This window comes from Cryptomeria japonica, chromosome 11 (genome assembly GCF_030272615.1).
Source record: "Cryptomeria japonica chromosome 11, Sugi_1.0, whole genome shotgun sequence".
Classification (NCBI taxonomy): Eukaryota; Viridiplantae; Streptophyta; class Pinopsida; order Cupressales; family Cupressaceae; genus Cryptomeria; species Cryptomeria japonica.
The window spans coordinates 177,497,680-177,569,768 of record NC_081415.1 but is presented as its reverse complement, the minus strand read 5'-3'; positions in this window follow the sequence as shown (position 1 = coordinate 177,569,768).

Sequence of the window (72,089 nt, the reverse complement as noted above, 5' to 3'; positions counted from 1 at the left end):
TCTCCCTGCCCTCAGTGCTGTCTCAGCCTCTATATAGCGCTGGATAGCCTGATCCCGCTCTTGCTCAGTATCTCTGAGCCTCATCCTAAGCCTATCCCTCTCCCTCTCCAGCTCCTGGATCTCATCTGCCTGGCCCTGGCAGATCTCCCTCAGATCTAGTAGCTCATCCTCCACTGGGTCAGCCCCCTCTGCCTCTACCTGTGGCTCCCCCTCTGTGGGTGCTTGCCCCTGTGCCTCTGCCTGTGCTTGTACCTATACCTGTACTGGTGCCTATACGGGTACCTATCTCCGTCCCTACCCCTATGCCTGTACCTACCCCTGTGCCTGTACTGGCACCTGTCCCTATACCTGTCCCTGTCTCTATACCTGTCGGGGACCCTGTGCTGCTGGCACCTGTACTGGCAATCCACCGCGACCTCTCACCACCCGAGTTGGTCTCTCCTCTCCTCCCTCCCTCCAAGGTGCAACCCTTCTCTCTCCAACTACTCCCCTCCTCCTTCATCGGCCCCTGCCCCCATCACCTCCACCATCACCATCACCTCCACCATCATCATCATCCCCACCCCCATCTCCGTCAAATAGCTCTCCAGGATCTGTCAAGCGTGGGAAGGGATGCTCTGCCCAGTATGCTATATACTTGGCATCCATGTCGGCATCATCGACCTCTGGCCACATGTCCTAGGGTAGGGGTACCATCTCTGCTAGCTGTGTAAGTGTCTGATCATATGACAACAACGGCCCAAACTATGCTTAATCTCTCATTGTCTGTGCGTACATACCGGAGCCCCATGGCATCCTCTGAATCTGGCCAAACTATCGGCCAACCCTGTCCACCAACTGCCTCTCTAACATATAGGGCATCCGCCCAATCAGGTACCTGCTCCGGAAGGTGAAGGGCAGCTCCACTACATCATCCTCCCACTCCTCGCAGCCCAGATATGGTCTCCATATGACCACATCGATATTGTCCAACACTCACCGCCAATGCTCTAACCTGCCAATCTGCGGCTATGATGTGATCATATCATAGAAATGTACAAAGCTGCGTCCATGACCTCTGCCCCTAAAGTGTATCGATCGGGTAACCGGCAGATGCTCGTAGGCCCATACCTGTAGCAGTGTCACTCCACAGCCCAATCCCACTGATCCATGATAAACAAACTAATGAAGCTCATAATACAAATGGGCCAGCACACACAGTCCCCAGGCGTATCTGGTATGCTGTGTCACCAGTGTCTCCAGTGCTCCTCCCCAGCCCATAGCCAAACCCCGTGTCGCCCTATCCAGACACAGGAACCCACTGATAGCTCCTCCTATCACAACTGATAGCGCTAGTCCTGTGGCTGTCATGGTGTCCCATGCCACGTGTCCTGCCCTCATCTCCAGTCCAGGGTCCTGAAACACCCGTCTCAAGGCCTCCTTGTCTCCATCTCGATCGTATGGGATCAGATCTCCATCGATCAGTATCTTCAATATCCTATAGACATCCTCCAAGGTGACTGTCATCTCACCCATCGACAAATGAAATGTGCAAGTCTCTGAGTGCCATCTCTCGGCCAGTGTAGTCAGTAATCTCATGTTTGCCCGAAACTCAGGCACGTATAGCACATGTCTCAATCCCATCTCCTCAATGGCAGCTCAGTCCCCAAGTGTCAACTCAGGTCTCAACCTCTGAGTCGATGGGAATCTCTCTCGTGACTCCAGCATAGGCAAATACTCTTTCAGTCAAGCAAATCAATCATGTCAGTCATAGTGGCATTCACTGTTCATCACAAAATGCTACTTTTTATCTAAATGCACATGGCTATCTATCCTAGTGACACTCACTATTCACCACAATGTGTTGCTATCTATCCTAGTGGTACTCCCTGTTCATCATAAAGTACTATGTGTTTTGCACTCCCTGTTCATCAGAAAGTGCTCCTCACATTCGCACTCCCTGTTCATCACAAAGTGTTGCTCACATTTTGGGTACTCCTTGTTCATCACAAAGTACTCTATCTTGGTACTCACTATTCATCACAAAGTGCCTTGATCTATCCTAGTCTTCCCTAGAGGACCTGCTTGAGTGTATCCTCTCAGCAGCTTATCCAATCGATAGCATATGTTCATCACAGAACTGCCAATTTGACCTAGAAGACAAAACTCTACATTTTTAGACATAAACGCGCTTTTCTGACACAAACACGCTTCAGAACTGCACAGATGCGTCTGAACAACACAGACGTGCCTGTATGACATAGACATGCCTATGTTGTGCATATACGTGCCTGGGCGACGCAGACGCCCCTACATGATGCAAACGCGTCCGCATTCAACGCAGACGCGGTTAAAAACACAGACGCGGCTGGCACTTGCACAAACGTGCCTGGCGAGCACAGACGTGCCTGGCACCAACGCGGACGTGCTTAAATGATTTTTGACATTTTTGAACCTTATTTCTATGCGCATTTATTGCCCTACCTAGCATGCATTAATGACAAAATTAAATGCATCAAAGTACAAGGAGGTTTGGTGGTACTTACCAGCTCTCCTACCTCTGCTGGCCTCTGAAATCCACGAACGCGATCGAATCTATGAACGAAAGCCATCGCTGCTGACTACTACTGCTCTTTTCTCGCTCTGCACTTTGATCTTGTGAAGGTGTAGATGACAATGAGGATGTCTTTTTCCCATGGTCTATCTTATAGCCTACCCTAGCCCTCGCCTTCATTTCCCGAGTCAGTCTTCTTTATCCCATGACTTTGTCACTTTATCCGGTCAGTCCATTCTATCCTATCTTTGTTATCAAGAGATTGTCTGCAATCTTTTCAGACATTTTCATCCAATCTCTCGAGGGGGCATATCATTCCCATACTGGGGCGACTCTGTATCAGTTCATCTTATCTTCTTTGAAACAATGTGACAAGCCGCATTGTCTCAAAGAGGGGCAAAATGTAGACACCTAAAATTGTCATGTCTAATTAAATAAATATTTTATTTATTTAATTATCTAAGCCTAATTCTTCTATTAATTAAATAAATCTTTATTTATTTAATTAATTCATCTATCCTCTTCTAGCCTTATTTCTCATTTAAATAAATACATTTATTTATTTAAATTATCCTTTTCCTAAATTAAATAAATATTATTTAATTATCCCATTTCTTCTATTAATTAAATAAATCTTTATTTATTTAATTAATTCATTAGCCTTTTCTACCCATGACACATGTCATTCATCTCTTAATTCTTACACTACCTACCTCTTTCATTATTTTATTATTTCTTCTACCTACCCTCTAATCATAGCCGACCTCTTTTTACACCTCTCAATCTCATCCCTCCATTTCATATTGTGTCTTCTATTTAAGGAGATGCTTTCTTCATTATCAAACCCTAATCATCTTTTATGCAATTGACTACACTACGATCCTACTTGCAACCACATTCCGTTCTTTGTTGAGCTCTTGTGCACATAAAATCTGAGAGCAAATATATCAAGCAAGATCAATGGAGATAGGAAGAATGGAGATCAAAACCCTATTGGACATGTGATGGTATAATCTTTGTGATTTCATTTGATTTGCATTGTCTTAGGTATTCTTCATATGTTATGGTGGATCTTTGTTGTTGTTAGGCTAGGGTTTGGTGGTTGAATTCATTTAGCCTTTCGATATTGTTATTACTGTTATCCATTTTCACCATACATAGGTGGTTCAATTTTTTTTGTGTAATTATCTAAGTTTTTGGGTATGGGCAGTGACACAACCATTATGCCATAAGGGCAATTTTGGTATCAGTGCAATATGCTACTATGGAAAGATGGTCTGGAATTGGTCGACCATTCTACAAATTATGTAAAACTTTATACTATTAATATAATAGTTTCGGCTTCAACCTTTTTGTTGAAATGATGTCCATGCAAAAAATAATAATTTTTGTCAATAAATTCATTTACTTCTATAGGCACTTGGTTTATTAACATTAAATCCTTGCTCAACTAATAATAATTCATCGCTCAGTACTCGCCATATAATAGTAAAGTGACACTTGTTTCAATTCCAGTCATGTTGTTGAACATAATGAACCACTGAGAGGGGGGTGATCAGTGGTTCTTGAAATCTTTTCTCTTTAACCAAGCTTGGAATATCGGTTATCAACCTAAACACTAAACAATCAAACCAGTAAGATAAATATGGATATCAAAAGAGGAAAACACACAAATGCATAACCCACAACACTAGATGTACAAGGAAAAGCCAATATGGGAAAAACCTCAGTGATAAATGTTGTTGGAGTCTATTGCTCCAATCCAGCCTCACAATGAAACAACAAATTACAATGATTTAGGGAACCAAGCCAAGAAGCACCAACCCCTACACCAAGATCCAACTCAGTGTTGTATAATAAAATACAATTTTGATACAGTTATAGCACCTGGTTGCAAATGAGTTCTGCAACACCTAATCAATGGATTTATGTCAGTTAACAATCTCCTCTTCTTCACTGGTTCTCACACTGTTGGTTATCAGATTACTCTCTCTGATCACTCACCGATTACTCCTAGCTTCTCTTCTTTCCTCCTCATCCTCACACCACACTATGTCACTCTTGGATGCCTTCTTAACTAATCAATCTTCACTGGTTAGCTTAACTATTATAACTGCAACAATTTATTGGTAACTCTGTCTCTACGAGTTAGACCCTCTCAATGGTTAGACTGCTAACTCACACTGCAACTTTCTCAGAATAAACTCTAAGGTAGATAATCTTCCTCCTTTCTCAGGCTCTCTTCTCTCTAACTCTTTGCATCAAGCATCAACTTATTCTAGTATCGAGCTCACATATTTATCTTCTAGGGTTCTCGCCAAAACAACATTCAAATAGTGTCATGTTAGGTTTTGCCTTCAACAACTCAATCTGTATTAGATTTGAGCATATCTGCTTTTCTAGAGAGATGATCTGCATGACATCAATCAACACCACCAACATATTGCATTCCATTATGCGTTTTCTATATTTGAATGTCTGCACTATGCTTTTGCGTGTTTCTCTGTCACACGCCATTAATGGCTTGATTGTTTCCTTCAGCAAATAGGTACGAAGATCATATCTTCTTGTAGGATTAGTTCACTTGCTTGCCACCTTGTCTTCCTCGAGCCTCAACCTTCTACCATCCTTCCATGATTTGTGGGTTTTTTTAAATAAAATTTGACTTGCTTGTTGATTGTTATGTTGATGAACACTTCATTGACCTCTGCATGATCACCACCTGGCTTCCACCTATCATCCTTGTCAACATCCATCTATTATTGAGTTTCTATGTCGGTTTGACATCCTTTACCGACCAAGATTGACTACCAATTCAAATCACCTTACCGATAAAACCTGACTTCACTAGTGGGCCTTCATACCTGCATACCTCTTCTCTGTCAGTGGATCAACTTATCCTTCTATCAAACATGTTGGTCCTACTATTTAGTCCATTTACCGGTAGCATTAAACTTCTCTGAGTGTACCAATTTACATCCTTCGGTTCTTCTTTTGTTTGCTTGCTTTGCCTTGTCGGTGGTCCTTCTTTACTGGTAGATGATGTGTTTCATGTGTACCATTAACCTTCCTTCTATCGACTTAGACACATATGGATTGACATCAACTTGTCTTACTTCTCCCATACTGGTCACCACATCTTACTCACTGGTGACCATGCCAAAGCAATTGACATCAATGACAACCTAATGCCAATAATGCCAACAATCTCCCCCTTTGGCATTGATTTCAAGTCACTACAAGACTTCACACCTATAGATTTATCCCCCTTTGACATAATGACAAAGGTTCAAGGTACTTCATTCTTTCCCCTTTGATTCACACTTATCTCCCCCTTAGTCAAATAGTCACTTAGTGATTACATCTGGTACTAAGATATACAACCCTGAACTTTCCTTAGGGTCAACATGTGGTTCAAGAGATATAGATGTTGCTATGAACTCCACCTAAACCATATAAATCCTTACAAACTTAAGTGCATGAAGCAGGTGACACAACTCCCAATTTGTGTCTTAAGTACTCAAAAGTGTTTACTGGCAATTATTTGGTGAAGATGTATACCACTTGTTCTCCTGTAGGGACATATTTCATCTTTATTTCCTATCCTTCAACCTTCTCTATGAGAAAATGATAATTGATGGCTATATGCTTTGTCCTTTAATGCATAACCAGATTCTTTGATATGTTGATGGAACTTGAATTAGCACACTAGATGGAAATAGGATCAGAGATGTTCACTTATATGTCCTTGAGGATTCGCTTCATCCAAAGCACCTAAGAGAAACATGTAGCAGCAACAATGTATTCTGCTTTAGCAGTTGATAGAGAGACTGAATCTTGTTGCTTGCTATGCCATGAGACCAACCGGTCTCCTAGGAAGAATGCACTACCACTTGTTCTCTTTTGGTCATTAAGGCAACCTACCCAATCAACATTAGTATATTCTTCCAAGATGAATTACCCTTATTTGGGGTACCACAATCCATAACTAAGTGTTACTTGCAAGTACCTAAAAATTTTGCTTACAACATTTGCATGTGACTACTTAGGTGTTACTTGAAATCTAGCCACCATGCACACTGTCTGCACTATATCCGATCTAGAAGAAGTAAGATACAATAAGTTGCCTATCATGGATCTATATAATGTTTGATCCACCACTGGTGATTCATCATTCTTGTTTAATTTTCTTCTGGTCACCATGGGGGTACTCATCGGTTTGCAGTCCTCTATTTTAAAATTTCTTTAACATATCCTTTGCATACTTGGTTTGTGAGATATAGATTCCCTTATCTTGTTGTGATATCTGCAAACCAAGGAAGTATGTCAATTCTCCAAGCATTGACATCTCAAATTCTGACTGCATCTGATCGACAAATTCTTTGCAAAGGGTATCCTAGTTGCCTCCAAAAATAATGTCATCTACATACACAACCACAATGATCATGTGATTTCCATTTTTCTTGATGTATGAATTTCTATCAGCACTCCCATTTTTGAATCCTTTCTCCTTCAGATACTTATCTAGCCTTGAATACCTTGCTCTAGGAGCCTGCTTTAAACCATATAGGGCTTTCTTCAACTGACACAGAAAGGTTTCATCATCATGTAACAGAAACCCTTCTGGTTGCTCCATGTACACTTCTTCCAAATTTCCATTGAGGAAGGCAAATTTTACATCCATTTGATATATCTTATAACCCTTGTAGGCATAAAAAGCTAGAAACATTCTAATTGCTTCTAATCTAGCTATCGGTGCAAATGTTTCTTCAAAATCAACGCCCTCTACTTGACAGTAACCCTTGCACACAAGTCTAGCTTTACGCCTAACTATTTTTCCTTCCTCATTCATCTTATTTTGGTAGACCCATTTGGTGCCAATGATGTTCTTGTCTTCCGGTCTAGGGGCTAATTCCCAAGTCTTGTTCTTCTCAATCTGCTACAACTCTTCTTCCATGGCATCCATCCATTTCTAAGTTTTGTTGGCCTCATTGAATGTTTTAGGTTCTACTTCATTCATGAGGTAGAAGTTGACTTGTTCATCATTTTGGGAAAGTCTTCTCCTATTCTGTACACCATCACTCTTATTACCTAAAATCTTCTCTTCCGGGTGGTTCATCTGCACATAGCGGTTAGGGACCTTTTTGGATGCTTCTTTTGGTTCATTTTCTGACTAAGCTTCTTCACCTTCATCACCGGAATCATCATACCAATTCACTTGTGATTTTCTTTCTTTATGCATGTCCTCATCAACTCTTACATTCACGCTTTCAATGACTCTTCTTAGTCTTTTGTTGTAGCATTTATAGGCCTTGTTGTTAGATGAATAACCAAAGAATATTCCTTCATCACTCTTGGAATCAAAACTACCTAAACCATCCATATCTCTTGATAAAAAACTTGCTTCCAAACACCTTGAAGTACTTGACTGATGGTTTATGGTCATACCACAACACATAAGGTGTCATTTTGTTGTTTGTTCTTAGTTGAGCTCAATTTAAGGTATATGCAGTAGTATGAATGGCTTCCTTCCAATATATGTCCGGAAAACCAACCACATTTAACATGGTTCTGGCCATCTCCTTGATTGTCCTATTCTTCCTTTCTACCACACCATTTTGTTGTGGTGTCTTCGGGGCTGAGTATTACCTTGTGATTACATGTCTTTCATAGTAATCTTCAAACTCATTTGATGCAAACTCTCCACCCTAGTCTGATCTTAGACATTTCAACTTGCACCCACTTTTCTTCTCCACCATCTTCCTAAAGATCTTGAATCTATCAAATGATTGTGATTTATCTTGTAGGAAAGTAACCCATGTCATTCTTGAATAGTCATCAGTGAAGAGTATAAAATATCTTTCACCTTCAAGATCTCTAGTCCTAGTTGGACCACATATATCTGTATGTATAATTTCAAGTGATCTTGAGGTGTTGTGTTCTTTTGTTTTGAAGCTCACCTTAGTCTTCTTCCCTTTCACACATTCATCACAAAATGTGCTTAGCAGTTTGATGATGGGTGGAATATTTCTTACATGCTCCTTTTTGCTTACTACAACTAAGTTATCAAAATTTATGTGGCCTAGTCTTTTGTGCCACAACCAACTTTCATCCACTTGTCCCATCATGCATTGGGTTTCAAAACATTCTTCTATATTGTATACATTACCGTTTGTCCTCTTGCCTTCGGATATAGTCTAATCGATACTCTCCTTCTTTATCTGGCAGCTAGTAGAATCAAAGGTGAATTTATAACCTTTGTCACAAATCTGACACACACTCAGAAAGTTGTGCTTCAGGCCTTTCACATAATACACATCATGTGCTTTCAGTTTTCCATCAATGTTTAGAGTACCTTTTCCCTTTATCTTGATGGATGAGTTCTCTCCAAACCTTACTGAGCTACCATTCTAGTCTTCAATTTTGATAAATTTATTTTTATCACTAGTCATGTGGTTGGAACAACCACTGTCTACAACCCATATATTTCTTATTTCAGCATGTAGGGTAGTCTGCAGTATCAGACTTCATTCTTCCTTATCCTTTTCTTTCTCAACCCATACCAGTTTGGTTTCCTTCTTCTTATCACCTACAATTTTGTGCTCCGGCTTGGCTATCGGTTCCTGATCTCTTCTGCCTAATTTTCCTATTCTTACAAAACTTTTCTATATGTTCATACCCTTGATAGTTATAACATTTCACATTTTCATTGAAAGATGAATCTTTGAAAATTTTGTAGGACGCCGGTTTAATTTTCCTACATTCAAAACTCTTATTACCAAATCCATTGCACTGATAGCAAATAACATTCATATCCCAGAGTGCATTAAATGGATTCCTACTTTCATAGCTCATAGTGGGCTTATTGGTAAATCTACACTCAGCAAACTTATGTCCAAATTTGTTACACCAGTAACAAAAATCATTAAAGTTTGAAACATACTGGTTAGGTTGCCTTGGTCCTGTAAACATCTGCCTCACCGAGGGTCTTCCTTTCATGTTGCTGACTCTAGTAAATCCTTCATGATCAACTCTTGCATTTCTCCTAGGATCTACATGTGAGTACATTCAGTGTGGCCTCTGATTTAGTAAAATGGAAAATTGAACCCTGGTGACTCCCCACCTAGGAGAGAGAAAGGAAGTCACTAGGATGGTTTTCACTTGGGAGAACTTTACATTCAAAAGAGGGGCTTGAATCCACTAGATCCAAATCCAAGAGAGATGAGGATGTGAATTCCGAGTGGATTACAAGGGCTGGAGTGTCATTTGCCCTCTTTTGTAAATAAGAAAGTTGACTTGTTGACTATGCGGAAAAGAGGGGAAATGAGGAGCTACCGGTTCAGGATCGTGTTGTAACTCTGCATCTGAGCTAATTAGACTAATACAGATCTGCCCTACAAATTTGGAGAATTTTTGTCAGGACCATGGCATGAATGTACATGGTCCTCCACAAAATCCGCGAAACGAAAAGGGTTCTTCCATCTCTGCAAATGAAGCCCAAACTTGCAATTATAGCCGCACACCTGCAACCTACACACAGAAAAAGAGGAAAAGGGGTTGTAGATAGGGATTTTCCTCAATCAAAGCTTGGTTGAGAAATCAACCTTGAAAGAAAGTAATTGCAAATTCTTGAATTTAAACAATGGAAATGTATACCTTGTAGATCTGCAACTTGTCGATGGTGATTGCTTTGCTTCTTGAATGTAATCACAAGTATTGCATGAAATGGCATGTAACATGACAAAACCCTAACACATATACATGTTTGCAAATGAATATTGTAATATTTCTCCAATGGATGAATGAAGAAGACTTGAATGCTCAAATGCTTGATGATGTATATCTTAGCCTATGCTTGCTTATGACCTACTTTGCTTGAATTTTGCCTCCCATTTCCCTGTAAAGTTCTGATGCCAATAGCTAACAAGATGAGGGGGGGGGGGGTGAATCATACAAACTTAACCTTCCATAAAATCAACATATTCAACCTCAGTAACTTATACTTCAGCAATATAACCAAAAACTACTAAACATGCAAACTCATAAACACATAATCATCATAACACATATAACACCAGATTTAATGTGGAAACCAAAATAGGGAAAAACCACTATGGGATTTCAGACCCACTAAGAAATATACTCTTCTAGAGTATGCTCGGTTAAGGGATTTCCCTCAGATCTATTAGGATCTTCACTTTGTAAGAAGTGACCTTGTCAAAGGATTTCAAACACTCATTTAGAATGTCACCTTGCTAGAGGATTTACAAATAAGACTGTTAAGTCCACTCGGTTAAGATATTTTCTATCACTTACAAAATAACAGTAATAAAAATATATCTACAACTTCACATCTAAAATGCTAAAGTAGATTCTTATTTGCTCAAAACAATCTTGTCATAGGACTTATCTTGTCCCTCTGCTGAGCTCCTTATTTCTCAAACAGGTCTTCAAGCTTCTGTGCTCGGTAATCACTATGTAGCATCCCTATACTTACACTTGCCCGCATACATTGTTCATCAACAATTTCTTATTTATAAACAATTTGCTAACCTCTTAATCTCCTCGATCACATTTCCCATGATCAATCTTAGCCATCAGATCTTCAATCTTGACTAGGTTCAATGTATCATTTGATCTGAAAACGTTTTACCTCGCCTTGGGACTTGCATTCCTTTCTTGGAGCTTGCACAAGGTTATTGTGGTTCAATTTGCATTATAGATCTTCTTGTTGATCTTCTATTGCCATAGATCCTTAACAAACTTCATGCATGGCATACCAATCATTTATACATCTCCAACTCATCATTGTCCTTTATTAAATAATGCTTATATCCATCCAATGTGATCTATCATAACTCGGTTGCAACTTGGTAAATACTAAACTTTACTCAGTAGACATTTCGCCTTCATTAACCGATATCGATAACCTTAGGGTTTACCGACTAGGTTCCTTAGGGTTTACTGACTAGGTTCTTTGCTCGGTGACACAGTATAGTATTAACCTTACAATCAACAACATATGTAGGATATCAAAAAAATATAAACATCATGATCTCATCATTGTCTAACTCGATAATATTTACCCATTGAATAACTTATTTCTCCCATTTCTTATCACATTCTTTCTGTCTCTTTTATCGACCACTTAATTCTCTTCAAATCAATCTTCTCAAGATATGGCAACATCATACTGAATTAGAAAATCAATTTCTTGACATCAATGACAAAATAATGTTATCAAGATAGTTATCATCCCTTTTCAGTTATATCAAATAATCTCCAACAAACTTCTCAATATCCTTAATGAATATCAACAATCTCCTTCTATTGAAATGCCAACAATATCTCTTTCTACTGAAAATGCCAACAATCTCCCCCTTTGGCATTGATGGCAAAACCAACTTTTAAATGGTAATACCAACAAGATATTCAAATTGATTCAGATTTAGATTGTTGTTAGACTTCTCCTGTTATCCTTGAGCTATTAAAATCTCCTGAAGTCTTCTCCCTTTTTCATTAGGCTTATGAGTTGTGACTTATATTAAGTCTTCTCCCCCTGTGTTTAGTCTTTAGTTATCTTCTTCATTTAGGATTTTACCATTTAGTCTTCTCCCCCTGTGATTAGTCTTTAGTTATCTTCTTCATTTTGGATTTTACCATTTAGTCTTCTCCCCCTTTGACAACAATGCCAAAAAGTAAAAGAACTAAATCATGATTTCTTCCTCTGTGAAGTGATTTGCCTTATTGTGTATCATCTCAGTCTCAGTCAGAGCAACTTGTCTCTATTCACTATTTCTTGCACACCTTTAGAAAACCTTCTAAAGTGCGTAAATCAGCATCAATCCACACATAATATTCTGTAGATTCATCGAATTGATGCTTTCACCAAAATCTATCAGTGAATAGAAGATGGGGGTAGGACCCCTAACTTGCTTCTGAGACACTCAAAAGTGTCCCTTGGCAGTGGCTTTGTGAAGATGTATGCTAATTGCTCCTTTGAACTGATATATTCCAGTACAACTTTCTTCTCTTGAACTTCTTCTCTGAGATAATGATACTTTATAGATATATGCTTTGTCTTAGAGTGCATGACCGGATTCTTTGAAATGTTAATGGCACTAGTATTATCACAGAATATAGTTACTGGCTCGGTAACTTTCTCATTTATACCTTCCAACAGTTGTTTGATCTATGCTATATTTGTGCAATTCAATGCTGTAGCAACATATTCAGCTTCTGCTATTAACTGTGAGATACATCCTTGTTTCTTGCTAAGCCAACTCACTAGTCTTTCTCCTAAAAAGAAAGCTCCACCACTTATGCTTTTCCTGTCATCTATGTTGCCTACCCAATAAGCATCAGTATAAACTTTTAAATCAAAATTATGTCTCTTTTCATATACTAAGCCATAATCTTCAATGCCTCTCAGGAATCTGAAAATTCTCTTGATTGCTATCATATGGGTTTCCTTGGGATCTGCAAAAAATATTGCAACAATACCTACTGCATGTGCTCTATCTAGTCTACAATGCACAACATATTGCAACTTCCCAATCATAGATCAGTAAAGTGTCTCATCAACAGATGCAGATTCATCATTATTTGATAGTTTACAGTTAGTAGTCATAGGAGTACTTACTGGTTTAGAATCCTCCATTCCAAATTTCTTCAAGATTTCCTTTATGTACTTGGATTGAGTAATGAAAATCTCATCTTTCATTTGCAGTATCTGTAAACCTATAAAATATTTTATCTCACCGATTAATGACATCTCAAATTCTTTGCACATTTCATTTCCAAAGTTCTTGCATAAGGAGTCATTACCACAAAAAATAATATCATCAACAAATATGGCTGAGATCAGTATTCCATTGTCCTCATCCCTCTTCATGTGCATGTTGTTGTTTTCACTTGTCCTTATAAAACCAATCTTGATTAAGCAAGAGTGCAGTCTCTCATACCATGCTCTAGGTGCTTGTTTCAGACCATATAAAGCTTTGTTTAATTTACATACCTGATCTTTACTTTTGTCTTCAACAAATCCTTCAGGTTGTTCAATATAAACTTCTTCTTCTAGTATACCATTCAAAAATGCAGATTTAACATCCATTCGATATACCTTGAAATTTTTGAAAGAAGCATATGCCAACAATGTTCTTACTCCCTCAAGTCTAGCCACGGGTCCAAAAGTCTCACCATAATCTATTCCTTCTTCTTAAGCATAACCTTTGCAAACTAGTCTTGCTTTGTTTCGAATGACCTCACCTTTTTCATTTAGCTTGTTTCTAAAAATCCACATTGTACTAATTACATTTTTGTCCTTCAGTCTTGGGATCAGTGTCCATGTGTCATTCTTCTTGATTTGATCAATCTCTTCTGTCATAGTATTTACCCAATCTTCATTGTTAAATGCCTCTTTTACTATTCTCAGTTCAAATTTAGATATCAGACATGTGTTCTGTCTCAATTTGTTCATTGTCATCATTGGATCATCCTTATCTCCTATAATCTGACTTGATGCATGATGTCTTCTGACATATTTGGCTAATATAGGCTTGGTAGGTTTTGTATGATCTTCTTCATCACTTAGTAATTGGACATTATCTTCATTTTCTTCAGTAGCTTTCTCGATAGAACTTCTCGGTTGAACATAAATAAATTCTCCATAATCTTCTGGTTCTTTGGAATTTCCTTCATCATTTATTTTTTCAAATTCATCAATTTTCACATTTGCACTTTCTACTATTTTGTTAGATGATTTGATCAGACATTTAAATGCTTTACTTCTAGAAGAATAACCAAGAAATGTTCCTTCTTCACCTTTCTGATCAAACTTTCCATTTTGTCATCTTTGTGAACATAGCATCTACTTCCAAATATTTTAAAATAACTTACATTAGGTTTCTTGTCATACCAGATCTCATATGGTGTCTTCATAGTTCCTTTCTTTAGTTGAACTCAGTTCAAAGTGTAAACTGCAGTGTTGATTGCTTCTCTCCAAAATGTTTGAGGTACCCTTTTTTCTATCATCAGGGTTCTGGCACAATGCACAATTGATTTGTTTCTTCTCTCGGCTATCCCATTTTGCTAAGGTGTTCTTGATGCAGATACTTGTCTTTTTATACCATGATCATTGCAGAATAAGTTAAATTCATCAGAAGTGAAATCTCCTCCTCTATCAAATCTAAGACATTTCAGTTGTCTTCCTGTTTCATTTTCAACTCTTGCCTTGTACCATTTAAACATTTGAAAAGCTTCTGATTTTTCTTTAAAAAACATAACTAACATCATCCTTGAGTAATCATCCACAAATAATATGAAATACTTATCACCATAATAACTTTGAACTTTCATGGGCCACAAAGATCAGTGTGTACTACATCTAAAATTCCTTTAGAAGTGAAGGACTTACTTGTAAAGCTTGATCTTGTCATCTTACCCATCTGGCATCCTCGACATATAGCATTCTCAGGTTTTTCAAGACTTGGTAGACCTCTTACTCGGTGCTTCTTACTTATTTTGATCAGATTATCAAAATTTACATGACAAAACCTTTTATGCCATAACCAGGTATCATCTATCTTAGCATAAAGACACTTGTTCCGAGTTGAGTCAAGATGAAATGTATTACCTTTTGTTTATGTCCTGGTAGTAGCTAACTTTCCATGCTTGTCATGAACTTTGACAATTCCTTTCTGAAATTCTATTTGATATCCTGTATTGTTTAGCTATGCTACACTCAACAAATTGTATTTCAATCCTTCAACCCAGTATACATCATCAGATTTAGCATTGTCAAGAAGTGTTATAGATCCTTTACCTTTCACGGAACATGGTGCATCATTACCAAATCTTACATAGCCTCCATCATAGTCCTCTAATTTAGCAAACTTGTGTTTATCACCTATCATGTGATGTGAGCATCTAATGTCTATGATCCAAGAATCATTATTATTTATGTGAGATATTAGGGCTTTTTCTTCATACTTTTCTTCATCTAATCCATCTTTAATAGCCACATAAAAAACTTCCTCAGTGTCAGTTTCATCAGATTTATCATCGTTGGATTCCTCATCAGCTACTAGGCATGTCTTTCTTTCTCTCCTTCTGAAGTCTCGGTGTCCTCTGTATTGGTTGTCTTTCTGCCTGTTATCTCGGTATTCTCTCTTTTCACTAGATTCTTTGTTAGGACAGTTAGAAGCCATATGTCCTATTTTATCACAATTGAAACATTTTAAAGGTAGCTTTCCTTTATACTTACCTTTTCCTCTCGGTAACCTTCTGGCTAATAATGCTTCAAACTCTTCTTGCTTCTTGATTTCCTCATACAATTTGTGCACTTCTTCCATGTTCTTGTCAAATCTTTCACTTGCTCCACTGTGATTCCCTTCAGAGTACTTACTCATTCTATCATTGTAATCATCAGATTCACCAATATCAAAAGAACTAAATGCAGATTCTACTTTATTTACTGAAGACCCACTGTTATCAAAATTACTTAACTCAAATGCATGTAGCTTACCAATAGTAGCATCCAAAGAAACTGGCATGTTAGGTACAAACCTCAATTCATTGATTGTAGAGACTCGAATGGCATAAGCAGGTAGAAGGGTTCTCAACAACTTACTTGTTACATCCTTTTCTTCAATAGTTCCTCCTGCTCCTTTAATTTGATTGATAGTCTCCTCTAACCTTGTACTGTATTGGGTTATGTTCTCATCTTCATTCATTCTCATGGATTCAAGTTTTCCTCTTAGACTATCTACTTTTTCTCTTTGAACATGTTCATCACCGCCATACATAGATATGAGCTTAGTCCACATTGCTTTTGCATCATTATAGCCTTCTAGATCAGTAAACTCTGAGTTGGTCAATGCTGATGTTATTTCAATCATAGCTTGAATGTGTTTTTGCTTTGCCTTTATCTCTTCCAAGGTCATCAGGTTGGTGCTTGGTGGTATGGAATCATTCTCCAAATAATATGTTGCATATTCTCCAATTCCTGATAAATGTAGCTTCATCCTTTTCTGCCATGTGGAGAAACTTGACTTGTTCAGCTTTGGTGCATCCCTTTTATACATCTTCGGATCTTTGCCTCAAGTACCTTTAAACTTTTCTTCTGGAGTCCAAAGCTCTGATACCAATTGTAAAGTTCTAATGCCAATAGATAATAAGATGAGAGGGGGGAGGTGAATCATACAAACTTAATCTTCCATAAAATCAATAGATTCAACCTCGGTAACTTATACTTCAGCATTATAACCAAAAACTGCTAAACATGCAAAGTCGTAAACACATAATCATCATAATACATATAACACTAGATTTAACATGGAAACTGAAATAGGGAAAAACCACTGTGGGATTTCGGACCCACTAAGAAATATACTCTTCTAGAGTATGCTCGGTTAAAAGCAAATCCTATTAAAGATTACAAGCACATTGCTAGATGTGACCCGTTTAAGGGATTTCCCTCAAATTTGTTAGGATCTTCACTTTGTTAGAAGTGACCTTGTCAAAGGATTTCAAACACTCATTTAGAATGTCACCTTGCTAGAGTATTTACAAATAAGACTGTTAAGTCCACTCGGTTAAGAGATTTTCTGTCACTTACAAAATAACAGTAATAAAAATATATCTGCAACTTCACATCTAAAATTCTAAAGTAGATTCTTATTTGCTCAAACAATCCTCTCATAGGACTTATCTTGTCCCTTTGTTGGGCTCCTTACTCTATTATTCAAACAAGTCTTCAAGCTTTTGTGCTCAGTAATCACTATGTAGCATCCCTGTGCTTACACTTGCCCGCATACATTGTTCATCAACAATTTCTTATTTATAAACAATTTGCTAACCGCTTAATCTCCTGGATCACATTTCCCATGATCAATCTTAGCCATCAGATCTTCAATATTGACTAGGTTCAATGTATCCTTCAATCTGAAAATGTTTTACCTCACCTTGGGCCTTGCATTCCTTTCTTGGAGCTTGCACAAGGTTATTGCGGTTCAATCTGCATTGTAGATCTTCCTGCCGATCTTCTATTGCCATAGATCCTTAACAAACTTCATGCACGGCATACCAATCATTTATACATCTCTAGCTCATCATTGTCCATTAAATAATGCTTTTATCCATCCAATGTGATCTGTCATAACTTGGTTGCAACTCAGTAAATACTAAACTTTACTCGATAGATATTCTGCCTTCATTAACCAATATCGATAACCTTAGGGTTTACCGACTAGGTTCTTTGCTTGGTGGCATAGTATAGTATTAACCTTACAATCAACAACATATGTAGGATATAAAAACAATCTAAACATCATGATCTCATCATTGTCTAACTCAGTTATAGTTGCCCATTGAATAACTTATTTCTCCCCTTTCTTATCATGTTCTTTCTGTGTCTTTTACTGACCACTTAATTCTCTTCAAATCAATCTTCTCAAGATATGGCAACATCATACTGAATCAGAAAATCAATTTTTTGACATCAATGACAAAATAATGTTATAAAGATAGTTATCATCCCTTTTCAGTTATTTCAAATAATCTCCAACAACCTTCTCAATATCCTTAATGAATATCAACAATCTCCTTCTATTGAAATGCCAACAATCTCTCTTTCTACTGAAAATGCCAACATCCCCATCCTTCTACAAATGAGAAAACCAACTCCCTTTTATATATGACTATTGAAGATTAATTAATCTAATAAAAGGCCGACATTGGGGAGATTTAGGATCCCGAAGTGCAGATGGGGTTAGGGGGACCTATCTTGGGGCCACCCTAAGAGGGTGGAATAGGGGCACCATACCCCTATCCAAGGGGGATAGGGGCATCACACCCCTTTCCTAGGGGGATAGGGGTGCCACACCCTTGTCCTTCCCTATGTTGGGGCCTGGATAGGGTCCTGACGCTATCTCAGGGCTCAAACAGGAAGGGGTCAAGGAGTGAAAATGTAGAAATAGGTCTCGGTTGGGGAACAAGATGTCGTCATCGAGGTGAGGACCTAAAATGTGGTTAAAATTGCGGTTAAAATTGCAGGAGGCACAATTTTATGACACTACATTTAGCCCCCACTTTAGCAGGAGTATGGCTTATGCCACTACTGCCAGTAAAGTAAAGGAAATAGAGATGAAGATGAGAGATGCAGAGAAAGATCACAAGGAGTATAAGATGTCACTAATCTTGAGGAACCAAGCCCCCAATCTTAGGATCTTAAAAAATATATGCAAGAGCACACAAAATAAAAAGGAACAAGCCACACAAAACAAAAATAAATTGTAAAAGACACACAACAAACACAAGACACAAGACGACAAACCAACTAGCCGAAGAGACCTCAATACTCAAATATCTCAACAACTAATCAGGACACAAAGACCAATGCCATCACATAAACACAAGCGATCACATAAAAGAGAAAAGTTGACCTCATCCATGAACTATAAATAGCAAAACTATGGGTTCATGAGAGGAAGAAGAGAGAGGACATGAATACATACTTTGGTGATCCAAAGAAGAAAGGCAAACAAGAGAGAAACCATGGACATCTCACCCCTAAAATTAGGTGATCCAAGGATAGAAGGACATGAAAAATCTCGCCCCTAGAGCCTGTCTAGGTGATCCATGTAAAGAGAGATAGTGAGAACACCGTTAGTTCCACTCAACCTCATGTGTGTGTGTGTGCAAGTGAGGTTCGAAGAACCTCATAGGATTCTATGCCCGAGTACACTACAACCTGTATAAAATGTATAGTACATGTGTCAAGAAAGGCGTGATATCTTACTCTAAGATGTTGTGCTCTGGTTCTGAGAATAATCACCCTGTATAGGAGAAAAAGTGGCGTCATCTCACTCTAAGAGTTTGTTCGCTGGTTCCGAGAATGACCCACTATACAAGAGAAAAGTGATGACATCTTGATCGAAGAGGCTTCCTCTGGTTCCAAGAGTTATCTTAGACAAATATAACATCTTCTAGAATGAAGCACATAAGAGAACAAGAATGCAATCCTTCCTCCTATTGCTAGGTGAAATAGATTCTTGATGAAGGATGACTCACATTTATCCCCAAGAGGTATGGGTGAATTTATCATAGATGTACATTACAAAGTGAAAAAGAGGTTGTCATCAAGGACACACACCTCTTGTATAAGAGAGAATCCTTGAGCAAACAACCAACAATTTTGCACAAGGAATGACATCAAGTAATAAAGCTTACACTATCCACACAATAGGGAAAAGTGGATCCTTAGAGAAAGAGAGAGGGAGAGAGATCATTGTCCCCCAAGTGTAGGAAAATGAGAAAAATTACACAACTTCTAGAGAGATATTTCTCATAAAAGATGTACTATTTCAAGCGAGGAATACATCCTAACCAAGGAACAGACATGCCCTCGCATAAAGGATAACTCCATTTAAGAAAGGACATCAAGTTATGAATAACACAATAGAAGAGATAATTTTCAAAGAGAAAGAAAGAATAAGAAAAACATTCACAAAATTCCTCTAAGAAGAGATTGTTCATAATAGACCTACCATTTCAAGCAAGGAGAAGATCCGACTCATGAAACAGACATGCGCTCGCATGAAGGAATACTCCATGCCAGAAAGGACATCAAGTTATGAATAACATGATATAAAAGGTAATTGTCAAGGAGAGAGAAAGAATAAGAAGGTTCACAAAGTTTCTCTAAATAGAGATTATTCATAATAGATGTACTATTTCAAGCAAGAAGAAGATCCCACTCACAGAACAAACATGCACTCGCATGAAGGAAAACTCCATGCAAGAAAGGACATCAAGTTTATGAATAATGCAATAGAAGAAAACAGTGAAACCTTAGAAAGAGGAAAAGGAATATTCTTGCCCCCCAAGCATAGAGGCAAAAGTAAATAGACTATTATTTTGCTCACTAAGGATGAATGCAACTGAAATTGTACCATAGTGAATGACAAGGAGCCCCCAATAGGTAGGCTAACTATGTCATATAGTGAGGAGCAACATAATAGGAACTTGAATGTTATTTTAAATGATCATGATGAATATTCCATTCATTGTCAGATGTTATTTTTAACATGCCTAAAACAATGAAATGTTGTATTTGTGTTTTCAGAGCGTGACACTCATTAGTTGAATGGTCATGGGTTTGATGATATTTACAAAAAGAAGAATTTTGAGAATGTTGTTTATGTTTTCTTCTTCATTTAGGATGAAGAGGAGATATGAATTTGGAATTTGGAATATTGGTCAACACATGTTCTTGTTGTAACTCAAAATTAGAATGAGAAGGTGTGGGTTTACAAGACAATGGAGAATAAGATGTGGACAAAGTAAAGTGTAATTTATCATGACCTTGTCTCTCATATTGAAACATTTGCCCATTGCATCCATGTGTATGTTCAAAAGAAATTTCACTCTTAGGGGGAATTGGATTGAATTTTAAAGAGGCCCAGTCAATGTCAAGATTTGCGTTAAGAGAAAAATTTGGAATATGAAATTCAGGCATCTTAGACTTTCTAGAAAAGGTAGGAGTGAAATCTAAGGACCCCCAATCATCCTCTAAGAGTTCTTCTTTAGGAACTTCTTTGGTAGGAGATGGTGTATTTGAGTGAATTGAAGAGAGGATTGTAGGAACTAAGAAAGCATATGATGCTTCACTTATGTTCTCATCAACTACCTCATTAGTATATGTGTAAGGTACAACATTATAATCAAGAAATTTTTTTGGTTTCCCAGTAACATGAATGGAATTGATTTGATTTTTGTTAGGCTCTTGATTTTTGCGAGAGAGAGGATTATGATGAGAAATAATATCATCCTCTTGTTATAAGGTATCTTTATGTTCAATACACTCATTAGAAAAAGGACTATCATATGTAATGAATGCTTCATCTTTAGAAGGAAGATCATGAAAAGAAGGTATGGTATCACTAGGATAAGCAGTCATAATATCATCCTCTTGCACCAAATAATCCTTATCAGAGAGGCACTTTTTAGGAGAAGAAGGAACACAATTCTTCAAAAATTCATCTTTAGGAGGGAGATCTTTGAAAGAAGTGTCCATATTCCCTTTTTGCACCAAAGTGCCCTCATTAATGAGATCAATGTCGGGAGAGGGTAAATCATAGCTATGAATGAAAGGGAGATCTAAACTATCATCATATGCATGAAAGGGAACATCATGAACGTCTTTAATGTAACTCAAAATTGAATTAGCAAAATAAGATAAGAACTCCATATTCATTTATGATCAAACAAGAAACTCATATGTCATTTAACCATAATAATGCTCACCCCATACATGCATAGAAAATTTAATAAAGGAGGGAAAATGGAATTTGAATTGTAGATTTGAAATTTGAATTTGAATTTGTGTTCGACCTTAGAGGGTGTTAAAATAGATAAAGTACGCCAATTTTTAGGATTTAAGTAGAAAAAAATAGTCAATTCCATCTCCTAAATTTTTGGGGAAAAAGTCGAGGACTGTGGTGAAAGTGCACACTGTCTGACCAACTTTTTTCAAAATTTTTAGGGATGATAGGAATTATGATTTTAATGCAGAATCCAAAAAAACAACCAATTTGGAGATGTCTAAATCAATCAAACTTGTTAGAGTATTTGGGTATTTACTTGATTAATTAAATAATATTTGTTTAATTATTTAAGTTCCCTTTATCTCTTTTACACTTAAGATAACTTTAGGTGCATAATAATTAATTATTTTATTAATTATTATGTGAAAACCTAGGTTTGCTCTCCTCTTTTGAGCATATTTTCCTGTGCTTTTGTTCTTCAGATTATTTTAGCTTCATTTCTTCTCCTTGTAACAGATTGTTTTAGCTTGCAGAAGATCTTTAGGCTCTTGTGGTGTTGTGTTTCTCAACTCCAATAAAACTTGCAGTCAAAGGTCGAAAAATAGAAGAATCTTAAAAATTAGGGTTTTATGATTTAACCACTGAATTTTTAGAATAAAGAAATAGATTTGAATTGCAATTATGAAATAGAAATCATATCTAAAACAAGAAATTAAAATGTTACACTTCACAAGCTTAATTTCCTCAAAATGAAAATTTAGGGTTTTTATGCAATTAACCTCTTAAATTTGCAAAAAGATCAAACTTGAAAATGAAAATTTGAAATTCAAATTACAATTATTTAGATCTAACAAATAAGAAATCAGAACTAAGATGTAGGACGTCGGTTTCACCAAAATGTAAAGTGGAAAATTGAACCCTAGTGACTCCCCACCTAGGAGAGAGAAAGGAAGTCACTAGAATGGTTTTCAATTGGGAGAACTTTACATTCAAAAGAGGGGCTTGAATCCACTGCATCCAAATCCAAGAGAGACTAGGATGTGAATTCCAAGTGGATTGCAAGGGTTAAAGTGTGATTTGACCTCTTTTGTAAATAAGAAAGTTGACTTGTTGACTATACGAAAAAGAGGGGAAATGAGTGAAATGAGGAACTACCAGTTCGGGATCGCACTGTAACTTTGGATCTGAGCTAATTAGACTAATATGGATCTTCTCTGAACATTTGGAGAAAATTTGTCAAGACCATGGCAGGAATGTACATGGTCCTTCACAAAATCCGCGAAATGAAAAGGGTTCTTCTGTCTCTGCAACTGAAGCCTAAACCTGCAATTACAGCCACACACCTACAACCTACACACAGAAAAGAGAGGAAAAGGGGTTGTGGATAGGGTTTTGCCTCATTTAAACCTAGGTTGAGGAATCAACCTTGAAAGAAAGTAATTGCAAATGCTTGAATGTAAACAATGGAAATGTATACCTTGTAGATCTGCAACTTGTCAATGATGATTGTTTTGCTTCTTGAATGTAATCACAAGTATTGTGTGAAATGGCATGTAACATGACAAAACCCTAACATACATACATGCTTGCAAATGATATTGTAATATTGGTCCAATGGATGAGTGAAGAAGACTTGAATACTTGATGATATATATCTTCACTTATGCTTTCTTATGATCCACTTTGCTTGAATTTTGCCTCCCATTCCTCCTCCTTCTACAAATGAGAAAACCGAATCCCTTTTATACATTCCTCTTGAAGATCAATTCATCTCATAAAAGGCCAACATTAGGGGGATTTAGGATCTTGAAGTGTAGATGGGGTCGGGGGGAGCTATCTTAGGGCCACCCTAAGAGGGTGGTGTTATGCCTAGCATATCTATTTCCCCATTAGTCTCCTTGAGTCGAAATGTGGGCCCCCTTTTTCTTTTTTCCTTTTTGGTTTTAGACCTCAGAACTCCGATGTCTCGGAGTCCCAAGGTCTTTTTTGGTTTTTACCCTGAGACTCTAGAGTCTCGAGGTCCCTTTTTGGTTTTTACCTCGGAACTCCAGAGTCCCGAGGTCTCTTTTGGTTTTTACCTCAGAACTCTGAAGTCCCGAGGTCCTTTTGTTTTTTTACCTTGGAACTCTGGATTCCCAGAGTCCCGAGGTCCCTTTTGTTTTTGACCTCAGAACCCTGGAGTCCCAGAGTCACAAGGTCATCTTTGCTGCCTGCTTCGGAACCCCGGACCCTCAGAGTTCCAGGGTGGGATGTTCTCGAGCTCAGAAGCTCGGGACCCTAGAGTTCCTAGGTTGTGTTTAATGCCTTCGTATGGACGGGTTCGGGGAGCTATAAATAGAGATGATGGACTTTTGAAAGTTCATTTGTGCATCCACAATTCCTCCTCCCGAGCTCCAAGTCATGAACTTCCAGACCTCCGAGCTTCCTTTGGCATTTTCAAGCATTTCGATTCACCAGGTTGGTGAATTTTCTCGACCTTGTTGTGTTTTCTAGGTTAGTTTTCATTTCCTTTCCTTTTTGTTTGATTTTCTTTCATTTTTGTGTTTCGTTTGCGTGCCCTACTTTTGAGCCTGGATCCCTGGAGTTCTGGGTGGTTTCATTTCCACACCCCGGAACCCCGAATCCTCAGAGTTCCAAGTGGTTTCCATTCCCACCACCCCAAAACCCCAAATCCCTGGAGTTTTGGGTGGTTTCCATTCCAACCACCCCGGAACCTCAGAGTTCTGGGTGGTTTCATTTTCACCAACCTCAAAATCCTGGATCCCCAGAATTCCGGATCATCCCATTCCATGAGCCCGGAACCCTAGAGTTTTGGGTGGTTTTTGTATAGACCTAACCTTGGAACCCCGGAGCCCCAAAGATCTGAGCCTTCTCCCTTTGTGCCTAGCTCGAAACCTCAGGACCCCAAAGTCCCGAAGCAAATTAAAGTTTATGCCTAATTTTAGAGACTGAAGATTTGTGTTTTTGCTTGCAGGTTCAAGTGGTTAGATGGACTCACCCGCCAGCAAAAAAGGCAAAGAACTTGATAGACTCCCAGCCATGATGAAGTACCATTACCAGGGACAGGTCCATGTCTCAAAGCTTGAGGATCAAATCAAATGGGTTACAGACACTGAAATCGACCACATAGAAATACAAGATATCAGAACTCAATTGAATAAACTAAGCCTAGAGGCCCTCCACCAAAGAATCAAGAGATACAGCCTAGTAGAGGCCACTATGTTCCCACAATCATTGTAGGCACCAGAATTATTAATGGTCATTGCCCCATTTTTCAATCCAGAGACTAGAAAGTGCACACACGCACAGGGAAAAATAGTTATAGACTTATCCCCAGATATGCTTGGGTTCGTCTTTGGTATCCCCACCAGGGAAGAAGTGTTTCTACTAACCGAAGAAAAGGCCTTTAAAGGTATGGAATGACAAAATATCAGCCAATAAGAGGCACATGAATGTCAATTGGATAGAAGAAGAAAGATAGACAGGGCTTAAGGCAACATAGATCTTAAGAGCAGATTTCAAAGAACCCCAAAATGACCTAATCATTATGCTCAGCAGGGCCTTTGGCAAGCCGGACTGCAAGCACTTCCATCATTGGATGTTCCAGTTCATGAGTGCTATCTTAATAGGGAAACAATACTTTGATTGGCCACAAATCCTCTCTAATAATATCTTTAAGCAGATGAAAGAGGTGCAGCATACACAAAAATTCTTCTTCACATCATATGTCATCTGCGTAGCTGCCAAAGCTGGAAAATTCCCAGGCCTACAGGTGGAAGGACAATTGGGAGAGAAGGAAGGACAGAAGAAGATATGGGAGTATTATTCCCAACTCACTCTAGCCAATGCTAAGGTGCACTTAAAGAGAGTTAATGATGCCTTTGTTTTCCCAATAATCATCAAATTGAAAGGGGATGTAGGATATCGGATTAGCCCAGAGGCGATGGCTATCATCTGAGAGTGGGAATGTTGCTTCATCCAAAACCCACACTCCACTTACATCAGGGTTAGTGGATTCTCAGGAAACCTGATGCTGCTGCCTCGTTATTGCAACGATAGGGTGATTCTACTAGAATATGTAAGGCATCTCATAGGCCTCCAGTCACTGCTATCATCAAAACATAAAACATGAATTGATTTCTCGGTGTCTATTGGATACTTTGCCTGTTCCAAGATACAAGTGGCAAAGTTGGCAGAACAAGAGCTTCAGGATTTAAACTTAAAACAATATGATCATGCTAGGGAATTTTATGATCCCTACGGGAAACTCAAACAAGCTATGCCTAAGGCATATGAGGGGCATAGGCCTGACTTGGAAAACTTTTGGGCCAACTTACAAGATAGTTTTGAGGTTAGGGGAAAGAACTATAATAGGTTATCTATCCCACAAGTAAGAGATTTTGGTATTGAAAATAACCTCCCTAAAGACCTGAGGGATGATGGAGAGTTACTTGATCGAGTCTATAGAAAATCAAGTATAGATAAGAGGCCCCTATCCCCAGTAAAGTGGTTTGCAACTGAAGATACAAATATGGAGAAGGTCTCCCAAGCGGTCATCAATATGACTAAACAATGGTTAAGCCAGAGGGTAAGGCCTAGCGTATCAAAAACAAAACAAAAGGAATCCACCTTAGGGGTACCTCAGTCAAGAGGACATGAGGAGTATGATCGAAAGACAAGGTCAACCTCAAGGTAGAATACCTCCATCGACCCAGGTGAGGAAGACAAGCCTCAAGAAAGCACTGAGGACTTTTTGAAGAAACTCCAAGAAAAGATGAGGGAGTCTAAATTGTTGAAGAAGGTTGAAGACCTAGGAGTGACCGATGGGCTAGGCATGGTGCCACTCACCAAAGTTCTCCCACCAAGGATGGCTATAGGCCACACCCAAGGAGAGGGTGCCTAGGAACAAGAAGAGAATGTAGAAACTACTGAGGAGATACTCACTCAGCAACCTTCAACAAATACAACAAGTGCTCCAGGAACCACTGCTCCTACACCACCATTAGTCAATATATCTGCAAGGCAGCCCAGAGTGCAAGGCTTCACATCCACTACTGAAGGGGTGAAAGTTATAAATGTCGAGTCTAACTCCAATCAAGAAGAAGAGGATCTTGAGCAACAACGACCACTAGAAGGCAAAGGGGGTGAGGCAGAAGACATATTGAATGAGAGGTTGATCCTAACTCCCCAAGATAAAGAGGACCTTCTTAAGGATATAGCAGTCAGGCAAGCAGAGACGGAGCTAGGTGATGAAGAAATGGAATTAAATTAGGAGGTCAGTGGCAAGCTAGGAGAATTACACAAACAACAAGCTCTCTAAGCTAACCTAGCCCACCATATTTTCTCACCCCAAGATCCTAGACAAACGGGAGCCGAAGTAAGAGATGAAGTAGAGGAGCAGGCAGAGGTTCATATCATAATTGCAGATATTGTATCATATCAAGGAGATAAAGATGAAGATATTCCACAATGGCTAGAGTTTACCTTCGGGAAGAAAAAGAGAAAAGCAGAACTCCCAGAGGTCACTCTACAACAAGTAATCACTGAGGAACCTCCAAAGGTTAAAAAGCTAAAAACCATCCATCATTTGTCAAAAATAGATTCTGGTGAGGTGATTGCAGATGTGGAAGTACCACATGAAGTTGAGGGATAGGTTTCTCCCAAGTATCAAATATCCTAGTTAAATTTGGGTAATCAAGTGGGGAGAGATAGATACCTTGGAGCTAGCCACAAGTGTTATTAGAGGGCATGTTGAAAAGGGGCACACCTCAAATATGGAGCTTAAGGTGCAACTTGGGCAATATAAACAGCTCCTGATAGAAATGAGTAAACCTCTAGACTCTTGTAGAACAGATTACCTACCTCCAACCTCATCACTACTAGAGGGAGAAGTAAAGGCACTAGTGGAGGTGAGACGAGTGGCTGCTACCACCAAATCATGGACCCAGTTAAATGCAGCCAGGATTAGGTTGTTCTTGCAGAATATAGTAGAAATATACTGTAAGGTGGTACAGGCAAGTGGAGCTTTGGCAACCTGATCCACAAAATGGGAGCGGAAGGAGAGCACCTTTAATAAACAGCTCCAAGTTTTGAAAAGGATACTATGACTAGGAGAAGAGGTGGTAGTAAAACAAGACCTCTTGGGAGGTGATAGCTATAAAAATTTATAGTCCTATGTAGACATTTTGGAGCTAAAGATTGAGATGTATCAGTAATATATCAAGGATATGGCTGACATTCAGGACCCTCTCCTTAAGGAAATTTTGTCATACGAAAATTTTGTGACGAACATACTGGGACCTTTTGGCCTCAAAATAGCTGATACTGGAATAATAAACCAGCAGCAAGTTTTGAATCAGTGGGATGCATATGAGGCACAACACCTAGGACCTGTTGCCCAGTTCAATGTCGCCCTTATGGATAGATACACACAGCTGATTACTTAGTGTCAAGAGGTGACGGATACGGTGAAGGAGTTAGAGGAACAAGGAGCACATGTGGATGAGGTTTTGAAGAAATATAAATTTAGAATTAAGCATGTAGCAAATCCTCCAGTCCAAGCAGTTGCATGTATAATTGAAAATTATAAGGCTTTTACCAAGAAATAAAAAGATAAGCACACAATTGCTAAAGATAGAAAAGCTTTTTCTTGTATTTTAAAACTGCTTCTCCTACTCAAGTTCCAATTTTGAGAGAAATTCTACATGATTATGAAAATGTGGCTCACCAAGAAGGGTCTTCGTAGTGCTCATGCAATCCCCATTTTGTAGTTAAGTGGAGTATCAATGCAGAAACTTACAAGTTAACTATGACTCCTAGGATCATTTCTTAATTTAGAATAGAGTTATTTCCTAGATAGTAGGGTGGAAAACTTCTATAAATTGAGAAGTTGGATTCATTTGTGGAGGTCCCAAATTGATGATTTGTGGCCTACTTAGAGATTTGAGAGTATTTTGCAGATTGTTAAGAAGTTTGAGTTATTCTTGCTATACATTCATGGAGATTAATATGAAAAGCAACTTGTAGATTGCCTGATCTACGTTTATATTCTACCAAATTGTTTTTTGTAATCTGGTAACGTCTATTGTTTTGAGTTAGCAATGTGGTTTAATCTTTTTTGTCTATCATTCTATGAATCATATTGCACATGTCAGTGGTGTATGATAACTACTGTGATAGGCCATATTGTTGATGATTTTATTTACATAGATTTGTGAAATTGATGATTTTGTAGGTTTTTCTAGAGGTCCGTTGTTGAATGCTAACTTGGATAATATTTGATAATTGCTTGGATTGCAGGGAACTGATTGAGTAGTTCATTAAGTTGTCATTATATTGATCTTTATTGTTATTTTCTTGTTTCTCTTTACGTTTCGCATTTTATTTCCCCAGGGAATCTTTCATAAAATACAAAAAAAGAGGAAGTGCAATTATCCGTAACTAACGAGATTTAGTTCTAACCAGCAGGCCCCTGTACAGGTATAACCACATCAACCATTGGGTTATCCATTACCATTGAGACCCGACTATAGAGACCTTGGAGTAGTGAGTTCTTCCAAACTCATTACTTTTCAGGAGAGATGGTGAGCGTTTGCATAAACTACCTGACTATTGGTGAGTGTGTCAAAACACTCGTCAACAGAAACTGGCACTAGAAGGAGGGCCAATACTAATTCCCTCATAGATGAACTACATATGGTACTTCCAGAAGATGGATTGATTCCCTTTACCCAACCTAACCTCAACAATGAGCAAGACAATATTCTTACTCAACTATACAACTTTGCTTGGGACAATACTAGAAATTACAACCATTGGTTACAAGTGCGACAAGTCTTAGACAATGAGAGATAAAAGGCTATACATATAGAAGTAGAGGCACAAGGACAACTCAATCCTTAGGTGAACCCACGAGAAAATCCACAACCACCTCCTCAACTAGAAAATTGAGGTACTAAGCTGGATCCTATATCATCTTTCTCTCCCGAGAGATTCCACCGAGTCCTTAGGAGTGGTTCTTCACCATCTAATTTAGTTGAATTAGGGCCTGCCACTAGGAGGAAGAAGAACAAAGCTAAGAAACAACCCTCAATATCCTCACCAATATAGCCATCCATACCCAATGTAAGAGATCAACTGATCCCTAGTCCTCAGCCTATAGCTGTACCTTTTGTGACTCAATATCCACCATCACTACCTTCGATGGCCTACTTCAACCAAGACACCACACCACTAGGAACCATACCAGGGGGTATACATGACCTACCTAGAAACCCAAACAAATTTTGCAGGAAATTTTACTATTTAGGGGGTCGAATGGCTGATGAACATATTGAAGCATTCAAAGATGCAGTCGTTCATAATCATATTGAACACCAAGATGTAGTATGTAGACTCTTCCCATATTCACTTGGGGAGAATGAATACAATTGGTACTTAACCTTACCTGCAAAATCCATCACAGGTTGGGGCCTCTTGGAGAAGGCCTTCATTGATCAATTCCAAGTGTACGTAGACCCCGGGACACTATACCATCAGTTTGCTTCTCTTAAGAAATTGCCAAATGAGTCATTAACGACTTTTAATACCAGCTTCCAAAGGGAATTCAAGAGGCTACAAGCCCCTTACCAGGTACACCTAATGTAGCCATCGACTCATATCTAAGAGCTATTGACCCTTGGACTTCTATGTTTATTAAGAAGAGTGTTCCTCAAGATCAAAGGGACACCTTGGCAAAAGTCTTCACATTAGCAATTAGTATAAATCATGAGCTGAATCAAACCCCGAGAGGGATCAGATATAATTTACCCACAGGGGTAAATCAAGGAAACTACAATCAACTCCCAGGTGTACCCTCATCTCTACCTATAAGTACCCCAACGATGAACCCCATGCCAATCTATGCACCCCAACCTTAGGCAAACTAGCAGTTCGCTGCTCAAGTGTCGACTTGGCAAAATGGTACCAATACCACCCCCACTCAAACATAATATGCTGGTCAACCACAAGTCAGAAATCAACAATTTGACAATATGAATTTAGCGAACTAACTTCCAACTACGGCACCTGAGAATCAAGGATCCCATATATCCGCTGAAGTAGAGGCCTTGAGGAAAATGATCTCACAGGTTACTTCAGACTTGAGCCAGCTAAAGATGAATCCTCCAGGAGGGTATAATCAATCTCAACCATATAATAATTAGCGAAACTATAATAACTAGAACCAAAATCAAAAGTACAATAATGAACCTTATAATAGGCAGTGGAATAAGAGTCTGAATAATGGTGGGGTGAACCACGATCACCCAGATGCACGAGATAACCCAAACCACACAGAAAGTGTTAACCTTGCTGATATGAATCTACTAACAAATTGGTGCAGGTTGCATGACACAACTGCCCATTCTGAGGTTAATTGTGCTCAATTCAAGAAAATCATAAGAATTGCTCAAGCTGACTCTCAGCCCAAAGATTGTTCCAATGATGAACCTGATAAAGTTAATACAGCCATGCTGGTTGATACTTTCCTATGTAAAGAATTTCAGGCTAAAGCTGACAGTGAACCAAGCGTATACGATGCTCAGGCATTTCAGACCAGGAACAATTACAATCTTAGGAGTCAAGGAAAGGCTCCATTAACAGAGCCACCTCCCTTAATGGGTAGGTTTGTACCTTCGAACGCTAATGCAAGCAACAATCCTCGTCCTCCTCAAGCTTTCCAAGGAACATGCCCTGGACAAGCTCAGGGGAAAGATTATGTTTTGAAAGGATCATTCGATGTTACTAAGGAGATGGAAAGGACTGCCACTACTATGTCCTTAATGGAAGTATTGAGATATTGCCCCAAATAGAAGAGGGCTCTCCTTAGAAAGTTGGAAATGTTAGAATCACAGAGCAATGAGGTTAAGATGGCAGACTTTAACAAAGTCAACGCTAACATCAGTAGTGATGCAATAGAAAATCCACCATTTTTACTGAGTTTGAAGATATGGAAGAATTTACATAACTATTTGGTAGATCCAGGAGCTTCAGGAAATGTAATGCCCTACTCTATATGCTATTAACTCAGACTTCAACCAATATGTGCAAATAGTAAGGTAGTGCAATTAGACAAAATAGAGGTTAACGTCATTGGAGAATTGAAAGATGTATACATCTAGTTAGGCATTGATCCTCGAATATCTCACTACATTGACATTCAAGTGGTGGATATTCCAGAAGTATATGGGATGCTCCTCAGTAGGGATTGGTCCAAGACATTGGGAGGATATTTCTCAACTTGTTTTACGTACTTATGGCTTCCATGGAAGGGGGTGAGAAACCAGATCCGAATTGATAGTGAGCCTAAATTGAAGAAATTAGTCATGGATTATGGTGCTCTCAATGAAGTGGTGTTTGCTGAGGTAAGCCTAGGGGTTTACAAGGTCAATGAGATTCTTACTTTCTCTGCACTAGCCCCTCTTCAACTATTTCAAGCCGACAAGACCACATATAGAAGGCGAGTCAAAGAGTTCACTACAGTAGTACAACAAGGAATGTGCTTATTGGGAAACATTATGAAGATACAAGAGTTGTTGCTTCTGAAGTGGTGTCGGATACACCATGAGGAGCACTTAGAAGTTTCATGTATCCCATGTCAGAATGAGATTACGAAGTGGATGAGTCCAGTTCCATACGAAGAAGATGATCATACCACCAATATGGAGGAAGTTCAAGGTTTAAATTGTGAAAAATTAGAGCCCCAGACAGTTGACCCTATAGGCAAGACTACCTTACCTAAAGAATACAACCAGGAGATTCTTGCGGTTGAGATTGTTAAAAATGAAAATGAAGATATTCCTCTAGAGCCTAAGAAGGGAGAAACACAATCCAAACTTCAACCTCAATCAGAACAGGTTGTTTTGAATACTACTGAAGTGTTTATACAACCAGAAATTGAACAACCTCAATTGTCACAAGGTCTCGAGCTTGAGAAGCAGCAATCCTCTTCGAGCGCTAACCTCATCATTGACCCAAAGGTGAAGAATATGAAGAGACCAAAAGATGAAATATTGTTTTTAAAGTTTGATGGGTCAAGATCCAAGCAAGGCATTGGAGCAAGCGTAGAGTTAACCAACCCAAAAGGGAAAACCCTTTTAGCTTCTTACCAACTTCAATTCCCTTGTACTAATAACATGACAGAGTATGAAGCCTTAATTAGAGGATTACTTTTTGCTCATAAAAAAGGGGCAAAGTGTTTGAAGGTGCAAGGAGATTCTAAGTTAGTGGTTAAACAAGTGCGAAGCCAATATGCGTGCCATGACAAAAGGTTAGCAGCATATCAGAATAGAGTATGGGATCTGATTGAAGATTTTGAGGCTTTTGATATTCAACTGGTACCTAGGAAAGTAAATGAAATACCTGATGCGCTGGCTGTAGCTGCCAGTACATTAGAACCATTAAGCCAATCCCCTTCAAAGAAGTTCTCAGTGGAATTAATCTCTGCACTTGTTGTACCTAACAATTTCAAACATTTCCAAGTCTTCTATGATGATGCCCACATCTTAGCCTTTCTCACCAATTCAGGGGCTTTTGAAGATCAAAATATTGATGAGGAAGACAAATCGGATGGTCTTAACAATGAAGGTGATGTAGATATTTTAGATTTACCGACTAATGTTATTCCTAAAGGGATGGTCACCCTTGAGAGACTTTTTGATTCGGACCCTAGAGTAAAAGAGAGATTAACAACAGATTCAGATGCCAGACAATACGAGCCTCATAATATTGGTCCAGAAGGACAAGAGAGAATTGTCTATATTGGGAAGATTTGCACTCAAAATGAAAGAGAAAAACTGATATAGATCTTGAAAGAGTTCATTGATGTAATAGCATTGGGGGTATGAAGATTTAAAGACATTCGATACAACGATTATCACCCATGTGATTCCCCTAAAACCTAACATAAAGTCATTCCGTCAAGCAATGTCCAGTCAATGCATTAATAGAACCCTTGATCTTCAAGGAAGTACAAAATTTACTTTCTGCTAAGATAATTTTTCCGGTACGACATTCTACTTGGGTTGCTAATTTGGTACTAGTGCGGAAGAAGAATGGAGAAATACGACTTTGCGTGGATATTTGCAATCTCAACAAAGCCTCTGAGAAAGATAATTACCCACTCCCTTCTTTGGATGAAGTACTACAAATAGTGAATGGCTCACAAATGATGTCATTTTTAGACGGTTATTCAGGATATAACTAGGTGCTGGTAAATTATGAAGATTGTATGAAGATGACATTTACAACGAAGTGGAGAACGTATGCCTATAAAATAATGCCATTCAGATTGATTAATGCTGGGGCAACCTTCCAGTGAGCGATGGATATAGCCTTCAAGGAACTAATTGGAAAATGTATTATTATTTATATGGATAATTTGATGATATTTTCCAAGGTCAGAGAAGATCACCTAGACCACCTCACAAAGCTATTGGACAGATGTCAGAGATATGGGATTTCCCTTAACCCCAAGAAATGTGTGTTTGGAGTGGCTGAAGGAAAGCTACTTGGCCATGTAATCTTTGAGAGGGGGATATTTATAGACCCAGATTGAGTAGAAGCATTATTAAAGTTACAAATGCCCGGTAGTAAAAAAGAGATGAGATCTTTCTTTGGGAAGATCAATTTTGTTAGAAAGTTCATTACTGGGTTTGCAAAAATAGTCAAGCCCTTGAATGAAATGATGAAGAAGGATGCTAAGGTCAAATGGACAACTAAAGCAAAAGAGGCTTTCACCTAGATTAAGAAATCCATTGCCAAAGCTCCTGTACTAACTAGCCCTGATTACACACTGTCATTTTACATATATTCTTTTGCTTCGCTACACTCAAGAGCAGTTGTTTTGACACAGAGGAAAGCATGAGATGAGAAGCCTATTGCATTTATGAGCTCTCCTTTCAAAAGTGCTGAGGTTAGATATTGAGCTCTTGAAAAATAGGCCTTTGCATTAGTAAGAGCCATCAAGAAGTTTAGACATTACATCCTGAGGAGTAAAATTTATGCGATCATTCCTGACCAAGCAGTGAAGTCACTACTCATGCAGTTTGAAATGGGAGAGCGACGAGGGAAATGGATGGCAATATTGCAATAATTTGACTTAGAGATGCATCCAATGAAGTTGGTCTGAGGCCAAGGATTGTCTCAGGCCATGGCAACCGACATCTGTCAAATCCAGTGCCAACAGTATACATTGAAGTCATTGACTCAGGACCCTTGGTACACGGATTTGGTATTTGTGTTATTGAATAATAGGTATCCTGAGGGATTAACAACCACGCAAAGATGAGCATTAAGGCTCAAGAGTGCTAATTATATGATCAAGGATTTGAAACTTTATAGAAAAAATTATGAGGGTATCTACCTTCGGTGCTTTGATCATCAAGAAGCCCATAATATGATTAAGGAATTTCATGGGAAATATGGTATTGGTCATGGGTCAACAGATGCCACTGCACATCAAATATTGAAGGTTGGATATTATTGGCCTAGCATATTTAAGGATACTCATGAGCATGTCCAACATTGCCATACGTGCCAAACTGCAACCTCCAGAGAAAGAAATCCTACTATGCCTCTCCAACCAGTGTTCGAGGTAAGACCTTTTGCTCAATGAGCACTAGATTTTGTAGGTGTAATTAACCCTAACTCATCTATAGGACATAAGTTTATTCTTACAGCAACATATTATTGTACTCAATGGACAAAAGCCATTGCATGCTGAAATGCTACTGCTAAGGTAGTCCCAAAATTTATTGAAGAGCATATCGTCACCAGGTTTGGTATGTTGTTCGTTTTGGTATGTGATAATGGTCCTGCTTTTACTTCTGCACAATTGATGCAATGTTCATACCAATATAAAGTGATATTGAAATTTTCATCCAACTATTACCCACAAGGTAATGGGGTAGCTGAATCCATGAACAAGAACATCCTAGATGTCATCAAGAAGCTACTTGAGAAAAACCCCAGGGATTGGCATACTCAACTAAGATATGCCTTATGGGCTGATCAAACTAGAGTAAAAGTTGCCTTGGGAACTTCTCCATATTACCTTGTCTATGGCCAGACCCCTATTTTCCCAATTAACTTGCAAATACCAGTCCTCCAATTAATGAAAGAACTTGACATTGAGGATCAGGTAGAGGTTTGCCTCTTAAACTTATTAAGACTTGATGAAAAAAGGATTAATATGCTACAACAATTTTCCAAGCATCAAGCCATTGTTAAGCGATGGTTTGATAAAAGGGCTAAGGTGAAAGCTTTTCAGATCTTTGACCTAGTCTTGTTATGGGACAAGGCCAAGGAAAAGAAAGGTGATCATCACAAGTTTCAAAGGTTGTGGCTAGGTCCTTACTAAATAGCTGAAATTCTAGGCGAGAACACTTTTAGGTTGAGCTCATTGACCAGAGAACTAGTACCATTTCCCGTCAATGGACAGTTCCTCAAGATCTACTTCGATTAAATCCTAAATAAAGCTTAACTTGTTGTATATAGTAGTTAGTTGTTTTCTTTTTGGTTGTGCTTCGTGCTTTTTGGGCCTTGTTGTGTGTTTTCCCTTTTGTTTTTGTTTTCTTTGCTTGTTTGTTCTTTTGTTTGTTGAGTCGGGGTATACATGTTTTGTTCATAAAGATTCTAAAAGGAAGTAGGTATCCTTTGTATAACACCTTGCAAAATTCTGAGAGACTTCGACTCTCTGCTATTTATGATTTCATTGTCATTTCGTTAAGTTTGAAACCTTTGTCTATACTCGTTCAAAGTGGTATATAATCATTTAAATATGATGCGAGTTTTTACTTTCAATTTGGAAAAGGCTAGCTTGATAAACTCAGCACTAACATCACATTAAGATACATCAAAAAGGTTTTGTGAGATAACAGATAAACTAGTTGTCAAGTGAAAAATCCAAAGTCAAGGCTTTTCATGTTATCCATCGTGGCTCCCAACCCAGTTATCGAACTTCAATGTTTGAAAGTTGATTAAAAGGTTATTGAAGAAAAGTCATTCTCTATATCTTATAATGTTTTCAAAAAAAAAAAAAGAGAAACGATCCTCTTAAGCAACTCAAATGGGTGTTTCAAGTAACCTCCACTGGGGCTATGGACGCCTGGCTAGTAGTGGAGCACTGTTTGACGGAAGCCAGAGGTATATCTATCGGGGCTATAGACGCCTGACTGGTAGCAGAACTATGCCCAGGATAACCTTGCACGAAACACAGTTAATGACTTCACCTATGTAGCTTGCACCTAGTTTCCTCTGAATATCTACATTATTGAAATGATGGAGTAACAAATCATAATCATGTCTATTTCTTGTCTTGGTTGTTTGTTCATCACTTCACTCATCTTTTACTCTTATACATCCTTTTGAATGATAATAGCCTTAAGTGTTGGGTTAACCAGAAATTCTGAAATTCTAAATTGCCTATAGTCATTTTTCCTGGACAGTTGCCATTTGCTATGCCTAGCATATCTATTTCCCCATTAGTCTCCTTGAGTCGAAATGTGGGCCCCCTTTTTCTTTTTTCCTTTTTGGTTTTAGACCTTGGAACTCTGAAGTCTCGGAGTCCCGAGGTCTTTTTTGGTTTTTACCTTGGAACTCCGGAGTCCCGAGATCCCTTTCTAGTTTTTACCTCGGAACTCTGGAGTCCCGGAGTCCCGAGGTCCATTTTGGTTTTTACCTCGGAACTCTGGAGTCCCGAGGTCTTTTTGACTTTTTACCTCGAAACTCTGCATTCCCAGAGTCTCGAGGTCCCTTTTTTTGTTGACCTCAAAACCCAGGAGTCCCAGAGTCCCGAGGTTGTCTTTGTTGCCTGCTTTGGAACCCTGAATCCCCGGAGTTCCAGGGTGGGGTGCTCTTTTTCTTTTGTCGAGCTCGGAAGCCCAAGACCCTAGAGTTCTGAGGTTGTGTTTAACACCTTTGTATGGATGGGTTCGGGGAGCTATAAATAGAGATGATGGACTTTTGAAAGTTCATTTGTGCATCCACAGTTCCTCCTCCCAAGCTCCAAGTTGTGAAATTCCAGACCTCCAAGCTTCCTTTGGCGTTTTCGGGCATTTCGATTCACTAGGTTGGTGAATTTTCTCGCCCTTGTTATGTTTTCTAGGTTAGTTTTCATTTCCTTTCCTTTTTGTTTGCTTTTCTTTCATTTTCACGTTTCGTTTCCATGCCCTAGTTTTGAGCCCGGAACCCGGGATCCTCAAAGTTCTGGGTGGTTTCATTTCCATAGCCCAGAACCCCAAATCCTCGGAGTTTTGAGTGGTTTCCATTCCCACCACCCCGAAACCCCGGATCCCCAAAGTTCTGGGTGGTTTCCATTCCCACCACCCTAGAACCTCAGAGTTTCGGGTGGTCTCATTTTCACCAACCTCGGAACCCCAGATCCCCGGAGTTCCGGATCACCCCATTCCATGAGCCCGAAACCCCGGAACCCTAGAGTTCTGGGTGGTTTTTGTATAGACCTAACCTTGGAACCCCAGAGCCCTAGAGTTTCGAGCCTTCTCCCTTTGTGCCTAGCCCGGGACCCCGAAGTCCCGAAGCAAATTAAAGTTTATGCCTAATCTTGGAGATTGGAGATTTGTGTTTTTGCTTGCAGGTTCGAGTGGTTAGATGGACTCATCCACCAGAAAAAGAGGCAAAGAAATTGATAGACTCCCAGCCACCATGAAGTACCATTACCAAGGACAGGTCCATGTCTCAAAGCTTGAGAATCAAATCAGATGGGTTACAGACACTGAAATCGGCCACATAGAAATAGAAGATATCAGAACTCAATTGAATAAACCGAGCCTAGAGGCCCTCCATCGAAGAATCAAGAGATCTACCCTAGTAGAGGCCATTGTATTCCCACAATCATTGCAGGCACCAGAATTAATAATGGCCATTGCCCCATTTTTCAATCCAGAGACTAGAAAGTGCACAGACGCACATGGAAAAATAGTTATAGACTTATCCCCAGATATGCTTGGGTTCGTCTTTGTATCCCCACTAGGGAAGAAGTGTTTCTCCTAACTGAAGAAGAGGCCTTAAAGGCATGGAATGACAAAATATCAACCAATAAAAGGCACATGAATTCTAATTGGATAGAAGAAGAAAGATAGACAAGGCTTAAGGCAACAAAAATCCTAAGAGAAGATTTCAAAGAACCCCAAAAGGACCTGATCATTATGCTCAGCAGGGCCTTTGGCAAGCCGGACTGCAAGCACTTCCATCCCTGGATGTTCCAGTTCATGAGCACTATCTTAATAGGGAAACAATACTTTGATTGGCCACAGATCCTCTCTAATAATATATGTAAGAAGATGAAAGAGGTGCAACATACACAAAAATTCTTCTTCACATCATATGTCATCTGGGTAGCTGCTAGAGCTAGAAAATTCTCAGGCCTACAGGTGGAAGGACAATTGGGAGAGAAGGAAGGATAGAAGAAGATATGGGAATATTATTCCCAACTCACTATAGCCAATGCTAAGGTGCACTTCAAGAGAGTTAATGAAGCCTTTGTTTTCCCAATAATCATCAAATTGACAGAGGATGCAGGATATTGGATTAGCCCAGAGGCTATGGCTATCATCCAAGAGTGGGCATGTTGGTTCATCCAAAACCCACGCTCCACTTACATCAGGGTTAGTGGATTCACAGGGAACCCAATGCTGCTACCTCATTATTGCAATGATAGGCTGATTCTGCTAGAATATGTAAGGCAGCTTGTAGGCCTCCATTCACTGTTGTCATCGAAACATAAAACAAGAATTTATTTCTCGGTGTCTATTGGATACTTTGCCTATTCCAAGATACAAGTGGCAAAGTTGGCAGAACAAGAGCTTCATGATTTAAACTTAAAAGAATATGATCATGCTAGGGAGTTTTATGATCCCTATGGGAAACTCAAAAAGCTATGCCTAAGGCACATGAGGGGCATAGGCCCAGCTTGGAAGACTTTTGGGCTAACTTACAAGATAGTTTTGAGATCAAGGAAAAGAACTATAATAGGTTATATGTCCCATAGGTAAGAGATTTTGGTATTGAGACTAACCTCCCTAAATACCTGAGGGATGATGGAGAGTTACTTAATCCAGTCTATAGAGAATCATGTATAGATAAGAGGCCCCTCTCCCCAGTAAAGTGGTCTGCAACTGAAGATACAAATATGGAGAAGGTCTCCCAGGCGGTCATCGATAGGACTAAACAATAGTTAAGCCAGAGGGAAAGGCCCAACGTATCAAAAACAAAACAAAAGGAATCCACCTTAGGGGTACCTCAGTTAAGAGGCCCTAATGAGTACGCTCAAAAGACAAGGTCAGCCTCAAGGCAGAATACCTCCACCAACCCTGGTGAGGAAGACAAGCCTCGAGAAAGCACTGAGGACTTATTGAAGAAACTCCAAGAAAAGATGAGGGAGTCTGAACTATTGAAGAAGGATACAAACCTAGGAGTGACCAATGGGTTGGGCGTGGTGCCACTCGCCAAAGTTCTCCCACCAAGGATAGCTATAGCCCACACTGAAGGAGAGGGTACCCAGGAACAAGAGGAGAATGTAGAAGCTACTGAGGAGATACCCGCTCAGCAACCTTCAACATATACAGCAAGTGCTCCAGGAACCACTGCTCCTACACCACCATTGGTCTATATATATGCAGGGTAGCCCAGAGTAAAAGGCTTCACATCCACTACTGAAGGGGTGAAAGTTAGAAATGTCAAGTTTGACTCCGATCAAGAAAAAGAGGATCTTAAGCAATTGATAAGTCGATACTTTGTCATGTTTTTACCATCAAAACTTGTAGGTTTTTGACATCTTTTGGGTTACATTGTGGTAGTAAAGTATTATGAATTGACTATATGTATTCCATGTGTAAACCTGAACTTATGAAATCATGATTGAACTTTGCCAGTCTATTCCTACAGCCATGCCAATGTATTCCTACAGCCAAGTGATTTGTTCCTATTGTTATGTGGATTATTTGGGATAATGTTATATGTGAGTTAATGAATGTATTAATTAAGTAAAATATGTATGCATGTCCTTGTATGTTGTTCTTGTTTAGTACAGATAATAAATGATGTCGTGATGGATGTTCTCCTTTCACACCTAAGGAATGAAGAATCACGGATGAGATAATTGGAGATCAAACTGAAGAGAAGCCGAGCGAGCGCAAGATATGGCATAACCGGAGAAGCCATACATCACTATGGGAGTTTAACTCTAGTGGGCATTGAATTCACAAAATATCACTACGGCATCCAAAGACTATGGTTCGGTTTAGATCCACATTTTCTGCAGCCAAGCTTTAGTTATCTTCTTCATCTGTCAATCATCTACCTCTTCTTCTGGGCGTGATTTGAGTTGTCCATTGTAGTTGATCTTTGCTTTATAATAAGCTCTTCCTTTTTCTTAGAGGTTAGACAGAATAGAAAGGAATAGAGCAGATAATTTTGACAAGCATTCTAGAGTTTTTCTTTTAGAACATGTAATCATTTTCAGGAAGAAATGAATGAAAAATATGTTGTTTTGATCTGTTAAAAGTATTTTGCTAGAAGCTTGATATCACTCATCCAAGGGGGCCCACTTGGTGAGTGATCATGTGTTTATGTTCATTGAAATTATTTCTCCTTTAGTTGTAGTAGAAGTTCATGCCTAGATTGTTCTTGCAGCCACTGGAAATATTTCCACTGACTGTTCCTGCAGCCAAGCCAGAACAGAGTGATTTCTGTTATTTACATTAGATCATTCCTGCATAGTTTTTATAAGTTTTCATGTAGCCTTCTATGATTTCCATTCTTGCTTTTCCTTTTTGCATAATGTTAGTTACTGCAACAATGCAGAATAGCCATTGAAGGAGCTTAGTGCATATATAGTCTAGACCCATTTCAAGTTTTACATCCCTAGGTTGATAACTAAGTGAACACTAGCCATGAAAATAGTAACTTTACCAGATGAATGTCCAAACTTCGGATTGAGATTTCAATTAGAGTTATTATTATTATAGTTGGAGTAGACAGCAACAATAGCCACTAGAAGGCGAAGGGGATGAGGTAGAAGACATATTGAATGAGAGGTTGATCCTAACTCCCCAAGATCAAGAGGGCCTTCTTAAGGATATAGCAGTCGGGCAAGCAAAGACAGAGCCAGGTGATGAAGAAATCACATTCAATGAGGAGGTTAGTGGCAAGCTAGGATAATTACACAAACAACAAGCTCTCTAAGCTAACCTAGCCCGTCAGATTTCCTCACCCCAAGATCCTAGGCAAACGGGAGCCAAAGTAAGAGATGAAGCAGAGGAGTAGGTAGAGGTTCATGTCATAACTGCGGATATTGTATCACATCAAGGTGATAGAGATGAAGATATACCACAATGGATGGAGTTTACCTTCAGGAAGAAAAAGAGAAAAGTAGAACTCCCAGAGGTCACTCTACAACAAGTAATCATTGAGGAACCTCCAAAGGTTAAAAAGTTGAAAACCATCCATCATTTGTCAAAAATAGATTCCAGTGAGGTGATTGCAGATATGGTAGTACCACATGAAGTTGAGGGATAGGTTTCTCCCAAGTATCAAATATCCTAGGTAAACTTGGGTAAGCAAAGCAAGTGGGGAGAGTTAGATACATTGGAGCTAGCCATAAGTGTTGTCAGAGGGCGTGTTGGAAAGGAGCACACCTCAAATATGGAGCTTAAGGCACAACTTGGGCAATATAAACAGCTCCTGATAGAAATGAGTAAACCTCTAGACTCTTGTAGAATAGATGACCTACCTTCAACCTCATCACTACCAGAGGGAGAAGTAAAGGTACTAGTGGAGGTGAGATGAGTGGATGCTGCTGCCAAATCTTGGACCCAGGTAAATGCAACCAAGATTAGGTTGTTCTTGTAGAATATAGTAGAAATATACCATTAGGTGGTATAGGCAAGTGCAGCTTTGGCAACCTGCTCCATAGAATGGGAGCAGAAGGAGAGCACCTTTAATAAATAGCTCCAAGTTTTGAAAAGGATACTACGACTAGGAGAAGAGGTGGTAGTAAAACAAGACCTCTTGGGAGGTGATAGCTATAAAAACTTACAATCCTATGTATACATTTTGGAGCTGAAGATTGAGATGTATCAACAGTATATCAAGGATATGGCTAACATTTGGAACCCTCTCCTTAAGGAAATTTTGTCATACAAAAATTTTGTGACGAACATACTAGGACCTTTTGGCCTCAAAATAGCTGATACCAGAATAGTGGACTAGCAGCAAGTTTTGAATCAGTGGGATGCATATTAGGCACAGCACCTAGGACCTGCTACCCAGTTCAATGTCGCCCTTATGGATAGATACACACAGCTAATTGCTCAGTGTCAAGAGGTGGTAGATACGATGAAGGAGTTAGAGGAACAAGGAGCACATGTAGATGAGGTTTTGAAGAAATATAAATTTAGAATTAAGCATGTAGCTAATCCTCTAGTCCAAGAAGTTGCATGTATATTAGAAAATTATAAGGCTTTTACCAAGAAATAAAAAGATAAGCACACATTTGCTAAAGATAGAAAAGCTTTTTCTTGTATTTTAAAACTACTTCTCCTACTCAAGTTCCAATTTTGAGAGAAATTCTGCATGATTACGAAAACGTGGCTCACCAAGCAGGGTCTTCATAGTGCTCATGCAATCCCCATTTTTTAGTTAAGTGGAGTATCAAGGCAGAAACTTTCAAGTTAACTGCGACTCCTAAGATCAGTTCTTAATTTAGAATAGAGTTATTTCCTAGATAGTAGGGTGGAAAACTTCTATAAATTAAGAAGTTGGATTCATTTGTAAAGGTCCCAAATTGATGATTTGTGGCCTACTTAGAGATTTTAGAGTATTTTGCATATTGTTAAGAAGTTTGAGTTATTCTTGTTATACATTCATGGAGATTAATATAAAAAGCAGCTTGTAGATTGCCTGGTCTACATTTATATTCTACCAAATTGTTTCATGTAATCTGGTAACGTCTATTGTTTTGAGTTAGCAACGTGGTTTAATCTTCTTTGTCTATCATTCTATGAATCATATTGCGCATGTCAGTGGTGTATGAGAACTACTGTGATAGGCCATATTATTGATGATTTTATTTCCATAGATTTGTGAAATTGATGATTTTGCAGGTTTTTCTGGAGGTCCGTTGTTGAATGCTAACTTGGATAATATTTGATAATTGCTTGGATTGCAGGGAACTGATTGAGTACTTCATTAAGTTGTCATTATATTGATCTTTATTGTTATTTTCTTGTTTCCCTTTACGCTTTGCATTTTATTTCCCCAGGGAATCTTTCATAAAATACAAAAAAAGAGGAAGTGAAATTATCCGTAACCAGCGAGATTTAGTTCTAACCAGCAAGCCCCTTTACAGGTATAACCACATCAACCATTGGGCTATCCATCACCTTCGATACCCAACTACATAGACCTTGGAGTAGTGAGTTCTTCCAAACTCATTACTTTTAGGAGAGGTGGTGAGCGTTTGGATAAACTACCTAACTATTGGTGAGTGTGTCAAAACACCCATCAATAGGTGGGATAGGGACACCACTCCCCTATCCAAGGGAGATAGGGGTGCCACACCCTTATCCTACCTTGTCTTCAGGCCCGTATAGGGTCCTGATTGTATCTCGGGGCTCAAACAAGAAGGGGTCAAGGGACGAAAATGCAAAAATAGGTCTCGATTGGGGAAGAAGATGTCGTCACTGAGGTGAGGACCTAAAATATGGTTAAAATTGTAGGAGGCACAATTTTATGACACTACAAGTTCATTAATTGTTTATACCAGTTTATGTGATCATTTCTAACAACATCTGCATAAGACTTCTTATCGGTATCCTTGCTTACCATGAATGCCTTCTTCTCTTAACCTCCACTTGAAGAAGTGAACTATATCTCCTTACTGGATGTGTCTTTATTGTTTGAACTTTGTCCTTCTTCAAATCCTAAGACACCGGTATATTTAAATTGTTTTTTTTTTCTTAGCATCTTGTCTAAGGCTTCGGTGCTACCCTCATATTTGCTCCTCATTTTCAGTTCATCCTTTCTCTCTTCAAGCTCTTTTCTAAGCTTCACTACTTCTGCTTCCAAATCTTGATGCTCCTTTTCCTTCTTCATCGGATTGGAGGATGTAACTTCACATATCCTCTTGGCTTCTCCCAATTGGAGTTTCAAGTCAAAGATACCTTGATTAGGCTCATCTAGGGATTGCTTCAGGAGACCTTGTTCTTCAGCTACAACAAGCTTGACCTTCTTGATTTCTCTTCTTGTCTTACTTAACTCCTCAAGAGCACTTATGAGCTCACCTTCTAGATCTGATTCAGCTTCAATGTCTTCTTCTTCCTCATCTTCTCCAATCAGTTCATCTAATGCCATAAATAGATTAACTTCTCTTTCATTCACACGATAGTCATGTTTTGATGCACTTTCTTCATCTGTGGCATCATCCTCAATAGTATATAGGTCTAGCTGCTTTCAGTAGCCTCTTCTTCCTTTCTAGTAGACATTCCTTTATTTGTCTTTACCAACAGATATGCCAAAACTTCTTTGCTCATCTCCACCAGTTTCATTATAAGGATATTTTGCAGCAAACTGTCCAACTTTATCATAATTAAAGCATTTGAGTGGTAACTTTCCTTTATACTTGTCGGATCCTCTCTTGAGCTTTATGAAAAAATTTTCTACCTCTACATCCGAGTCTTCACTGGATCCTTTATGAGCAACCTCTTCCTTGCCCTTTTTGGTGGAGTTGAATGCTACCTCTTTCCTTGAGGATCATGCTTCACTGGTTGTTCTCATTTCATAGGTTGTTAGAGAGCCAAATAGCTCATCCATTGTGAATGTCTTTAGATCCTTGGCTTCCTCTATGGAAGAAACCTTAGTATCATACTTAGTTGTGAGAGATCTAAGTACCTTCTTAACAATAATCTCATGAGCAATTTCTTCTCCAAGTCCTCTAATGGTGTTCATAGTTTCATCTATTTTGTGAAGGCAATCTGCAATCTTTTCTTCATCTTTCATCTTGATGCCCTCAAGCTGACTTCTTAGAGATTGCAGCTTGGATTCTTTGACTTTGGAATCTCCTTCAAATAACCTTTGTAGTTTATCCCAAGTCTTCTTGGTGGATGCAAAGTGCATGACCTTGACAAACTCATTATCAGATAGCCCACTTAAGATATCATGTTTAGCCTTTGCATTATTCTCATACTCCTTCTTAGCATCCCGATCGGTGGGATGAACACTAGGGACAATATACCCATTCTTGACAGACATGCACACGTCAAATCCAAGTGAGGAATTATAGGTCTCCATTCTTCTGCTCTAGAAGGCATAGTTAGATCCATCAAACATGGGGGCTTTAGAGGATGCAGACTCATTTCTTGCCATTGTGTTATTTGACCAGAATCTACCCAAGCTTTAATCAATCAGGAACCTATGCTTTGATACCAATTGTTGAACACAATGTACCACTAAGAGGGGGGTTAATCAGTGGTTATTGAAATCTTTTCTCTTTAACCAAGCTTGGAATACCAGTTATCAACCTAAACACTAAACAGTTAAATTGGTAAGATAAATGTGGATATCAAAAGAGGCAAACACACAAATGCATAACCCACAATACTATATGTACGAGGAAAAACCAATATGGGAAAAACCTCGATGATAAATATTGTTGGAGTCTACTGCTCCAATCCAACCTCATAATGAAACAACGGATTACAATGATTTAGGGCACCAACCCCTACACCAAGCTCCAACCCGGTGTTATATAATGAAATACAATTTTGATACAGTTATATCACCTAGTTGCAAATGACTTCCGCAACACCTAATCAATGGATTTATGTCGTTTAACAATCTCCTCTTCTTCACTAGTTCTCACATTGTCAATTATCAGATTACTCTCTCTGATCACTCACTGGTTACTCCTAGCCTCTCTTATTTCTCCCTCAACCTCACACCACACTATGTCACTCTTGGATGTCATCTTAACCAATCACTCTTCACCAATTAGCTTGACTATTAGAAATGCAACAGTTTACCGGTTACTCTGTCTCTACTAGTTAGACCCTCTCACTGGTTCACCTGCTAACTCACACTACAACTTTCTTAGAATAAACTCTAAGGAAGATAATCTTTCTCCTTACTCAGGCTCTCTTCTCTTTAACTCTTGGAATCAAGCATCAACTGATTCCAGTCTTGAGCTCACATATTTATCTTCTAGGGTTTCCGCCAAAACAACATTCCAACAGTGTCGTGTTAGGTTTTTCCTTCACTAACTCAATTTGTATTAGATTTGATCCAATCTCCTTTTCTAGAGAGATGATCTGCATGTCATCAATCAACACCACCAACATCTCACATTCCAATGTGCGTTTTCTATATTTGCATGTCTGCACTATGCTTTTGGGTGTTTCTCTATCACATGCCATTAATGGCTCGACTATTTCCTTCAGCAAATGGGTATGAAGATCAGATCTTCTTGTGGGATCAATTCAGTCACTTGCCACCTGGTCTTCCTTGAGCCGCAACCTTCTACCATCCTTCCATGATTTGTGAGTTCTTTAAAAAAGTTGAACATCTTACTGACCGTTACGTCAATGAACACTTCACCAACCTCTGCATGAAAACCACCTAGCTTCCACTTGTCATCCTTGTTAACATCCATCTATTCTTGGTTTTCTATGTTGGTTTGGCATCCTTCACCGACCAAGATTGACTAGTGGTTCAACTCACCTTACCAGTAAAACCTGATTTCACCGGTGGGACTTCATACCTGCATACCTCTTCTCTATCAGTGGATCAACTTAGCCTTCCATCAAACATGTTGGTCCTACTATTCAGTCCATTTACCTGTAATATTAAACTTCTCTGAGTGTACCATTTACATCCTTCTATTTTTCTTTTACTTGCTTGCTTTGCCTTGCTAGTGGTCCTGCTTTATCGGCAGATGATGCATTTCATGTGTACCAGTAAACTTCCTTCTATCTGCTTACACACATATGGATTGACATCAACTTGTCTTACTTCTCCCATACTGGTCACCACTTCTTACTCATTGGTGACATGCCAAACCAGTTGACATCAATGACAACCTAATGCCAACACATGCATTGTATAATTATTTTTTTGTCAAAACTTAGGCTGGAATTGAACCTTCGTCATTGATATTTGATGATGGACGTGATTCGGTCATTGGTTTCATGTAGCCAGTCCTCAGTCACTTTAGTTGTAACTTGAGCCTATTCAGTTAATCCCCATGTGCTAAATTGGTCACTTAAATTGGATTTTATGCCCTTCTCCCTTACCTTGCAAGACCCTTTCTACACCCACCAAAGTGTTGTGGGGCAATGGGATGCATGTCAATTAAAGAGAAGAGTTACCCTGTACGACTTATCTGGTAAACAACTATGTCCCATCGGCTAGCGGGATGAAGGTATAATGAAGCTTAAAGGTGGCCCCACCACTCTGTGTTGCTGACATGGAAGATTTACTATTGCAGTTTGGTAGGATGTGTGTTGACAAGAAGAAAGCCTTACCCCGCGTGGCTTTCTCTCAAAGTAATTTGTGTTGCAAGATAGCAGGGAACACTAAGATGCTAGTAGTAAATTTACCCCGCAAAGGTCATAAGACAACAAAGGTGTCCTTGCGAGCTAGCGAGGTGAGGTCAACAGAGAGATAGGTAGATTTCTTATGGGCTTATGAAGATAGAAGGAAGGAACCATTCAACAAGATAGTGGCATATGATCTAAGAACATAAATAGTCTTACCCCGCAAGGGGAGGCAACACCATAGGGAAATGTTGTGGGCTAGCAGGACAAGTATTGAGCCATTACCTCGCCACCCCATGAGGTAAGGGAAGGGAAGATGATAATGTTGCGGGCCAAAGGATAAGAATTGATAATAAAGTAAAAGGTATCCCTGCTACCCCATGAAACCAAAGAAGAGAAGGAGTTCATGTTGGATGAGATAAGAACGGATGCGGCTAAGGGAGGAAGTGTAGACATAAAAAAAATTGTCCTAATTGATTTTCATCCTGGGTGGATCCATTTCATTCTCACACACTATTCCATCTATTATTATTATTATCATTAATTCATTAGCACCATTATAAATCATTATCATTTAGCCATTATTAATATTATTTTTATTATCATTTATCCATTATTATATTATTATCATTTCATGCATCCATCTATCTATTTAATAATATTATTATACTATCATTTATTAATATTATTATTATTTACCATTTATCATATGTATATTTAATAATAATAGTATTATGTATCCATCTTCATAAACATATACATAGGCATTCACATCATCCATTTATGATTTCTCCTTTATCCATTTGCATCCACCTTACGCATGTGGGATTAAAACTTTCAAGCCTTATTATTTATCCCATATTCATCCCACAACATGGATTCACCTGGAGGACTTCTACAAAAACCCAACCCCCTCTCTCATTTGAGGTTATCTAGCAACTTAGCAAATAGCTTATTTATGTGCTCTTGCATTTCTCAAGCTTTCTTCATTTTCATTGCCTTTTTCGCTTTGCATTTTAAATCTCCAATAAATCATAGCTTCTTGTGTGTGCTTCCGAGAGCCATTTTAGTTGCATAAGACCTTGATTTAAGGAGTTAAATGGAGTAGTTTTGTCATAGCATGCATGTGTGTTAGTTTATATATTTTTTGGTTTCCATGCACGTGTATTTGGTAGGTATTTCATTGTTGGATGTTGGAAGATTGAATCTTGTATTCAATCCATTTCCTCCATCTATAGGAAGTACCCTATAGGCTAGCAACGAGCGCCTATGAGACGAATGAAGATTCACTTCATAGGAGTGAAGAGGCTTGTGAAGAGATGAAGTGGGGTAGCAAGGTAGATGCAAAACGATTTCCCCACCACCCCACAAGAAAAATATAAGGAATTATATCACCTCATGGGGTAATAAAATGAATAAAGATAAAAAGAAAAACTTTAGAGCATAGCGAAAAATCAAAGGTGGTGGAGAGCCTGCATGTATGAATTAATGGCAATATTCCTATGATCGATAAAGGCAAATTCTAAAGCATAATTTCTCACCTTTCATTCAAAGAGAATCCAAGAAGAAATTGAGGAGAGAGCACAAAGCTATCCAAGGCAACCTAAAGCATTTCTCAGAGCTGCAATTGTGACCAATTGCCTTCAAAACACAAGTTGATATCAAACTCGTCTTTGTTATTTTGGGAAAGAATTAGAAAGTTGTGTAGGGTTTGAAGTTGAAGTAGAACTATAATTTGTTTCCCTAGGAGATGAAATGGCTTCCCCAATGAAGGACACCACCCCCCTACTACTTAAAAAACCCTGAGAAGGGAGAAGCCTCCACCATGTCAAAAATCACCCATGCTACTCCACTCACTATAATTCACCCATCTCCTACCATCCCAAATGAGTCAGTTGCTGAGTTGAACTCTCCATCTATTGCACAAACCCCTCCAAGTTCCAAATCATGCCATCCATATCAAGAAGAATCCTTAAAGCCAAAGAGGAAGAGAGCAACAAAAAGGGCTGCCACTATGATTTTTGATGATGAACCTACTGCTATTGAGCCCCATCCATTCCCACAAAATAAAGCCCCAACAACCAAGAAAAGAAGAGATCCCTCTAAGAAATTTCCAACAACATCATCTGTGTAAGCCTCGCCTACTAAGGAGAACCCTCGCGTTGTTGAATTAGACCCACAAGAGGCATCACCAAGCCTAAAATAAGAAGGGCCCCTGCCAAAAGGGCTACATCCTCATCTATAGAGTAGCCCCAATTGTAGAATCAAACCCTCTTTCTACTGAAAAACCCCACTTTCTCAATAAGAGCAGCCATCACAAGGCCCTGCTTCATTGGTTCCAGGTAAGAGTGTTGATGAAGTAGAAGAGGAAGTTGAGAAAAAATTGGAAGAGATGGAAAAAAGGAAGAAGAGAGACACAAGGGGCTTACATCAAGATTTATTAGAATTGTTCCATGGATCCACAATACAGGAAACCTTCAAAAATAACTTCAATGACAAAATTTCTAATTACAGAGATGGCATCACCATAGATTGAGGGTGGGATATTAAATTCTATTACTTATATGGGAATAGGGACAAGGCAAAACCAATATCAAACCCTTGAAACCTCAATTTAGGAAATTTGGTAGTCCCTAATGTCTTTGTGGAGCCTCCTTTTATCAGGGAACTTAGCAAGCACTACCACTCTGAGAGTATGATAGTGAGGATGGCAAGTGGTCATATTCTAGTTGATATAGAAAAAGATGCCATAGTTCAATGTTTTGATTTGGATAGAAGTGCCCTCAAAACCATTGACATGAAGAGGTTGGGGACCAAATATGGGGTGAAGAAAGACTTCTATAGAGAGAAATTGATTCCCCAATATAGAAAAAAGATGTTTAAAAGGGAAAATAACTACATTTTGAGTATAGAGAAAGAACCTTTCAATTTGGCAACTTTTGAATGTTATTTTGTAAAGACCTATTATGTCATTTGTCAAGTTTTGGGAGAGGATTGTGGAAAAACAAAAATTCCAGTAGTTTATATGATGATGGCAATAAAGATTTAGCACTCTCGGATGAATGAACTGTATGAATTACTACCTACATCCAAGACAACGTGCATGAGGGGTTGATAAAAGCAAAGGATGATAAAGTCAAGATTTTAAGTATTATTCTTTATTGTACCATTTGATTCTTTTTCAAAATAAGATAGATTGGAATGAGGCCCTAAAGGTAACAAATTTTGATCCACAAATAGGAAACAGGTGGCCAGTCTAGAGATGGACTCAAGTATGGGACAAAGGGTCCAGATATTCAAATTATAGGGCATTCTTGACCATTTTGTTGTCACGGTCCTAGGAATGTGTGGAATCCAACTGACAAGACTCCCAATTTATATGGTAAAGGTTCTAAGAGCAAAAATTTGTAGGACCAAGGGTGTTGAATTTTTAGAAGGTGCATTTGCTCATAATTTTGGTGATTTCCTTTGCTACTCGGATTGTACAATAATCAGGGTACATGGGTGCCCTAAACCACCCCACATTTTTCCAATCATTGTCTCCCCAAGGCTTGCCTTCATTGAATTCATGTGGCAGCTCATGTGGATGGAGAAGAAAGGAACACACCTTCCACGACTCACGGTATATGAAGATTTTAGTGTGGGAAGTGAGACACTTGAGAAGGTGTAGGACTTCATAGTAATCACCTATCACCTTCAAGTAGGAAAATCACATGATTTTGATCCAAAAGGATACATTAATGAGCTAAGAATACACAAGATGAAGATGAAGGATGAATATGAGGACCTAATTAGAAATTATGGTCCCAAGGAGGCTATTCAAAGAAGAAAAAAGTGGGAATATCTCAAGAAATTGGAAAGAGAGAGGAAAGAAAAGGATCCTAACTTTTAGGGATTTTGCTCAAATATATAAAATGATTTTGTAAGAATGTTAAATAAGATGAGGAATTTTGAAGCCATTGTCACAAATGAGTTGGCTCGAGCTGGGGCAGAGCAACTGATAGAAAGGCTTGAAGGGAGGCTTGTTGATACTCCCCTAGTTGTATCCAAAGCAAAAGGGAAGGAAATTTTGGTAGAAGGATCCTCCCAAGCTTCCCCCTCTCAGCAAGCTTCCCAAGAAGGATAGCTCATAGCAAGGGTAATTGGAAAAAATGGGAAGGGGAAGGCTAATATCAAATTTTGTATAGATTGTGGATTATGAAATGGATGCAAGTGTCCAACCACCATCCCCCCTAGAGAAACTTTCCAAGATGATGATTCAACAAGAATCCCTAAATATGAGGATAGGTTAGTTATCCCTAGTTTTATCCTAGAGGAGCAAGCCCGAGGTAAGAGAATAGTTGCTGCTATTCAATCCTTATCTGATGACAATTTTGTCAAAACCCCAGAGTTCAAAGCTTTTTTATTAAAAGAGAAATTAAATAATTTATCAAATGAGCAAATTGCAAAATTTGACAAAGATAATATTGAATTCACTCCTCTGGAGGCAAGAGAGATGATAAAAAAACAATAACACGATGTTAGTCCCTGGATGGGATATGGAGAATTTTTTTGTACAGGACTAGGCAATGAGGTAGAGAGATCCAATATATGCCCAAGAATTTAGGAAACATGGATCAGGGCTCAACCCAAACATAAAGGCAAAGTGGAATTTGGGCAAAGGCACCCAACAAAGATAAGATCATTCTATTGCAAGGAATAGAGAAACGATAGAAGATGCTATTGTTAGGACCCTTGTTGACACCACAGTTGTTAAGGCTGCCACACTGTCATTCCATGCTGCACATTTCACCAAAATAGCTACTAAAGAAGAAGAGAATAAGCATGAAGAAATTAAGAAAAGACATGATGCTTTTACTACTAGCTACAATGAACAATATATTGAGAATGTCAGGTTGAAGAAAGAACTAGCAGAAAAGGAGTCCACCAAAATGACAAAGCAACAGTTAGAGGAGATGCAGAAAATGAAGGAGGATTTGCAAAAGATGAAAGAGGAAGCACAAAATAAATATTTAGAAATAAGGAAGGCTACAATTTTTTAAATCGCTAACAAAATGCTAGCCAAATTGGATGAATTACATGCTTCTTATTCTTTTGTGTTCCACCTCCGCACCCAAACGGGTGACATTCTTTCATTTTTCCAACCATTAAGGACTACTTGGTTTTCTAAAGCCACTATGTTAGAGGAAATTCTTTTGGTAATGAAAAATGTGCCCAATGCATCCCAAATTATGAGGATGACATGAAAAAACTACAACCTCGTGATAAAGGAATTCCCACGTGTGGAAGAGGAGGACAAGATATTAAGGGAAAAATTAAAATCATTTAAAGGTCTTCAGAAATGAGATATTCCTATAATCTGACTGAGGATGGATAGATCAAATATTTGGATAGGTGGAGGCTAGATTTCCAAGAATCAATTGATGCAATTTTGAATTTGTTAGTTGGGGGTCCCAATCAACAAGATACTTACCACTTGATTGTTGAAAGAACTTTTCATATTGATTCCTTGTATCATAATTTTATTTTAGAATCTACAACTATATCGGTCAATAAGACAAAGGAAGATATAAGAAAGTTGCAAAATTTAAGAATATTTATTTGGCCCACAAATAAAATTGGCAATTAGCACAAGAAATACTGCTCGCTTGAAGAGGAGAAGCCAAAGGAGGAAGAGTAGTAAATGCTATACCTTTTTGTGTTCCCTTCATTCTTTTGGCAAGTTCCATTTTTGGAACAAGGCTGAGATCACACAATCAACATGTACCTGGTCCATCCCAATGCAGCCTCCAATGACAGAGTTTTGATAGCGATAGATGTTGTAGGAAGAAGATACCCCAACCTCATTCCTTCTAGGCCTATTGTAGCCCCAACCCCTCTTCCTAGGGGATTTTTTGAATGTACCTATGAAATATGCCTTTGCCTTTTGGTATATTCTTTTGTAATCAACAATCATTTTTTGACAAGTGTCTTTCTTGGCCTGAAGCTTGTTTTTCTCCCTTGTCCTATAAAAGGGAAATTAGGGCCAATAAGAAGGATTCAAAAATTTTGAGAAGTAAGGTGTAATAGGAACCAGTTTGAAGACAATAGAGTTAGAACATTTACTTTCTAAAGATATTGTAAATCACTATCATATTGTATCAATTTTTTGAAAGATCAATGAAGATGAACCATTTGCATATTGTCTCATTTCTGTGTGTGCAACTTGTATGAATTCTTGTATTAATGACACATTAATTTGTATTCTTCAAGTAGGAATGTGTGGTCTTGATAATGGGTCTCTTTTAAGGAAAGGGTTAATTTTGTTTCAAAATTGATAAGAAAGTGGCTAATCATTTAGGGTTTAGGATATATTGATTTGGGAACCAACAGATTTCATGTTGGATAACAAGTATGACTTGTCGACTCATTGTTATGCAAAGATTAAAGTCCTTTGAAAGAATTAAGTAAATAAATGCTCCATACAAATAACTTGACAATTACAACAAACAAACATAACATAACTATTTACTGGAAATGAATAACAAAGGATAGCAGTAGCACAACCATCAATTGTATTTGTATTAATAAAGGATTAGAATTGCAATGTTAAATGGTACCTTAACGTGATTCATCCCTGAAGTATAGATGAATTAAAAATTGACATTATTGATACTTATCTGCTATAGATGTTATACTAGAAGCAGATTTGATTCAGTTCATAGAAGAATTAAAACCCATTTTTAATGGCAAATCTTCTTCCAGTATCTTCGATTTGAATCAAGCAATCATGATAGAAAAGAATGGAATTATAGTGTACAAAGAAGAGAAAGGAAACATTCAAAGGTGGGTAGAAATTCCAAAGTTCCTATTTGAGGGCCTCTCTCATGCCTTATTCCACCCATTCCAATCTTTCCAATTCCACCCATCCTTAGTTTGTGTGGAATTCATCTCTTTTTTCCTCTAAAAGTACATAACTAGAGGGAGGAGAATTTACAGTGTAGACACAAAATTTTCCATTAAAATGTCCTCATAATTAAACTTAACTTTTCCCATTATCGGGTCGATCCTTATTAGATAATATTCCTATTATCCATTATTCATAATATATTATCCATTATCATTCTTCATTACATTATAATAATCATTCATCAATATATTATCTCATTTTTCATCATTATATCATAAAATTATATTATTATTCAATTTAATCCATTAATATATTATATTATTAAAGCCATTTTCTAAATCTCTTGCATGCTCAATCCATTCCCTATTTATCAATTCCCACTCTATCTAATTCACTCATGTAATGCATGTGGGATAAACACTCTTCATTTTTACTTCAATCCTTTATCCCACATTCATCTTACAACCTAGATCCCCCCTGACGATATCTATAAATACTTTGCTCCTCCTCATTTCTAAGCCTAGCAAATCTCTTTTATCATTTGCATGCATTTTGAATCTTTTCTCTTGCATTCAAGTTTTTTCATTGTGCTCATTGAATCTCTTTGATCTCTCATCTCTATGTCATTTCATCATATTTGATAACTTTATATCCATCCATCATATCTTCTTGTGCATATGCTTCTGAGAGCACCCATATATCGGACACAAGATCTTGAGTGGGAGGAGAACAATGGAGTGAGATTTTCTATTTAATGCATGTGTGTGTATGTTTTGTTTTCACTTTTTCATTTGTGTTAGCTTGTAGGTTCTCCATTGGAATGATGTAGATCTTGTGCCATAATATCTTAGATTTGATTTTATCCATCTTCATACATTTCCCCCAACAATACATTTGATTCATCTTTAATACATTTTAACCTAAGATAACACTTATCAAAACTAAGAAATGAGAGCAGTGCATTCAAAACTTATGATCATCCATCCCTCGTGCCTCTTTATAGGAAAAATGTGTTGTTGGCAAAGAACTCTATCATTAATTACATATCAAAATTAAATCACGATGTGGATTTTGTATAGCCTTGAAGTTAGAAATGACGGCAATCACCTTGAAAAGATAAACTCAAGATTGGTCATGTACAATGAACATCAAAATCACCTCGAAAAAATAAAATCAACTATCATGATTGGTTGTTTACAATGAAAATCACATCAATAATAGTAGTTTCCCTTACCAACAAAATAAGAAGAAAACAACTCCTTTCTCATTATTGATTGTGCAAATGTATAAACCTAAGAAGACCTCAGAAGATGCTAAATAAAGCTTCACTGCTTCAGCTTCCTAAATTGCATAAAAAAGGCCCCATAGTGGACCTCCTTAGTTGACACCTTTACCTTCAATCTCACTTGCTTCTAATACTAGTACCACAGAGGTTTTGGTACAAGACAAAATACAAGTGTTCACTAACATTACAAGTGATCGCCAAGGTTAGAAGTAATCTACTTCTGAATCACCACAAAAAATAATAGAATAATGCCACAGAGACCTCGAGTAATGATATGAAATAGGGATTTGCAACATTCATATAAGAGCTCACAAGATGTTTAATACAGAGCTCCCTAAGTTACATAAAATCCCCATGGTTCTTATTTCAGTAAGAGTGGCTTCTATTGTGGATATCATTTCCAGGTGTATAAGTAGCTCTAGTGATAACACATGTGGTACCATTAGCTTCAACTAGTACCAATACTTATGAAGAGAGCAATGTGCCATTACTATTCCATTGCCCATTTTGAGAGCCTCTCTCCTGCCTTATTCTACCCATTGAATTCTTTCCAATTCTTCCCATCCTAACTCTAAATGGGATTAATCTATCTTTTCCTCTAAGCCTACATAACTAGAGGTAGGAAAATTTACAATACCCACAATAATAGGATGGTGTCATCCTTATTAACTTCAAAATTCTCATATCAAAACTAAAATTGCTCAATACTACATTGAAACCATTATGTGGTTTATTCCAATCCAACTCCACATCCCTATTTATAGCAATTTTCAATAGTTATTGTTAATTAAATGGTGGTGGTGGTTTTGTATCAAAAATATATCAGATGTGATGTCTTCAAATCCTTAAGATCTGAAATGTCAAAAATCACACTTGAAAAAACATCGATCATTAAATGAAGGTGGTGGTTTTGTATTGAAAATATATCAGATGTTAAAATCCTTGAAGATTTGAAATGTCAGAAATCACACTCAAAAAAATATTGACAAGATCACTCAAGTACAATCAACATCACATCAATATTAATGCTAAATGAATTGAGATTCAACAACATGACATTGTATTGCAGAGAGGTTGTGTACATATATTAGAAACTACTAATTCTTTATGACTTTTTCATTTTCATAGTCTTTTTTTATAAACTCCTAACTCTTAATGACTTTTTTCATTTGTGTGAATTTAATGATTGAAAAATAGGAAGATCACAACAAATCATTCACACAAGATCACCTCCAGATAGGACAATCAAAAAACTCTATGTGTGGCAGACATAATGAAATCAAAACGACAACATGGAAATTTGCATGGGTACAGAAAATGGATTGTCATTGAAGAAAACTGAACTGGCGGTACAGTGATTATAGAGGCAAAAAAAATCTTCAATTGGCTTGGCTATTTTTAAAGCTTTTGAATTTCGTGATTTTCACAAATTTCATAATAAATAGATTAGTTGAGTAGTATTTAGAGTATCCCTCTCTGTTCTTATTCAAGAATAATTTAAAAAATGGAGCACTCATATGTGGGTATGGACTGTGTATGCACAAGATGTAAATTCTATGACACTAGGTGGAAGATACTACAGTGAACTACCTTGTAGTTAAAAGGATATTGAAAATCCAAAAGATAGTTAAAGGGATATTGAAAGGTAGCTATAGTTGCAAAAGGCCTTTCAAAATCTACCAATCATCATCCCTTCTTTATCTGATGACTGAGTGGCAAGGTGAGAGGAGAAGAGAACAATGAGGGTAGGGGATAGCTAGCTCTAGCAAAGAGCCTATTAAATTCAAATTGATTGCCTAAGTTGGAATTCTCTCTCTCATTACAACATTGCTTGATGAGCTCCTCTTCTAGCTTTACTAGCCTTGTGGCTTGTGGAGATTTGTTTCTAGTTTGTTGAGCTCCTTTGGCTTTGTGGAGATCCTCTTCTAGTTTGTTGAGCTCCCCTGCTAGTTTGTTTAGTTAGTTTTGCATGTTCAAGGTCATTTAGTAATGTGATGGTGACATGGCTCAAGTTATTGGACTTCTAACAAATTTTTATCTTCATTCTCGTGATTCATCAAGGGTTTTTGTGCACAGTATTTGTTTTGTATTTTATATTTCAAGTTCTATCTACGAGAAACATTTTTTCCAATGCATATGAAACAAAAATGTGTCAAAAGAAAAGAGGACAATTGTATTCACAATTAGTTTATCATCTCTATCATCAATACTTCTGCAGAAATTGTCTCTATAATGTATTCCTTGTCTTACATGAATAACAATATTAAGGGTTTTGTTATTTATCTTTACAAAGATATTGTGAATGTGTATTTAATGTTTGTGGGTTCTCTTTGATAAAGAGATTAATTTTCTGACATGTGTAAATATAATTATTATTTAATACCAAAAATAAATATAATATATTTTTCTATGATATTCAATATTTAAATTACAATAGTAATACTAAAACGTAAAAAATCAAGTATTCATCCCTACGTGTAAGGTGGGTATGATTACATTAAAATAATCGCCTGACATGTGTAAATATAATTATTATTTTAATTTATTGCCATAAATAAATATAATATTTTTTACCATGTTATTCAATATTTAAATTACAATACTAAAAAGGAAAAAGGCAAGTATTCCTCACTGTGTAACATGGGTATCATTACATTAAAATAATTGCATGACATGTGCAAAACTAAATATAAAGTATAATATGTCCTAGTGGCAATGATCATTGTCGTTTCTTGAATCAAGAGAGTGGGGACTCAACACTTGGGAGCAGGGTTTTCTATTTCTTCTTAGCAAACCTGGTTTTTGAATTTCCTCTTTGGCTATTCAAATTACAGGTAAGGTGCAAACTTTCCAGATAGTTTATAATTGTAATTTCTTAAGGTTCAGGGCTATCTGTTTACAAGCATGTCTACCACTAGTAGTAGTAGTAACCCTAAGAATAATATGAAAGACAAAAAAATAGACTATGTCGAACTAATTAAATCCTAGGTTTAACTGATGAGTACCATGATATTTATGATTCTGTAATCTATGGTTATCTTACATCAAGACTTAGATATTCATCTCTGAATAAGGGCATCATCAAGGTACATCCTCCAAAAAATCCTCCTTGGGGGGCATCATGGATTAGTGGATTGGATTACATGATGTTTCCTGAGGTCTTCCCTTGCCCAAAATTTATAATGGCTTGTGCCTCGAATTATGATGACAATGAAAAAATAATTGTTAGGAAAGATAGCCAGGAAGTAGTGTTACATATTGCTACAGAAGGACTTGGTCAACTATTAGGGTTTACTGGCATCGTAGAAAATTTTGGAGTAAAGTATGAAGGAATCACTTAGCATAAAAAAAATGATTTTCTCAAAAAAATAAAACATGAAGGCATCGAATTCCAACAGGATCATAGGCCTCCTTATGATATTAAATTTTTTAAAACATGGGCTCAGGAGACTTTCTCAATGTTAGCATTTTGCCTTGGATTGGATAGTAATAGGGAAGTGGGTGCAAGCCTCCTTGAAATGCTATATAATATCCATTTTGCTAGTCCACCTCCTAAACATAGATTTATTGAGCATGTTGCAAAAACCATGCGGAAATAATTTGCAATGACTAAAGGAGGTTCCACTAAAACATTCAGGTTCACAACCTACTTGTTCTATTTATTTCTACAAAAATATAGTCAAAAATCTATGGAATTGGGCAACAAACTTGAGATTACATTCCATAAGGTTGATGGTATTCCACTTCTAGTATATGAGTGGACCCATAAGATAAGAATGCATGATAATGTAGTGTCATAAAATTGGGACCTTGGAAATTTTGGACTACATTAGGGTCCTCACGCACGCGAGTTCGAATCCTCTAGCTTGATCGGAGACTGGAGATTGCTCAACCCTTAGAAACAACTTCTTCCTTGGCCTCTGCATCACCCCGTCCACACTATGCCCTAGAGAAAGGGGTAGGATAGGGGCATGGTTCCACCATATGCCCTTGGACAAGGGTATGATGCCCTTTTCCTCCTAGGACAAGGGTGTGGCACCCTTGTCTTTGCCCTATTTTGGGGCAAAACCCTTCCTAGGGTGGCATTGTTGGTTGTGCATCGCGAGACAAACTCCCCCGATTTCGGTCTATGATGAAAATCAAATCCACTATCATGTATTTAAGGGGCATTTTTCCTCTCATTTTCATAAGTTCAATATGTTGGATGAGTGGGAAGTTTACATGAGATCAAGCATTCAAGAGTATTCAAGCATTCTTTTCTAGCATTGAGCATTCTCAAGTCTCCCTTCAAGGCTAGGTGTTGCATTCAATTCAAGGATTCAACCATTGAAGAGGAGATTGATTAAAACATTCAATTCCACACAAGTATTTCTATCAACATTGCTATCACAGCCTCCCTTGAGGTGATTTACAATTCAGTCTTTCATTTATAGCTACTTGCAAGTACTTTCTTTCATTACTTGGTTAATTCCAAAACTAGGGTTTGACCTAAAGGAAAACCCCCAATCCCAACCCATTTTCCTCTCTTTTTTATGTGTAGGTTGCAAGTGCACAGATGTACTTTCTGATTTGGGCTTCATTTGCAAAGGTGGAAAAACCCTTTTCGTTTCGTGGATTTTTTGGAGGACCGTGTACATTCCCGCCATTGTCCAGGCAAATTTTCCTCAAATTCGTAGGGCAACTTCATCTTAACATATTAATGCCAGATCCAGGTGCACAGCTTCATCCCATATTCCAATCACAAGTTATAATCAATTATTTGTCACTTTTGCACTACATAATTCAATCAATTTCTTTCACATTTCATATAAGGAAGAGGGGATCAACTTATCATTCCCAATTCATTCAGAATTCAATCTACCATCTTGTGTGGAGAGATTGAATCTAATAAATTATCTTCTCCTCTTCCTAATGTAACATGGTGAATAGTGTTTGAAGGGTAATCAATAGTGAAACTCACATCTCTCTTTGAGGGAAAGGATAGTTTTCCTCTTGATCTATCATTCACCATTTTCCCACCATTACATATAATAAGAGGAACTACAAAGATTTTGTAGACTACTTTTTGGATCTATTGTATCAAGCAATTACAGAAACTTCATGCCTCAATTACCCAGTTCTTGTAGAAATTCCATTCAGTTGGGATCACAAATACAATTGGTTGGTTGGTACTTTATGGAAGATTTTATTGTGCTAAGATTTTATGGATCAATAGAACAACCCTACAAACTTCTCATTCATGTCACATAGAGGGTTTTTGCATTGGAATATGTACAAAAACTAAGTAGTATAGATGACATATACTTCCAAAAATATAGTTAGAAGACCATATTTCCTTCGTCACCTTTCTCATGTGGAGGGTTCACATTTGACAGAAAAACATTCAATACATTGTAAAGTCTTTTTTCAAAATTTTATAATTTTGAATTTGTCAGTCACTAGCAGTATGACCCATGTGATATTATCAAACAAAGAATTGTAGCTAATCACAAGAAAGCAAGTTTAATTCAACATGAAATTAAACTCATGCTAGAAAGATTGAAAAACAAGAACTCTTGGTAAGAGGTCAAAAAAAGGGGAGGAAACAGTCACTGAGACAAGAGTTTATTTTGATCAGATGTCAGCCAAAATAATGAAATTGCACCAACATAAAGCACCAGATATGCCAATGAATAGCTACAAAAAAATTTATACGAGAGCTACCAAACCATGTACCATACAAAAAATACCAGAGAGACTAGATAAAGCTTGTAAAGAAAAAAAAATGGACACGGTAAAAAATCATTGAGTTATGGTCTATGAGGAAGAACCTAGGTGATCAAAAGAGTATTGCAGATCTTGATGACATCCTAGAGGATCATGAATTTAGCAAATTATAGAATAAAGAGCATCCCAATGAACATGACAATGACATTGAAGACATTGATGATGATTATGAAACCGAGGAACGTGATCCTGGTACTGGTCGGGTAAAATATGAATACACACCTTTTGCAAATGAAGCCACAAAACAAAAATATTCTTCAGGAGCAACAAGTGTTAAAAAATTGGGTTATGATGGTGTTGCGTTGGGATCTATTGGACAAGGAATTTTTTTGTACCAGAAGTAACCCCTAGAGATGTGCATGATAAAAGTGGAATTGGATCACCAAAACAATCTAAAAGTAAAACTACCAATGGGGAAATAATTGTAGGAGTTAAATTTGTTTCATCTCAAAATTCAATTCCACAACCTCACACTGATAGTCAAAAGAGTTAGTCTCTATAGGAGTCTGAACAACTACATGATCTCAGTGAACAAACCATTAAAAAGAAGCAAAGGATTATGGAAGCTCAAAGTCCAAAGGAATTGTTTCTAGAAGTCACCCATCGAAGTCCATTTTTTACTATGACAATGAATGCAAGTAGTTCAGTTTCTCCATTCAAGCATTCAATTATTTCAGCAATCCAAGGTTTTGATCGCACACAATTTGAAGCTGAGATAAAAAAGAAAAGAGAAATGTGTAAAGAAGGAAAGAAGCAATTGTTAGAGCATATTACTGTAACTTCAGAGCCTACAGCAACCATGGTGCTTTCTACATTTAATCTAGATCAAAAAACCATGGAGTACATGATTACAATGCCTAGAGTCAATAATAAACCAGAGCATCAGATGGATCTATTTGAATATGATGTGAGCACTATCCAAATGGATTTTTTAGGAATGAAAAATACTGATAAAATCAATGTATCATAAAGGAACAACCAAGTGGTGTACACATCATTGCTAAAGCTAGAGAGAGCCAAAAAACAATTGCAAACTCAAATAGATAAGCTGAAGGTAGACATAGAAATGAGAAAGCACAAAGGAAAGCAACAAAAAACAAGTGTATGGATTTAAAGAACGGGATAACAAAATATGGCTCTACATATTCAAGCCAAGATAATGATCAGTAATAGGTGGAACTAAGTAATCAAAAGGCAAAGTTAGATGAATTGAATAACAATTGTGAAAATATGAAGATGAAAGAGCCCACAGGAAAAAATAGAACAAAACCTGGTCCAAGACAATATCGCAAATGATGAAAGCAATAAAAAAGGAGTACAATAACAAACTGAGATTAAAAATTTGAAACATGCCAATGAAAATTTGACCAAAGCCCTAATCAAAGAATGGAAGGCAAATGAGTCTTTTACAAAAAGACTATTTGAAGTATGTAGTTAAACAATAAGGCATACTAAACAAAAGATTGGGGGGAAATAATGAAGATGACCAATCAATTGTTTCAATTTTTTTCATTGTTGGACAAGTTAATGGAACATTATAAGAAGCTCAAAAAATATGTCACCGACAATAGGGACTTGAAATCAGAAGAGAAAATGGCTACTCAGATCTTGCAAAAACTGTACACAGGCAATGATAGTGAATTGGCATCGAAAGATATTCAGAACCGCATTGATGCCTCAGTAAAGGTATCAAATATAATTGAAAAATGTTATAATCTACATGAAACTAAAGAATTTCTTGATCAAGTGGAAATAAAGTTGTGGGGCCTACGTGAAAAAGTTGAATTATTCACAAAGCTTGGTTGTCAAAGCCTTTTGACACATTTGAGAAATACATTGGCAATACTCATTTTTATAAAAAGATGGAGGAGAAGATGAGGAATGATCTAGTGCAGGTTCCACCAAATGTAGATGAGGCAAAAGTTTTGGATTCAATCAAACCATTGATCATTGAATGTATCATTGATTGCTATAACATTCTAGTCAATTTCAGCTATCAGTTATGAATTGTCAACATAATTGCAAGTTAGATATAATAAGTTTGAACAACTTTCAACTCCATCAAATTAATAGTGGATCACACTAAAGAAGCTAATTGGATGACCCACTTCTAGCAGACCAACAATTACCAGGGGCCAGAAATGTAATTTGTAAATTTGTTAATTTGAAATAGATATTGTACTTTGTAAATTAGTAGTACTTCTATTTTTTAATTAATTGTAAAATCAACATAAAATTGAAACTCATTTTTTTTGTCTGGGATTTGAAATAGATATAGATATTGTACTATGTAAATTAGAAATACTTATATGTATTCATTAATTGGAAAATCAATACACTGATACAAATGTGAGACACATTTTTGGGTTGGTTATATTGTGATCCAAGCATGAGAACAAATGATAATTTATGTTATTGCTTTTATGAAAATATAATTGCATATGTAACAATGTTGCTCACCTTCAAACATAAAATTACATTTACAATTACAATGGAGGAAAATTTTGTTTTGTTCCAATTTCTCTCTAGTCTGGAAAAATTGATTAACCATTGTCACATGATAAATGTAACTATCACGACCTGAACATCCTATTACTATTTTCACAGTAGCACAAATATTTCCCATTGCATGTTCAATACAATAAAGCTTGTCCAATGTAACATTTGGCATATTCAAGTTTATAATGCCATCATTATTAATTATTTGATTTGCGTGACAAATAGTAAGGAAAAAATTAGTCTTCCAGTAAGAACATTTCACCAACTTACCTTTTGCTATCAAAATTTCAGGCATCTCTTCTACTAGTACTAGCATTTATTCACATTCTTCCAACAGCTTAATTCACAAGACATGAAAATACTTATGAGCATGGAGGATGGTTCCCAACTCATCAAATTCTACAAATATTTGTGAAATGGAACTGAAACTTTAACATCAAATTTTGCACAGGGCTATCCCACAATAATGGTTCCCACTTTTGCCAATGAAGAAAATTGGCAGAGGTGAGGAAATTTATTTATTTATTTATTTTTTTTTTGGGGGGGGGGGGATTCGAATGAACTGGGGGTGTTTCTAGTGAACCCCCCCATAGGGTTCGATTGAACCCGCCATCGGACATGGGTTCGATCGAACCCCAGGTGGGTTTGTGGGTTCAATCGAACCCATTAAAATATTTAATTTTAACGGGTTTGATCGAACCCCCAGTTCGATCGAACCCATTTTTAATTATTATTTTTTAAAATTTCTATAAAAACTAGAAAAAAATGACAGTTTAACTGTCATTTTCAAGTTTGGAGTTTTCTATGTCCAGAGGGGGTTAGAGCGAACCCGACGTCAACACCGCATCACCATGCTCTGTCAGCAATAGCCAACACTTCTCACCTTTCATCTTTCGACCTACATTATTTCAGGTGAACAAAATAACCTTTCTTTTTTGTTTAATAATATTTTTTTTTATTAAAATTATTTAAAAATTAATAAATAATTTGTTTGTTAATTTATTTTTTTAATTAAATAATTGTATATTTATTGTTTTTCAGCATTTTAGAAAAACGTTTGAAAATTTAATGTTTTGATTTAACGTCAATTTGTTTTTAAAATTAAATATCTATATATGTATTTTTTTTCAACTTTTTAAAAAAATGTTATGAAAAACTTAGAAAACTAAGGTAGTAAATTAAAACTTAGAAAAACGTTAAGAAAAACATTAGCAAAATTAAAAATTAGAAAAATGTTACAAAACTATATATATTAAATTAAAATGTTAGAAAAATTAATAAATTTAAATTTAAAAAAACATTATAAAACTTAGATGACAAATTTTAAAAAATTAGACAAAATAAAACCTCTATGACCCATTTTCACATCCTATTACACACAAGACATGACCCCTTATGACCCCTTAAGACCACATATGCCCCTGGCGACACTATATATCCCCTTAGGACCATAAAGGATCACATAGTGGACCCTAAGGGGTCATATGTGGTCCTAAGGGGTCACGCATGTGTTAGAACACATGTGTGACCCCTTAGGACCGTATGTGACCCTTATAAAATCCTAGTGTGTACGACATACCCCTTAGTCCATCACATAGTGTCCTAAGGGGTCATATGTGGTCCTAAGGGGTCACACATGTGTTAACAACTGTGTGACCTCTTAGGACCACATATGACCCTTTATAACATCCTAGAGTGTACGACATACCCCTTAGGATCTCATAGTGTCCTAAGGGGTCATATATGGTCCTAAGGGATCATGCATGTGGTCTAACACATGTGTTACCCCTTAGAACCGCATATGACCCATTATAAAATCCTAGTGTGAATGACATACCCCTTAGTCCATCACATAGTGTCCTAAGGGGTCATATGTGGTCCTAAGGGGTCACACATGTGTTAACATGTGTGACCCATTAGGACCACATATGACCCCTTATAACATCCTATTGTATACAACATGTACCCCTTAGGATCACATAGTGTCCTAGAAGGGGTCATATGTGGTCATAAGGGGTCATGCATGTGTGTTCTAACACTATACATGCATGACCCCTTAGGACCACATATGACCCCTTATAACATCCTAGTGTCTACAACATACGATCCCTTAAGATCACATGTACAGTGTCCTAAGGGGTTGAATATGTGGTCCTAAGGGGTCACGCATGTGTTCTAACACATGTGTGACCCCTAAGGACCACATATGAACCCTTATAACATCCTAGTGTACATACGACATTCCCCTTAGGATCACATAGTGTCCTAACGGGTCATATGTGGTCCTAAGAGGTCACACATGTGTTCTAACAAATGTGTGACCCCTTAGAACTGCATATGACCCCTTATAAAATCCTAGTGTGTACGACATATCGGTCCCTTAAGATCACATACATTATTGTCTTAAGGGGTCAAGAATATGTGGTCCTAAGGGGTCATGCATGTGTTCTAACACGTGTGACCCCTTAGAACCGCATATGATCCCTTATAAAATCTCTCTTCCCTTAATTTGCTCAGCTGGCATGTGTTTTAATTTTTAAAAATTATGTTTTAATTTAGTACGTGATGTATATATCTTTAATGATCTCTCTCTCTCTCTCTAAAATTAATGTTATCTCTCTCTCTCTGTCATGAAAATGATCTCCCTCTCTCTCTTGAATTAATCTTCTAATAATTTAAAATGTATGTATGCGATCTATATAGATAAATTTATATATGTTTTAATTTAGTAACTGTATGTATATATCTTTAATGATCTCTCTCTCTCTCTCTTTCTCTCTCTCTCTCTCTCTCTAGATGTCATTATTTAAATGATCTCCCTCAGACCAAACAAAATGTTTAACTATTGTTATGCCTCTCTCTTTGAAATATTCAAAAAACTTCTTAAAGCAATGTTGTACAAAAAGTGTGTCACGCTCCTTATCATCACTAATATAGAAGTGGTACTCTTTCTTAATGACACAATTTTCAAATGTACTATCAACACCATCCAAATTCACTTGTGCATGCCGATAAAACACATGCACCATAATAGTGATTTGCTTTGAAAATTAATACTTTGATTGAATCTCTTTTTGATGTGCAAAAGAGTAATTTTATGTTATATGTTGGCATTGCATTGTCATTGATGTCAACCAGTATGGGATGTCTACCAGTAGAAGAGATGTATGTGCAATAGTGTCATGGAGGAGTACAGGTTGAGATATCCTTGATATCACTTTGTGTTGCAGGACACTGATAAGGTAAGGAAGAGAATGTTATTTAGATGGATGACCACTGGAGCTACCGGTACACAAGTTGGTACCTGACTTGTGTGGATGGAATGGTAAGGTGATCGGTATTGGTACAGTGTATCCCCGTAAAGGAGAGTATGTCAACTGATAAGTGAAGTGTTGACAATGGGCAAGATGCTTGGATGATGTTTGCGATGAAGAGGTAGAATATTACCTAAATCACATCAACACCGAAAGAGAAAGATGAAAAGATCACATGTATGTTGTGAAGTTGCAAAGCAGCAGGACTCCCACCGAATGAAGATGCAGTCACTATGGGAAGAGATGACTGGTAGTGAAAGTGCCAACACCAGATCACATGTGCCTGTTTGAAGATATGTTGCACAAACAAGGAAGCCACATGAGTACATTGCAGGAAGCAGATGACAAAGTGTCACTCCACCAGTAAGTGGAACTTATCTCCTATCATGCATTGTGTGGATCATAGTTTTGTGAGATAAGTAAGAAGAGGTGTGCTTCAAGTGCATGAAATCAAGGATATGCATTGGATTGATTGAGAAGGCATGTTGAGATGCTAGTATAGAAGAAGAGTGATGGGTTTGTCAACTTGACAAATTGACTGAGATATGGTCGGAGTTGATTAGAGTAGAAGGGCTAGATTGAAGATGGAATTTGTTGAAGGTTGATGGCATGGTGCCATCAAGAGGTTTTATCAGTATGAATGTTTACCAATAATATGGACAAGGTGCAGATGCAGATGTCTTCCCACCTTGTGGGAATGAGCATGCTTTGGATAGACATGTCTGGAGACCGGTTTTGGTGTTCCATCGGTAGTTTAGCAAAGTGGAGACATGATGAGTTAACCGGTAGAATGTGAGATACCAACAGGGTTAGAAAACCGATAGAGAAGAGGAACTGGTAGAAGTGTTTGGTCGATGATCCTATCTGGACCAACATGAAGAGTCAAGCTGGTAGTTATTTGACATGGATACCACATGGAGTCAAGGTGGTAGATCTACATTCAGATGAAGAAGGAATGTACACCGACGGGATAGTTTGCAGGGTTGGTCGACATTAATGGTAGATCCCACAAATCACGAGATGTGTGGCAGAGATGTTGTAGAGGTTTGCAGCTTGAGGTATGGAGGAAAACCTAGATCTAGCTAAGAGTGTTTAAAGAGATCGAGGCAGATGAAGGAAATAGAAAGACAGATCTTGGTGTTCGACCAAGAGATCAGCCGATAGGGTAAAACACAGATCTCCAAAGATAGAAGGCATGATCAAGAAGGTGCGTTAATGGCAGAGTTGTACAGTTGGCAATTTGGAAGATCATATCAAATAGGATCTGATTGGATTTGGTTTTCCTTGAGGGTGATGAGGAAACCCTAACCACCTAGATTTGAATTGGCTTTTGGCGAGAAAACCAATCTATAAATATGCACGCCAAAGACATAGTTAAGTGTTGTTGAATGGAAGAAGAGTGTGCTATTGCAAAGCAATTGAGTATTACTTCTGTATATGAGAAAAAATCAGCCAAGTGCTTAATGAGTATCTAAGAAGAGAGTGAGAGCAAGGGAGAATCAAGTTGAAGTGTTCAACCGGTAGCAAAGCAGAAGTGAAGGAAGTTGTAGAGAAGGGAGACAAAAAACCGACAAAGTGTTGTACCTAAAAAGAGCATAGCGTAAGGAGGAAATCTAGTAGAGAAGAATAAAAGGAGAGGTGAGGTGTACTAGTAGAGTTTACTGGTAGCAAGGGTGCAGTTGAGAGCAGAAGAGGAATGAGTCAGTGTAGTAGAGAAATCTCACCGACAGAGTAAGGTATATGATATGGTTGCAAGATTCACTTGTAACAAGACAACTACTTCTATAATTGATGTTATTCATTGTGAACACTAAGTTGTAGCTCCGTGCAGGGGTTGATGCTCCTTGGGTTGGTGCTCCTTTGGTTGGTGCCCTAAACATTGTAATTGTTTTTCATTGTGAGGCTGGATTGGAGCAGTAGACTCCAGCAGCATTGCTCACCGAGGTTTTTCCCATCTTGGGTTTTCCTCGTACATACTGGTGTTATGAGATGTCTTTTGTGTGTGATTGTATTTGTGTTAGTCTCCCCACTAACCGGTAAGACTTCATTGTGCTAGATTGATGAATACTAAGAGGGGGGGTGAATTAGTATGCCAAAAATCACTGCACTAAAACACTTAAACAGTCTGAAGACAAATCGGTAAAACAGTTTAATAGACAGACCGGTTATCACACATGCAAACCAAAATGCAAATAAAGCATTCACCCACAAAAGCAATACAACCATAACACAAGATATTTGACGTGGAAACCCAAATGGGAAAAACCACAGTGAGATGGAACTCACAAGTCACTATCTGCAGAATAGAAACCAGACCAGTTAAGGTCTTACAATATTCTTCACCAGAATAGATCCTGTTAGGAATCTCAATCTCTGTTAGGAGATAAGTCCGATTAAAGACTACCTTGCTAGAGGATTTTAGATTCACAGAGGTGAACCACCTTGTTAGAGGATTTTACAAAAGGCTTTTGGGCCTACTCGATTAAGGGCTGTAGACTTGTCAAAGATGTGAGTAATCAACAAGTTGTTTGATCTATTTAATAGCACGGACTGCTTGGTTAGATCAAGTATTGCTCATAGTTAATGCATTACAGCATTACTTCAATATTCTCTATCTCTCTCTCAGTTACAACTTGATCTTCTCAGATAAGATCGCTCTTACAAAAATGCATCTACCACCTTAAACCCTAGCAAAACATAAACCCTTTCAACAACAACCTAAAACCCTAGACATGATGTCCTTTTAAAGGAATCTGATTTCATGTCGGTCCAATAGGATTACATTTCAATTTCCTAGGTTCAATGAATTTAGACATACTCAGTAACACGACACAAGAAGCACCGCCAGTGTGTCGGCACCATCAAACAATTGGTGGATTGGTAACTCATCACAAAATGTCGGTTGGTAACTCATCACAGAGTATTACCGATTCATACAAAATACTTGTTGCCGGTTTGACAAAAATGAAGACTGGTAAGAATGTGTTGTGCCGCTTTTCTCCCTCGTACCACTTGAGATCTATGAACCGCTTGGGGTCGACAAGCCACTTCAGACCGGGAAACACATTCTGCAAAATCACCAATAGTCTAAAGACTAGAATACAACATACTGGTTGGAACAGATACCGGTTGAGCTCTAGCTCATACATATAAAGGGGATCTCAATGCAAGTGTGTGTCCATCAATGATAATCACAACATAAACATCAATAATGCCAACAATCTCCCCCTTTGGCATTGATGGCAACACTTAGGAGAATAAAATTTTAACATCTAAGTGTTTTACAACAAAAATATGCCATTAACAAAATTGCCCTCCCTAAGCATATACACTATCCCTTAATCAATACAATGTATAGCAATTTTGTATACAGAGCATAAAATTTGAGATATCAAAGCATACATATATCAAAATTTTAAAGCCAGATACTTCTCCCTATTTTCTTCTCCAAAATAGATAGAGTACTTCTCCCCCTTTGCCAACAATGACAAAGTACCGTTGAATAACCCTGTTTCCATTTTATATTAAATTAATAAAATTTTATGACAACAAGGAATAATACTTGTCAAAAACCGATTTATAGTCTTGCAAAAATTGTTTCATTGATAGAGACCAAGACTCAAGTAGGGAGGTGGCCACTTCTTTCTCTGTTTGCATCTGGGAGACCTGTTCTTCCATGGCATCAACTGTGCTTATTTCCTATGTAACTATCAAGGCATCCAGGTTCAAATAACACTTCTAAAGAATTTGCAGATGTGGAAGTAAAACCAATTTTAGCTCCTGCAAATCTCTAGACTGTGTACTGATCTCTTGGTCCACTTTGGTTGACTGGATTTGAAACCGGTGAATGGTTTACCCATAAGTTGCAAAGGAATCATAAGGTGGCTTAAATG